At 36.8% G+C, this 72,089-nt stretch overlaps 2 protein-coding genes across 5 annotated transcripts; one reads left to right on the forward strand and one right to left on the reverse strand.

Moving 5' to 3' along the window:
* Nucleotides 1–1,800: 1,800 nt before the first annotated feature.
* LOC131440457 (myoneurin-like) lies at nucleotides 1,801–4,732 on the reverse strand. 3 transcript variants are annotated; one of them, XR_009231394.1, is made up of 7 exons: nucleotides 3,729–4,732; nucleotides 3,624–3,674; nucleotides 3,285–3,419; nucleotides 3,025–3,228; nucleotides 2,181–2,946; nucleotides 2,007–2,123; nucleotides 1,801–1,939 (listed from the first exon to the last, which is right to left on the reverse strand). XR_009231394.1 is itself a non-coding variant. In XM_058611746.1 (5 exons), the coding sequence occupies exons 1-5, from the start codon at nucleotides 4,685–4,687 to the stop codon at nucleotides 2,274–2,276; spliced, it is 2,022 nt and encodes a 673-aa protein (XP_058467729.1). In that variant the 5' UTR covers nucleotides 4,688–4,732; the 3' UTR covers nucleotides 1,807–2,273. The 3 variants fall into 3 exon arrangements, 1 of the variants encoding a protein (XP_058467729.1); XR_009231393.1 differs by having other exon boundaries at nucleotides 2,007–2,946; XM_058611746.1 differs by having other exon boundaries at nucleotides 1,807–2,946.
* A 9,908-nt stretch (nucleotides 4,733–14,640) lies between these two features.
* On the forward strand, nucleotides 14,641–56,647 carry LOC131440458 (5'-3' exoribonuclease 2 homolog). Of its 2 annotated transcripts, XR_009231395.1 has the most exons (5): nucleotides 14,641–14,882; nucleotides 15,127–17,068; nucleotides 34,656–34,879; nucleotides 34,950–35,111; nucleotides 55,814–55,954. XR_009231395.1 is itself a non-coding variant. In XM_058611747.1 (4 exons), the coding sequence occupies exons 1-4, from the start codon at nucleotides 14,808–14,810 to the stop codon at nucleotides 56,311–56,313; spliced, it is 2,973 nt and encodes a 990-aa protein (XP_058467730.1). In that variant the 5' UTR covers nucleotides 14,641–14,807; the 3' UTR covers nucleotides 56,314–56,647. The 2 variants fall into 2 exon arrangements, 1 of the variants encoding a protein (XP_058467730.1); XM_058611747.1 differs by having other exon boundaries at nucleotides 34,656–35,111; nucleotides 55,814–56,647.
* Nucleotides 56,648–72,089: the final 15,442 nt, after the last annotated feature.

Consider the following 72,089-nt stretch of genomic DNA (forward strand, 5'->3'; position numbering starts at 1 on the left):
ATTCTTTAACTTTCTGCTTCGCTTCATTTTTCGTTTTCAGAAGAAACACCGAGCAAAAACGTGTGTAATCGTCGATGAGAGTGATTAGATATCTATTACCACTCGGAGTAGCGTTCTCCATTGGACCGCATAAATCCGAATGTATGAGATCCATGGGTTTCTTTGATTTGCGTTCAGTTACAGGAAGGAATGGCTTACGTGCTAATTTACCTTTAAAACAGCATTCGCATATTATACGTTCTCCGCAATCCTTCACTTCCAGACCCTTAACTAGCTTTTTCGACTGCATTTCATTAACCACATTCATGTTCCGATGTCCGAATCGTCGATGCCATGTATGCTGACATCTTTCTGTGTGGTTGGCACTTAATACCATCATAATCTGCTCAGCCGTTTTCAGTCTATACTGGCATCCGATTAATTCGCCTACAGCAACAACACTGTTCGCACTTTTGATCTCGCAGCTCTTCTCACAGAACACTACCGTAAATCCCTTTGCTGCAAGCTTTCGCACAGAAATTAACCCTCCTTCCAATTCGGGAACAAACAGAACATTTTCCAGTGTGATTGCCATACGCTGGCCATTGGCATTTACACCCATAACAATTCCGCTTCCGCATCCAGATGACTTTGTTTTTGACCCGGTCGCTAAAGTTATTTCAACTTCAACATCACGCTTGAAATTACCGAAGAAATTCCGATCGCTTGTCATGTGACAAGTGCACCCGCTGTCAATCATCCAACCTCCTGCAATTGAGTTTCCAGCCACGAAACACACTGCACCACAAACCGTGTCGTCGGTTGCCACCGGAATAGCTTTGGATTGCTGTACTTGCTTAGCCTGTGGTCTCGAAGTCTGCTGTTCATCCGAGACCGTCAAATTCTCTGTTTCTAGCATGAAGAAACTTTCGGCAGTTTCTTTTGAAATGTCCAGGGCGCTTGCAAAAGAAACACTTCTTTGGTTCATTCTTTTCATTCACTTCAGCTTTATGCACTTTTTCTTCCTTATCCACGCCAACACCACGCTTCAAGCATTCATCGCGCAGCCTTGCCACGACTAAATCCATCGTAAGATCGTCTGGAGCGCGATTCTCCAACGAGGTAACAAAACTGCTGAAGGATGATGGTAAACTGCGCAGTAGCATAATAACTCTCAGTTGCTCACTTAATTCGACACCCGCGTTATCAAGCCGGTCGAACAAATTTTCGACTTCTTCAAGATGTTTTTCGACTTCACCACATTCGCTCAAATTGATAGCACACAGTTGCTGCAAAAGCAATGCCTGTGTACCGACAGTGGCCTTTTCGTGATAGCTTTTCAGATTTCGCCACATATCACGCGCAGTTTCAGCCTTTTTTACGAAACGAAGTTGACTGTCGTCGATGAACAAAGCAATTGTAGCACGAGCTTTGGTGTCACTTTTCTTCCACAACGCGAAGCCTGCGTCATTTTCTTCCGGCTTTATTTGTTCAATAACTTCCCACAGCTCTTCGCGTTCCAATAAAGATTTCATGCGAAACCGCCATGACACATAATTTCCACTGCTGAGCTTGGGGAACTGTACCTTCAATGAATCCGCCATTTTGTTTATTCCGAGCCGAAGATTTTTCGTCAAAAGAACACCGGTGATGCCTTTCGGAATACAGACCTTTTCCGGCCGAAACAAAACTCTAATTCCTCGTAACTGGGCCCATAACCTGACGGACCTAAAACACAGCAGAGACGCCGAAACGCAAAGCAGAGAGAAAAGGAAAACCGGGAAGTACCACTCGGGAGAAAAGCAAGAACGCGTCCGATAGGTTTCGAATTCACTTTATTGTGTAACATGAGATTGGAAAAGGAACAAAAGCAGTGTTGGCAATGTCTTTGATTATTCTCTACGCTTCATACTCCGCAGGGTTGATTCATCGTACTCGACCTATCACTACACAACTTTGTCTAGTTCCAGGTATGAAAAATAAAAGTTATGATCAAGTTTAAAAAAGTTGTTGGAGGAATGTAATACCAGTTGGAACCTAGAGTCGTCCTTCCGTGAAGTTGGTGAAGCATCAACATTTCTATTCCTCCTTATTATTAAACTTCCCCTTTGATCGATGGCGAAGGGGGCGGTCGAAAGTGGTGGCTATAACGCTTCATGTTCAATAATGGCTGGAATATTATCAATTCCAAAATACAATACCTAAGAAAATTTGATTTATCGATCTACAGATCCCATGATTTAATGCGTTAATATTGAGATATCGACAACTTCTTATATTATTAGTGTATTCACTTATTTCTGAAGATCACTGTTTCTGTTCTTAATGGTGATGATGTGCGTCCCATCAGAACCGATCGCAATGATCGATTCATGAGCAGCTGGAATGTCGTCCGCTTCAATGCCTGCCTTTATTCTTTGTAATTTTTTCTCCTGTTCTTGATGTTCTTTCATAGCGGCTAGCTCCTCTGGATGTCTGTTTTTTCGATGTGTATAAAAATTTGTAGAGCTTGCGAAAGAGCGATCACAGAAATTGCATTTGTAATTGGTTTTCTCTAAATCGTGCTTAAGATTTGTGTGAACAGTTAACGCTCGTTTATGTTTGAATGTGCTGCCACAAATGTCACAGTGAAACGGCCTTTCTTCCTGGTGGTGCGTAATTTTATGTCGCTTCAGTAGCGATTGTTTCTTGGTTTTATAACTACACTGGTCACATGCAACATCATTCTTGGAATGCAATTGCATGTGCACTCTCAGACAACGGCTATTCATAAGCCATTTGTAACACTCAGAGCATTGCAGTTGACCTTTTTCGCGTGGTTGATGTATAGTTACCATATGCTCTTTCAGTCCTGAACTCGTAGCAAATTTGTTCGCACAAATTTCACAAACATGAGGCGTTTTCGGTGTCTGATTTTTTGAATGAACATTTTTCTTATGGGCTGACAAGCCGCCAGGGGTATCGTACCTAAAAAATTAGATATTCGAAACAAACAAACAGGTCGAAACAGGTGCAAAATGCAATAATTGAAATAGGAAAACTCACCTTTTACCGCATACAGCACAAATATAAACTACTCTTTCCTCTGGTGCTTTATGTAGATTGAGATGTATCTGAAGAGCTCTTTTCCAACAAAATCTTTTAGGACACTGCTCGCAAGCATATGGTTTTAGATCTTCAGGTAAGTGTGTCTGTTTATGCGATGCAAGGAATCTTGGTCTTGTTACCATATATCCGCAAATATCACATCTACAAGTTTTTGTATAGTTTATCAATTGATCTCAAATTAATATAACATTGCATACTTGAATGCTTCTGGCTGAATATGCCGTGCCATATGCATGATTACTGCTGGATAACGCAATTTTTTTTGACAGCACACAACATAACCCTCATGTTTGTGTATCGTTTTATGGTGCGTTAATAGCCCTGCAAGCGTTCTAAAAATGTAGTGAGTATTTAATGTATCAGATGCATTGAAAAATTAGGCAAGTTGAAATGATTTCATATATTACACCCAATAACCTTAAACTTGACGATCTTTATACAAAATGACCTTAATTGTTACAACAAATCACTTAGTGGTAAATGATTTTTATGACAAACGGCCCACAGCCTATTGACCGCACACCGCAGCTACTCACTTGAATCGCTTTGGTATGTTTTTACATATATCACACTGCAAATTGTAGAAGCTGTAATACAAGAGTATTTATTTTTCAATCAAATCGGTAAAAGTGTAATCTTACCTGTTGATCATCCTTATAAGTTCTTTTCCTTTTACCGTCAACAAACCATTTTTTATGACTTCAGAAGGAAACTTTTCCATTGTTGCAGCCGTAGGCCATTCCTCGTTGTCTGAATCGCGATCAGGCAAGTCAATTTCACTGTCATCTTCTTTCATCACTGTGCCATCATGAAAAGACACGTTGTCCTTTTCTTCTTCCGTACTGTTAATAGTTGCAATTCTAGGACTTGTCCGAGTTGGCACTACTCGGCATGCAGAGGTATTATTTAGCTGAGTTCCACTCACTTCATTTATCCTACTTCGACCAGTGACAGAGCATTTTCGTAGGTATGGTTTCTTGTGTTTCAACTGAATTTCATGGTCACTTTCCTCGTCTTCAGTGCGTGTTTCGTTCCCTTTTTTTCTTGTAGAACAAATTTTTCGAGAGCTTCTTCGAATTTCAAACACTTCTACTATAGAAGACTGTTCAGATTTTGCATGTGAATTGTTTAGATCTGTTCGTGTGTCAGAGATTAGTGGAATATTTGGCTTTGCTTCTACGACCAGAAATGAATCATTGTGAGATGGAATTAAATGAATCGACGCATATTCTTCCTTAGATTTAGATTCCTGAATTTGCACTTGATTTGATTTTGTCTGCAATTCGTTTTCAGCACTGATCTGCTCAATTTCACTTTCACGTTCGGTGGGTTTTCGACCTAGTTCAATGACGTACTCGGAGTAACGGTCTTTTAGAATTCGTTGCTGAATTTCGTTGATTTTTTCATGAAACCGGTGAAACGAATCTAATTGCTGCGAACACATCCAGCAAATTGCTTTAGGTAAGTTATCATCAAGAACCACCAATAGATAAAGATACCGGTTTATCTTCTCGACATACTCAGAGGGCTCGCCTTGTTCTGTAAAAACATTTACCAAATCGGTGGAGTTGTAGCCACATAGCCTACAGCATGGTTCCATTTTTCGAGAAACATTTATCTAACACGGTAATTATTCACAATTCGACGTGAACATTTCAAAAGGGCCTAAAAACAATTGACAGATTCTCTTTGTTTACTTTTTCTTTCGATTATATCTGCGTTATTACGCAATTGTTCGTTACATGTATGATACTATTACAAAGCTGGAGATATTTTCTTTCATACTATATACAAATTTGGTAAGTGAACGTGAAAATTTAGGTGTTATTAACAGAAGAGAAAGTAAACAAAGAGAATCTCTCATTGGTTTATGTGCCCTTATGAAATGTTCACGTCGAATTATGAAATTTTACGCTAGATCAATACTACAAAAATAAACATCAGCAGGGATGCCAGGTCATTTTTCCAAAAAATTGTGATCAAGCCAACAACCTGTCGGTGCAACGGTACCGGTACCATAGTACCTGCTCGGAATCATGTTGGAGAGAAAACAAAAAAAAAGGTCTATTTCCAACCGCTCTGTACTTTTCGGTGCTAAACTTAACTGTGATTTGAAAAATCTGTGAAAATCTGGAATTGATTTCAGAACCTGTGAAAACGTGATCATTTTCAGAAATTTGTGTAAATCTGTGCCATTTTTAGAATCTATGGAGAAAAAGGAAAATCTGTGGAACAGCAGATTAATCTGTGAACCTGATATCCCTGAACATCAGCTTTCGTGAACCCTAGTTGCCAAGAATTAATTGAAGAATCCAACCAACTTTTTTGCGATCGCTGCGCTGCCCGAGTGGCGAGCTTTGAACTAAGCGATGGTGATAATTTTCAGATTTTGCTTGAAGATTCGAACAAAATGCAGGGTTTTTATTTTTTTTTCTTATGAATCAAATACTAACATACAAAAACGTGTAAAAATTTGGTAAAAAAAATCGATCATAATTATTCAGTAACTTTCCGTGGTATGTTTGATTGATATCTATGGACAAATCGTGAGATGAAATATCAAATTCGAAGAAGTGAGGTTGAGTACTGTTTTCATATCTGGAACATTCTTTGTTTTTATGGTTGGATTTTGAGATTAATTGATAAATTATGATCAAAAGTTTTATGACTAGTCTATTTACTCATGTTTTATCATCTAAATCAAATCTGTATGTGAACTGAAAATTTCAAATTTCATCCGAGATTCTCAAGAGTATAGGACAATTTGAAATCATATGTTTGATGACAACACGTGAATAATCGTTTTTCTTACCCATATATGTAAGGTTTGAAATCTGCATTCTTTCAAACTCAAGTAAATTGAAAAATTCATCAATTTTTTTTTCTAAACACATGGGATAAGTCAAAACAATCACCAGAACGCTATCTCGTGGTGACCACGCTGATTTAATTGTTCAATAATTCAATGACGTTCATGCCAGAGTTACCATATTCACAGATTGTTCTGTGAAACTACAGATTTTTTTGCCTATTTTGCCACACAGATTCTGTGTAACAGAACACAGATTTTATCAAAACTCACAGATTACTACTGATTTTTATGAATATTTCATAAAAATGGCAGATTTTCAAATGTTTTTCATAGATTGTGATCGAAAATATGCAACACATATGGTACACAGATTTTTTCAAGTAGAAACACAGATATTAAAATGGCAACTCTGGTTCTTGCCTGTCGCTGCATTGAAAATAATCCTCACGTTCAATCCAAATGCATGCTGCATTTGAACGTTCAAACGCGTATAGCACTTCATATAAAAGGGTTTTTCTCATAACTAAAATGAAATTGATTTACTTTGATTTGACGAATTTAGACTTATTTTATATACCCATAAAAAAAATATCTATATAAAAATTGAAGAAATAATAAAATTCAAATCATGTTTGTTCATAGTTGGTGCGACGACACGACCAGACACTCCGAAGAAAAATCGGAATAAAAAGTGTTCGTGAGCGATTTACCACCAGTTACCATAAATATAGCGACCCATTGAAAATGACGAAAACTAACTATTCGAGCAACACTGTTTAAGTTGCTATGAACTAGTTACCAAGGAGCACCAGAATAAATAAACAAACAGTTTGAAACAGCCCGCATATGCATGGCTGCCAGATGGCTGACTAAACGCTGCCAGCTGGAAAATTATGGCTGGCAGACATTCTGGTGACCGACTGCCTCACCGCTGCCAGGAATACAACTCAAACGATACACCCGTATCCACCAGGATTTTTCCACATTGAAATCTTTGACATTTCCAGCGAAGGTGAGAAGATGAAAACGCTCGGCTAACTTAGATACAGGCGACTTTGTTTTGTCAAATTGGATTTGACAACCGTCACTGAATCAATTTTGGTAGCCGTCTGGTGGCCATGGCTGCCCAGGTAGCCAAAACGCTATGCGGGAGTTGTGGAATAATTCCACATTTCATGGTTATTAAAAATCTTACAAAAAACTGCAAAAATTAACAATAATTCATTCGAGGGCTGAATTGTATATAAAGTTTGTCAAACGCCGATGCTTGGTGAGTGTAAATGATATTCTCATTCGTATAAATGAATTTCTAATCGCTTTGTGTTTTTAGTTCGATCTCGAAAAAAGTTCTCTGGAACCAAATACTTAGGAAGTGAAGCTAAAAGCGTCTTGAAAGCGATAATTTTGTACAGCATTGAAACGGGCAGCAATGCTCCAGCATGTTGGATGATGTATTTTTCATTATTCGGAAGTGCATTCGACGTGGAACGTGGAACGCAATCGCTAGACGGAGTGTGTGCTGTTGTTATTAACGCTGCTAGTTGCTTGGAACTAGATTTCATAAATGCTTTGAAATCACCTCTGAAATCTGGTTACCCTACCGGTTACATAGATCTAGCCCAATCGGCACTTCAAAGTTCAATCCAGAAGGGCGATTACAAACTAGTGACGTTGAACAGGCACGTGCAAATTTTTTTTAAAACTCGTTTGCATCCGTGGGTTGACCAATTTATCAATCACAATCACAACCTCGCTGAGGAAGAGTTGGCATCGTATGAAGCTGGGGAAACATTTATACAATTCCTTATAGTGCAAGTCGACGCCTTATTAACGGCGTTCAAAACTGCCCTTACACCAAGAAATTATGATGGATTATAATTATTCGGTTAGTATCATTACTAGTGAAGTTACAAGTCGCCTGGAGACATTCAATCGGCTTGGTGGACTAGTTTTAGTTATTTTGCTTAGGTAAATCAATATATTCCCCCTGAAGATAACACACGAGAAGTTTTTTATTGCCTTAAACAACCAAAATCAAATTTTTAGTAGTGAATAATTTGCGTTGCCGGTACGGTACGCCACTACGAATTACATATTCGTTATGAGACAAGTACTCCAAAAGTGTCGAGAATACAACGCGCCATTGATTTCAAAGCGGCATACGACACAATCACTATGGCAGATTATGCAGCTGTGGCAGATCTCTGAAAGAATAAATTTAATACCTGCCAGCGGGCCAACTACACTCAGTGGTTTCGTTTTAAGTGAGAATCTCTTGTTTTTGTTTACATTTCTTTTGTGGTTACCAAGGCTACTGGTAACTGTTTTTTAAAATCAATAGTTTACCAACTTGTGTTGCCAGTTCCAACATTTTTTCAAGCGATTCCATTTTGACATTACCAGTTACTGAGGGGTAGCTCGATTTACGATACAGTTTTAAAAGCGAGTGGCAGGTCGTGTCGTCGGTTGGTGTATTGTGGCAATGTGGTATGTTTAATGAGCATTGCCAAGACTTTATGGTAATAAAACGCACGCATTTATATTTCATAAAACCTTTAGGGCATATTCAGTAGTGTTCTAGTTCTAGATGCATAACTTATGCCAGTTTCAATATTTAAATCTGAATTTTGTAACAAGAAAAACTGGCAGCCCAGCAGTGTTTTACTTGTGTTTCAAATACACAACTATTAGAACGGCATCGTAGACCAGTTTTAAATTTGACAGAAGAACTGGTCGAATAAATGAAATTAGAACGGCTTGCTGGGAATACGTTTGTTCCAGTTTCTGCTCTATTATAGATCTTCCATATAGAACTTCTAGCTGCTGATTTTTCTCTTAGATGGACATCCACCTGTAACAGTACATTATTGCAAGGATATATTATATTTTAGAAAAAGATACGATGTTATGTTTCAAGAAAATGATTTGTGAATAAGCCATACATTAAATCGAGGTTAGCTATAAGCATTATTCGCATTAGGAACATATTGTAGATTTCATATATGTAAAATAATAAAAAGACTGTTTAAAAATACTGCATATCATTCTATTATTAAGTAAAAAACCATTTGAAAAAGATTACATAAGGTTATTTCAATTTAACATCTACGATGTTGCTCGAAATTAAACAGAAAGTTTCCCAAAATAAATAAACACAACATTGATTTAATTATGGAATGTTATTGTTTACAGAGAGAAGGGTTTATTCATTTCTATGTTTAAACACGATCAATGAACGTGTTTTTCCTGTTGAATTAGTTGTGCGCGGTAATGGCGCCATAATGCGGTTCTTGTGGCAAAAAACCATGCTATATCATTATGAAATTTCATATAATGTTTGCCGATGGAAGTAAATGTCATTGCAGTGTTAAAACCTAAGTCAAGACCTGACAAATGGCTTCTTATTCATTTTTTCGAATTATCCTTCTCGTCATTTTCGCCCTGTGGAATAAATACCAACCCACTTGTACTCGGCGGGTAGATTTCCCCCCAGACGGTTGACTGCTAGCCATTTTTGCCGGAATTCTGCCAGAATTCCGGCAAAAGTCTGGCAACAATGCAACAACCGTTTCCGGTAGAGAATTTCGCCTAGCGGTTATTAACGGTTCTGTTTCTGTCAGATTTTTGGCATACAAGATTGGCAGAACTGTTTTTAATCGGTTCTACATTTTAGCGTCCTGGTTTCATTTTTTCATTAAAAAGTACACATGAAAGGCAATAAATTATTGCCCTTCATACATACTAATTATGGAAAATGTTATTGCCAATAACAGTGCTTTCTGACTACTAAACATACACATATTTCAATCTCATTTAACTCGTCTCAAGATTCGTTTTTTGTATAAACATGCGGGATTGACAAACATCAAAAGAAAACGAATAGAAAAAAGAAGCAAGAGAGAAATAAACATAACACATACGGCGAGATAATGACGCAATTTCGCCTGAACAATTTTGACAGCAGCCAGTCTTCTGACGGTTGCCAGAATTCCTCACAAGCGGGAACATATCGGCTACAGTGTAGCCATATTTACAGATTTTTTAATAATTTTATTCCAAGAAAAAAAGTTTATTCAATTTAAATTTTTATACTCGGTTTTTGATTTGCAATAAACATGAAAAATGTTTTAGTGAATGCATTTTTTTCATTATATATTAATGCTTAAAAACAGTTAATTGAGCGTTGATGACAAAACACGAAATATCTCATGTTGAACTCAAAATCGATTCCATTGTTGACGTATTACCGGATCTTTTGGAAACCGGAAAAAGTCAAGTTTGGAAAAAAATGCTTAGTGCGACCACAGTTTGGAACACAACAGTTCATTCTTCTAGTAAAATTAAACACACTTTCGAGTTTATACTAATTTAACAAATCTTTTAATCTTACACTTTAATTCACACTTACACTTTAATTCACTAGAAAGAAAAACGGCTTGATGCTGATTTTAATTACACAGTGCTGCCACTATAAACATTTATTACAAATGAAATTGAAAAAAAGTGAAACATCCGCTGAAAATTTTCATTTTCATTGGTGAGCTAAAATTACACATTTTAATAAACTTGTTTTCTAATTTTCTTTATACTTGGCATCATTACTCGCGTACCCTGCAAAAGTTTTTTCTTTTCACAATGTGCGGGTAGCAACATCAAAATCAGCCAATCAGAAACTGGTCCATTTTGGAACAAAAGCAGCCCCCCGAGTTGTCAGGTCTTGTCTTAGGTTAAAACGAATTTATTTTATATAAAACGATAAAAATAAACAACAAAATTTTTGATAATAATATAACTATCTTTTATTGCAGCATTTGATTACTTTAAATATAATAAGTTTATTGGTTTTAACAATGTGGCATATTCGCGTCACTTGCTTAATTCTATGGTAATCATTTGATCTATATATTACTGGTATATGGAACTGGCCTCAATTAAACGCTATTTATAAATGTTATACAACAAGCCTACTACATGGAATGAGAAGTCCAAAGCCTAACAAACAAAAAGTCGATTTTTTTTACAGTGAAAACTTTTTATTCGTCAGTGTATGTCAGTCAGTCAGTGATGAAAAAAGGATTTGTCAAGACCTTCAAAGTAGGTTTCCGTTTCTGCAATGACCTCAGCACTCAATGAAAATTTCTTCCCCTGGAGAAACCTATTCAGGTTTGGAAATAGATAATAGTCGCCGGGGCCAGGTCTGGAGAATACGTAAATCTGTATCGCAAATCATTCAATTTTGCCGTTTATGTTTTATCATGAAACTCGTTTATGTTTTATCACGAAACTCGTCTTTTTCCATAGCTTGATGAAAACTAGAACTCGTCTGACATCATTTAGGGGTTAGCCAAATTTTGTGCTAGGGCACATAACCGTTTTCATTATTTTTACGTTTCGTCTTTGACTCATCAGTGCAGAGCAGTTCAAATTGAACTGCTTAGTGCTAAACTCGGCAGTTCAATTTGAACCGCTAAGCAGACGTAAAGTTTCTGCTACTTACAGAACACTTTTTGTTTTGCAACGAAGTGCAATGTCTTTTCTGACGTGCCGAACGAAAACGTGTTTTCGACTATTTCTGGCCGATGCAGGTATGGCCATTTAGGGGTTAGCCAAATTTTGTGCTAGGGCACATAACCGTTTTCATTATTTTTACGTTTCGTCTTTGACTCATCAGTGCAGAGCAGTTCAAATTGAACTGCTTAGTGCTAAACTCGGCAGTTCAATTTGAACCGCTAAGCAGACGTAAAGTTTCTGCTACTTACAGAACACTTTTTGTTTTGCAACGAAGTGCAATGTCTTTTCTGACGTGCCGAACGAAAACGTGTTTTCGACTATTTCTGGCCGATGCAGGTATGTTCATTTAGGGGTTAGCCAAATTTTGTGCTAGGGCACATAACCGTTTTCATTATTTTTACGTTTCGTCTTTGACTCATTAGTGCGAACCCGACGACACGACCAGGCACTTCGAAGAAAAAGCGGCCTGAAAAGTGTTTGTTTATCATTTACCATCAGTTACCACAAATCAAGTGACCCCTTGCTAATAATAAAAATCAAATTCTCGAGCAACACTTTAGTTGCTACAAGCCACTCGTCCATAAAAACTGTATCGTAAATTTAACAACCCCTCCGTAACTGGTAATGTCAAAATGAAATCATTTGAAAAATGTTTTAAATTGGCAACACAGACCGAAAACTGTTGTTTTTCGAATAACAGTTACCGTAACCTTGGTTACTTCTAACTCGAAGCCTGAATTACATTGTAAATAAGAAAATGTTTGAGACGATCCCTCTTTGCTGCTTCCCAGAAGGCCAAATATTCTAAGAAATGAAAGCCAGCAATCCAGAATTTAAAAGATAAATTCTGTGGCGAAAAATTTCGTTTGTAACGTCGGTAACGAGTATTAGTGATTCCGTTAAAACTATATTACCAAAACCCTACAGACTCGTAAATTTTGTGTGAAAGTATATTTATTTCCAAAATCATATAAAAATTCTGTGACTGAATTTGTATGTTCTCTGAAAAAAACAGATAAACAAGCGAATTTTATATTCAACTTGTTTCTTGGCAAAGAAATTGTGATTTCGCATTGATTCGGCAGTGTATCTTTCAAAACGATCGTCTGACGTCAAAACGACATCATTGAACATTTTATTTGTTTGACACTTCACATAGCTAGTTTCGATGTAATTTATTTAGAGTAGGTGAAATCAAATTACGTTATACTCTGAATAAACAGCGTTTGCACATTTTCTAACAAAAGCATGATATTCCGATAGGTGTAAAACTTAATGACAACAATCTTAAATTATGATGATTTTGAATTCAAAATGTTTTTATATAGAGCAGATCAATCGACAAGTTGTTTAATGGTTCTAAACAAGTAACTTTCTCTTCGCCAGTGGTATTCGTTAAGTATAGACTAAGACTGAAGCAGTTGATTTACTTCCAGTCTAGAGTTCTTCCAGTTAGTGATTGTGATTTGTTTGTGTAGAAAACCGAATCGCATGTGCTAAATTTGATTACATAGTCTTGAACTGCACAACACTCTTCGTATAAGTGTATTTGAATATGCTTTTGTAAATTTAATTTGAGCATATATTTCGAGTCGCATTGTGTAGAACATTGAAAATATCCCTCATTTGGACACCTATAAATCATAAAAATTACAGAAAAGTTCGACATAGTAAAGTTACTCTAACATTACTCTTTGTTTCCCTGTCGATTTAAATCTCCAACCTATTATGCTAGATCGACCTGAATGGTCAGGATTTACTGAGCTTCATTTCAGCTCGATGCCACAGAAGACGTATACGCATATTCGATGTTATTGACTGTAGTTTCACGAAGTACTTGAAGAATATTTTTTGTTTTGATGATGGTAAGACTTTAGGAAACCGCAATAAGCAATTAGTTTCTCTCCGTTTTTTTTTTCAAAACGGTACGTGTCGTTGCGGAATTAACACGGACGATTTCACTACAATTTTCAAACTATTTGTTTATTTATACTGGGTATCCTAGCAACTGCTTGTAGCAACTAAAGTGTTGCTCGAGAATTTGATTTTTATTATTAGCAAGGGGTCACTTGATTTGTGGTAACTGATGGTAAATGATCAACAAACACTTTTCAGGCCGCTTTTTCTTCGAAGTGTCTGGTCGTGTCGTCGGGTTAGCACTGATGAGTCAAAGACGAAACGTAAAAATAATGAAAACGGTTATGTGCCCTAGCACAAAATTTGGCTAACCCCTAAATGACCATACCTGCATAGGCAAGAAATAGTCGAAAACACGTTTTCGTTCGGCACGTCAGAAAAGACATTGCACTTCGTTGCAAAACAAAAAGTGTTCTGAAAGTAGCCGAAACTTTACGTCTGCTTAGCGGTTCAAATTGAACTGCCGAGTTTAGCACTAAGCAGTTCAATTTGAACTGCTCTGCACTGATGAGTCAAAGACGAAACGTAAAAATAATCGTCTGACATGATCAGCTGTTATTCAAAGTGGATAGATTGTCATGAAATTTGGTAATGGGCCATCTAGAGGCTTATTCTCAACCAAACTATGCACGGTTCGAAACTATTCACTTCTTTTCTGGGAGAGGAACGGGACTTTTTATTCCATGTAGTATCATGTAAACCCTGATTGAATACAATATGCACTTCATTCGAATATATTAAATATATTATTATATTATTTTTATTACAAATTGTGAAATTTGTGCCTTGATTTGTTCAGATGATTACTTGCTTGAATTCCGGCGCCATACCTAATATCGTGAGAAAATTACAAACTCAGCTAAAACCGCTCTATCTCGCCACCAGTGTTAATTCTACATCGTGCTTCAACAGTTTTTATTTCAACGTCGTGGCTGGCAGAGATGCCAGATCTGCAGATTTGTCTGTAAATCTGCAGATTTCGTGTATATGGCTGCAGAATTTTTTTTTGTGTTGACTTTCGCAGACTTTTGAAAATCCAGAGTTTTGCAGACTTTGGGAAAAATTTACAGACTTTTGATATTTCCGTAACTTTTTTTTTGCTCGCCAAGTCAGTTTTGCGTATCATACTTTATAGAGAAACTGCTGCCAGACATACTTGCTGACTGGAGATTATTTTTCGGATTTACAGACTTTTTCCACCAAGTCTGCAAATATTCGAAATTTTTACCTGGCATCTCTGGTGGCTGCGGACTGGCTTAATGTGCAGAATCCATTTCCCAAGTGGCTGAGTTTTATCAGAAATGTCAAAAACTTCAACGCGTCAGCGCCGCTGAGCGATTTCACTATCGCTACATACGATATATTATTTTGTTTTATTGAAGTAGAAAAAGTGATTTTCTCAATTGTTCTGAGTGTTTTCGTTCATAACGAAACGTAGATTGACTGAAACACTGCCGATAGATATATCGAGGGAATCAAAATGGGTGTTCCAGCATTTTTTCGTTGGTTATCGCGGAAATATCCATCCGTAATCGTCGAATGTGTTGAGCAGAAGGTAAAATGGCTCCAAAATTTTCCCCCGACAGTTTTTAATATTTAAAGATAGTTTTTTTTGTCATATTGCTGTATTGTATTCGATTTTGATCTGTGGTATCAATTTTTCAACGTAAGCACATTACGACTTATAAACAAAAATATAACCTCACTCCTGAATAAGAATGTTTTTGTGATATCCTAATAACAAACGATATTACAAACATTTTCCATTTTTATTGATGTATATTTTCTGTTTGTAACAGGGCGAAGATGGCGAGGGTAATGTTTTCTACGACGACATGACTAAACCAAACCCTAACAAGGTAGAATTCGATAACCTTTACCTCGATATGAACGGCATTATTCATCCGTGCACACATCCAGAGGATAAACCAGCTCCAAAGAACGAGGATGAGATGATGGTAGCTATTTTCGAGTGCATTGACCGTCTGATGAACATAGTCCGTCCGCGAAAGCTCTTGTATATGGCAATTGACGGTGTAGCACCCAGGGCCAAAATGAATCAACAACGATCACGACGATTCCGAGCGTCTAAAGAAGCGGCAGAAAAAGCAGCAGAAATCATAAAAATTCGAGAGGAATTAGCCGCCAGAGGTTGTATACTTCCTCCAGAGAAGGAGAAAGGAGCACATTTCGATTCGAATTGCATTACTCCGGGAACGCCGTTTATGGATCGTCTGAGCAAGTGCTTGCAGTATTTCGTTCACGATCGTATGAATAACAATCCGGGATGGAAAGGATTAAAGGTTATTCTATCAGACGCAAACGTACCAGGAGAGGGAGAGCACAAAATTATGGACTATATAAGAAAACAAAGAGCTCAACCAGATCACGATCCCAACACGCACCATGTTCTTTGCGGGGCTGACGCCGATTTGATTATGTTGGGCCTAGCTACGCACGAAACACATTTCACCATCATCCGAGAGGAGTTCTTGCCCAACAAAGAACGTCCCTGCGATATTTGTCAGCAAATGGGACACGAGATGAAGGATTGTATTGGTTTGCAATCGGAACGAGATATTGATAGAACCCCACCTCCTCCTGGTAAAGAAACCCAGTTTATTTTCGTGAGGTTGAACGTGTTGAAGGAATACCTGCAGAAGGAACTTGATATGCCGAATCTTCCATTTACGTATGATTTCGAACGTGTGATTGACGATTGGGTGTTTATGTGTTTTTTTGTTGGAAACGATTTCCTTCCTCACCTGCCAAGCTTAGAGATTCGTGAAAATGCTATCGATCGCCTAGTTACTCTATATAAAAAGTGTGTGTACAAAACCAATGGCTACCTTACAGATTCAGGTAGTGTTACATTGGATCGAGTTGAATTGATAATGACTGATCTAGGCTATGCGGAAGATGAAATTTTCCGTAACAGAAAGGTGACCGAAGATCGTTTTAAGGAACGCAATAAACGCATGAAAATGCAGAAAGAGCGCGAACAGAGACCTCGCTTTGACCAGATGAACAATTCGCAGTTTGCCCCGACACCACTTGGGAGAGGTATCACACCACAGGCAATAGTGAACCCACGCCAAGAAGCGGCTAACTTTCGAATGCAAGGAAACTGGCAGCAACAGCAGCGGAATGATGTCAATTCTGATCAAAATCGTCGTGGTCAAAAACGCAAAGCTGAAGAGCCAATCAGCCATTCGAATGCAGAAGAAGAAGAGGAAACCCCGGACGAAGTTCGATTATGGGAAGATGGTTTCAAAGATCGATATTACGAATCAAAATTTGATGTAATGCCGAATAATGTGAAGTTCCGGGAAACCGTTGCTTGGGAATACGTACGTGGATTATGCTGGGTACTTAAATATTACTATCAAGGTTGCGCTAGCTGGGAATGGTACTTTCCTTACCATTACGCTCCATTCGCGTCAGATTTCAAGGTATTAACGAAAGTTAATACTCACTTCGATTTGGGTACTCCATTCAAGCCACTGCAGCAGTTGATGGGTGTATTTCCAGCTGCAAGTCGAAGCCACGTTCCGGCTCCGTTCGCCGAGCTGATGGTTGACCCAAAGTCACCGATCATTGACTTCTATCCGATCGATTTCCACATCGATTTGAACGGTAAAAAGTTCGCCTGGCAGGGAGTCGCCCTATTGCCGTTTGTGGACGAAAAGCGATTGTTTAAAGCCACCGATCCAAGAGTGCCGTTGTTGACGCAAGATGAACGTAAGTAACAAACTATACCTTTTGATTATACTTGCCATGTTGATTCTTAACATATAGTGCGACTCGTAAATTTCGATGAATTGGAATTTTTCGATCCTTGGATCGAAATCTCTAGAAATCGGACAAGGTATATTCGGTAACAGAGCTGTTCTTAGTGCCTATATATTTTTCATCTCGAGTGTAGATGCTACAGCGAACTTACGCACCCCTTAGAGAAATAACATAGTTCAAGTCATCTGATATAAGGTTTTACAGAATCTAATAGGATTTCTAATACAAACCGAATTAATAAATAGGTAATGTGGATTGTTTGTGGGTTATGTGTTCAATTTTTGTGGGTTATGTGTTCAATTTTCCATGCTCACCAATGAGTAACTGAACACGGTAAATGCCATATTATTTCACTTGAACACTAGATAGCTGTGCGTAACACAATTGCCAAAATTATTTTTTCAAAACGGCAGTTGTCATTCAAGTTATATAGCATTGTATTGTTATTGAATTCAAAATAGATTTACTTTGAGCAATTCCTTATTTATTTATTTGAGAAATCATCAACATATACGATATGGCCCTAATGATATTTTAAAAAAATATTGCGATTATTGTTGCTGCGTGATAGATTAAAATCAAATTCCATCCGCGTGGAATGATTAATTTTCCGTAACAGAAAGGTGACCGAAGATCGTTTTAAGGAACGCAATAAACGCATGAAAATGCAGAAAGAGCGCGAACAGAGACCTCGCTTTGACCAGATGAACAATTCGCAGTTTGCATCGAAATCTCGAGACCAGGGGTTCTCAAACTAATTTGGGTCATGGACCCCTTCACTAAAATTACCTTAGGCCTCGGACAAATTTCTTTCAAAATTCAATTTCTGGCTTTTTTTAATATTGATGTAAAATACTTAACAATTTCTGCGGATGGTCAAGTAAACACAACTTTTTATGCGTAAATTTTTCAAATAACAGCTTATATCAAACAATATAGGGTCGATTTCTGAAACCTCGTCGACCCCAAGCGTCAGCGTCAGCGAGTTTCAATGGAATTGCCACCAAAAATAACGCGATATAAACTCTTAAATGTCTAACAATGCTACAAATATATACATGACAAAAAGGTAGCGCTGTCTTAAAACACGTTGAATATTGATTTATTTTTCAAACTTACTCTGTAAGACCCACGTATATTCTCCATGGTTTGATTTGTTTCAAATCACCGTTTTGTTGCTTCCATTTGTCATAGAGTGTATGAAACTGCAGACCATCAAACGGTAAATAACCGCGATAGCATTTCCAGTCCAAACCGAGACATTTAGCAGCCTCATAGAAAAGATTGTAAATTGATTGAAAAAAGAATGCAACATGAAATGCTCGACTATCTAACTGATGAGGATATTCAATGTTTTGACAATCGAAAGACTCAAAAATGACATCATGAGCAATTTGAAGCAGTAAGTCAGCTTCAAAAAGCTGCAAAATTTTGTTTTCCCGTAGATAGTACAGTGTGACAACGGTAACCCGTAATTCTTCCGGAATGGCCTTCAAGATCTGGCAATTCAGGGACATTGATCCAATCCAGCTGTACAGTTCCAACTTTCTGATCTCGAAAGAAACTTGAACTTGCTTTTCTTCCGACAAAAGTTCTGGTATGGAGGGTGGAGTAATATCCTCGGGAAAAATAGCTTTCATCGACATGATTGAAGTCTCGCTTTCATGGTCAATTTTGAAGTACAACTTGCACTGTGTACAGTCATTGATTTGCCTTTGACCGCGCCTATGACACAGAATAATACCCGCCACACGAAGAGCTAGAGGAACTGCTAGTTCCGGATATTTTGCGCCTAATTCATTTTGACGCATATCAAGATGTGGGGTAGCTATGTTGATCGGTAGCCCAACCCAAATCTCGTACACTAATGAATTGTCCTGTTTTAGTAGCAGATCAATGATCGGTTCGTTGGCAGGGTTCAAATTTTGAATTGCGTTCTGAAAAAAAAAATTGTTACTCGTTTTAAGCTATGACAAGATGTGATGCAGGACTTACCAACTCGTAAGCATTTATATATCCCCGAAAATTTTGCATGGCTGCACGCATGTTTGGTATTCTTTTGAAAATTCTACGTAGTAAATTCTGCAAAGCATCTTGTCTGTGAATAGTATCCGAATACTGACGAACAAATTCCGCCAGATCGATGAAAATATTATACGTTGTCCCGAATTCACGCCTCTGAAAATTCAATATCTGTTCATAAGGAAGTGTTTCGTCTCCTGCTAGAACGGCAAACAGTCGCATTTGACGGTAGTTGAGTTCCAATGTTTGCAGAAGATTTGTACGATTATATTCCATGGTATCTAGATTTACGAGATCGATGTCCCTGGTTGACCATAAACGCCACTGACCCTCATATATGAGGAAATTGGTACTACATGCCATAACGGCAAGTGCCCCGACCTCGTTAGCATAGGATGCTATATCCTGATAAAAACTACTATTGTTATCGAAAGTTGATAGTATGAAACGTCCATGTTGTTTGGCCATGTGCATGATCAGGTGCCGGTAGTTACGTGGAATATTTTCCGGCAACGATTTCTCGATATGTTCAATATCCTTTCCTTCATCGATTAGGTCAACCACTTTTATCAGACCCTCGTACCAACTATGGCTAGAATATGTTGCTTGACTGTGCACATTGAATACTAGATCCACTCCGAGGCTGGTTATCTTGGTAAAAAAACTATCCAACATCTTGGAAACGGAATTGAAACGCCCACCACATAACTGACCTGAAGTGTCCGAATCACAAACTTTGACGATCAAAGAACTTGTGTCTACCACAACGATAGGGGCAGGCGGTTCCGATTCATTTGCTTCACGGTAGTATTTCCTACAAAAAAAAAGATACATGTGCGCTAATCGTAAACGCAAATTTGAATTCTTACTGAATTTCTTCTTCAATGTTTATACGATAATATCCTTTTGGAACTTTATTCCTGAGAAAGGACTCCAACCGATGTACGACCATTCTGTAAAAGTATAAAATTCTGAACAGAATATTATTTAGTTTCAAATATGACCGAATATTTGGAGCTAGCTTATATAGTTAATGAGTTATTTAGCTTGAACGCTGTTTGTCTTCAAATGTGAGTCGCTCAACTGTCGGACGCCAGTTGAACAGAGACAGAGCTGTAAACCAGGGATGCCGGGTCATTTTTTCAAAAATCTGTGATCAAACCCAAAATCTGTCTGTGAAAATCTGTGACCGTTTTCCGTAATTTGGTGAGCAAAACAAAAAAAAGGTCTCACTACCAACTCGCTCTGTACCTTTTGGCTCAACAGCTCTGTACTTCTTGGTGCTAAACTGTGTTCGATTTCCAAAATCTGTGATTTATTCAAGAATCTGTGTAAATCTGTGATTATTTTCAGAAATCTGTGAAAATCTGTGTCATTTTTAAAATCTGTGCAGAAAATTCAAAATCTGTGAAACACAGATTAATCTGTTAACCTGACATCCCTGCTGTCAACTATTTTTTTCAAAAATCATACACCTTCATAGTATGTTCACATAGCGCTGATATCAAATGATATACGGATATACTTGATATCCGATGATATCATGTGCGATATCACTTGATATCCCATACAATTCGATGTCAACGCTTATCACCATTTTGGCATGATATCCGGGATATCATGTACGATATCATGTCGAGTTGTCAAAAATCGCAACTAGCAACACGGATAATGGCATTGAACGCACTCATTTATGAACGTCACTTTGAGAGTGACAATCAGAGATGCCATTTATACAGATTTATCTGTATTATACAGATTTTTACATGCGCATACAGATTTAATATAGAGTACAAATTTCTTACAGATTTCTTAAATTTAATACAGATTTATACAGATTTCACCAAAAGATTAGGGAAAAAATTAAACTATATATTAGTATTTGAGCTATCTATTAGTATTTGATTGCAATGACGAGATAAACGTTTAGGAATCAACGTACACACTTTTTAAAATTTTTTTTTGTGCAGATATTTAATGAAGAACACTGAAATCCATTTATATTAAAATTTGTAACTAAATTGAACTTAAAAGTTAGACAAGTCTTGGCATCATGAAACATTATTGCCAGACTGACAGTTGTATTACCTGACTCGACGTTGCATATTAGGTTTTGGAAATCCATCTCAACTTATGAAGTGAGCATTTTCAAATTAGACAAGTATATGGCACTAAATTCAATTGTTGTTGATAGGAAAAAACTATGAAATTTCGTCGATGAATATAATATAAGATATGAAATTTAATCTACCACTCTATAACCATAATCTATTGGAATAACACCTTTTAACATAATTGTATTGTAGAAATTTCATTTTATTAGCGAATACAGATAAATACAGATATTTTATACGAATCAATACAGATTTTCTATGAAAATATCTGGCATCTCTAAACAATAAACAATCATTATAATTTTGATTTTATCAACGAGACCGATAAATGCGAGACTTCAATTGAGATTTCTATGCCCGGTGAAAAATGAACGGCGACCCTACTGAAAAATGGGTGGCCTACACGTTTCCTGATGAAAACAAAACAATATGTAAAAGCGATTCACACGCAGCATCAAGCGACTATCGCCTGCATGGAACGATTACGGAACAACAACATTAATTGTAAGCAATTCATATGAAAGGACACTACGTCAAGTTCACGGAACTTTTTAACGTCGGATACGTGAGCAATATTTGGCTAAATAAAATTAATAAACCAATCTGGACGTCGACCGAAGTTGATTGATCGTCTGAACTGTGTTTAATGCATTCGTTTCCTGATGAAAACAAACCAATCTCATTTGCATTTGTGGTTGTAACTGAGCTGTCAGAGAGCCTAATAATTGAATGGGAACATTCTATATGACAACTTGACTGTCAAACGATATCATTTCGATCATATGTGAACACTTCGACATGATATGCATATCATCTCGGTATATCAAGTGATATCAGCGCTAGGGATGTCGTAATATCGATAGGATAATCGAGTAATCGATTAATAACCCAGATAATCGAGTAAAATTCAATCGCTTAACCTAAAACTAATATTCGATTAATGAGCTAATCGAATAATTAAAAAAATCCCATAGTAATAATCGAATGAATAATCGAGTAATCGAATAATAACCCAGATAATCGAATAAATTTAAATCGATTAGTTTCAAAATTATACTCGATTACTAAATAATCGAGTAATTCGAAATTTCCGACATCCCTAATCAGCGCAAATGTGAACATAGTATCAGTTTTCCGGACCAGAGAAAATGTGAACATGGTATCAGTTTTCCGGACCAGAGATGCCAAATATTTTTATAGAAAAACTGTATTGCTTTGCATAAACAATCTGTATTTATCTGTATTCACTAATGAAATGAAATTTCTACAATAAAATAACGCTAAAAGATTTTACTCCAATAGATTATGATTAAAGAATAACAGATTTAATAAGCATTCATTCTTCAAATCTTCGTAAGTCATTGTCGCGCTTACAATTGGCATATTGTCGCAAAACTGATACTTTCAGCAAGAGCTGTCAAATCGGTAGGAAAATTTTTAATTTCTCCAGCTTTTCAACGATTTCTTATAAACATGAGCAAATTCATTTGAAAAATCATAGTAGAAGGTGAAGAAAAAGTTTTTACTCTGAGGTGGTAATGTTGATCTTAATTCATTGTGCGAAAACTAATGTTTATTCAGAATGGAGCATTAAATTTGGTTTAATACCATTTTTTAAAATGCCTGGGAATAACAGATAAAGTATCCAAAATAAATGGTACTCGGTCGCTATACATTCTAGTACTCAAGAAATCAACATTATACTGGTTTCTGTTAAAAAAAAATGATGATCCGAAAAAACCTAACCTTCCCCTATTTCACACATTTCTGAAAATTTTCCATGTTTAATCGTAGTTTACACTAAAAAAACCTGTTTTAATCCACCTAGTGGTGTAATGATGCCTTTCTCATGTACATATAATATTGTGGTATTCTATTTGTACTTCCGGAACCGGATACCGGGAACCAGGATAGCCGAAATCGGTTTGTTTAGTTGCCTACTGATAATGATTATCGATTTGTGTAGTTTTGAGACCAGTTTAGGAAATTTTTTACGTATTTTGTTTCGCCGGTTTAAGTGAGGGTGTACAATATTGAACACACTTTACCCTATAACTCCGGAACCGGAAGTCGGATCCGGATGAAATTCAGAAATACCGTATGGGACCACGAGACCTTTCATTTGAATCTAAGTTTGTCAAAATCGGTTTAGCCATCTCCGAGAAAACCTAGTGAGATTATTTGCCACATACGCACACATACACACACACACACACACACACAGACACACATGGCTCAGCTCGACGAACTGAGTCGAATGGTATATGACACTTGGCCCTCCGGGCCAATTTTCACTAGTCGGTTTTTCAAGTGATTGCATAACCTTTCTATATGAGAAAGATAAAAAGTAGTAATTATCACTTTGAAATCGATTTTCTTCTACTCCGAGTGTACTTTTATTGCTGATATATATTTGTACTATTGAATAAACGATAAAAATGTTGCAAATCACTACTGCCGATATTAAAATTTCCGGAAGAATCCTTCTTTTCTTGGATCCATTTTTCATTAGCAGGTGTCGCTACCGGTAAATCAGCTTTGCGACAATTAGGTTTTGCACGAACATAACATAACCTCACAAAAAAGAACAAAATGAATCAATTTTGACAGCTACCAGTGGTTGGTATATGTGTTCATTGCGTTCATTCTAAAGCGACCTTTACACGAGACAATATTATTGTCAATACAAGGAGTATTGACAATACTTTTGATCGTGTAATGGAAACTTCATTGGATTGACGAAAATATTGTCAAAAAATCAAAACTGCTCATCAATCCGACAATACTTTCTCTACAGAGAAGAAACTGTCAAATATGTGAAATGAACTCTTCTCTCAATGTTTCAATGTTCAGTTGCAATATTTGAAGCTTCAAACGCTTGATTTGTTCGAAAAATGCGGACTCATGTTACCAAGTCAATTGGATTGACGGTATTGACAATACTTTGGATTGACAATAATATTGTCACGTGTAAGGGCCGCTTAATTTGAATACGCGCTAATAGATACGTAAACAAACCACTGATAGCTATCAAAAGATGAACTTGATTTATCGGCAGTTCATTGGTAGTTCATTCGAGAGGTCATCGTGCAAAGCCTAATGTGCCAAAAACAAATGAACAAAATGAATCTATTTTGACAGCTATCAGTGGTTTGTTTATGTGTTCATTGCGTTCGTTCTAATTTGCATACGTGTAGATAGATATGTAAACAAACCACTTATAGCTGTCAAAAGGTGAACTTGATTCGTTGCCAGTTCATTGGTAGTTCATTCGAGTGGTCATCGTGCACGGCCTAGTTTTGTTTTGCGACTGCAAGTTTAAAATCGAAAAAATGACGAAAAAGTGCCTGTTAAAAACGTATTCCACAGTGAAAATAACTAAAAAGATTGCCCTGTATGTGTTTCCAGCATCAAGGAGCGATATATGTATGAATCTGTTGAGTGTGAGGCGACTTGCAATTTTTACATTCGAACGATGAACTTCTGATGAACTTTTAAACTGTAAACAAGTACACGTCGACTGTCAAAAAAAGTTCATTCTGTTCATTTTTGTGAGGTTATGTCATGTTAGTGCAAAACTTAATAAGCCATCCATCAACATTCATTTTGAAGAGTAATTTCGAATGACTCGGCACTCGCTGAGAATAAGTCATATTAGGTTTTTTACCATCACTGCTAACCTGAATCAAATGAACACATTTTGACAGTTCAGCAGTACTGATGGTAAACATAGATTTTTTTGTTTGTATGTTGACAAATTGAATGAGACCTTTTACGGTTCATATCGCCTCAATAGAGTTTTAAAACATTTGTTCACGATTGGATACGGTTTGTTTTTGAGATTTATTAAATGAAAGTCACTAGTTGCAAAGTGTAAAGATGATTGTTTGAGACGTGTTATTCGATTTTTGTTCAAGCTTGTTTGTAAACAGTACCGCTGAACTGTCAAGGATGAATTCTTTTTCATTTGTGACGTCACGATAAAACATCTAATAGTAAACGGCAGGGAAAAGTTTTCTCGTTCGTCTGGTGCTAAATTTGATACTCTATTTCTCATAGCTCGCCTACAATTTCTTTCGAAAGTGGAAGTTGACAAATAGCTTATTGACCGTTATAAAAAACGCGTGATGTCATGTTCGTGTAAAACAGGGGTTTCCAAACTATGTTGGGTCCTGGACCCCTTTACTAAAATTAACTTCCTTTGAAAATTCAATTTCTTGCTTTTTTAATATTGATGCAAAATACTTACCAATTTCTGCGGATGGTCAAATAAACACAACTTTTTCAGCATGAATATTTCATATAACAACATATTTCAAACAATAGGAAGTCGATTTCTATACCTCGTCGACCCCCATAGTCAGTTTTCGTTTACGTCGACCTCCGCATATCCTTTATATTAATCCCAAGGGGTCTATATCGACCACTTTGGGAACCCCTGCTTTAGACCAACAATAGTATTGTTCGCACTGCATTTGGTACGTTGTAAAAGTAGTCGAAGAAAGCACGGTGCCTTATCCGAGAAGATGATTTTTTGGCAAAAAATTGGTGTCTTCTTCAAGCTGATCGCAAACCCAGTTGGCACTATTTTCACGCGTTCCTCAAGCGTATACACAACCATTTTTGTTCAGTGGAAGAGCTAAGTTACTGTCAAATCAAAGGTGACATTACGGTTACCAATGTCGAAATAACCGCTAGTTCAAAAAGAAAGTTAGATGGCGGACCCTGTATCTGCTATTATCAGAGCGCGTGATAATTCCCATCGTACTAGCAGTGCTTCGAGACCGATTGATTTTCATAACTCGGTAGTTGATGAGGCCACGGCTATTGGCAATTGTTTCGCGTCGATTCTATGAGCACCGCTCAGATAGCAGGTTCCAAACTGCCGAGCAACATTCGAGAGTTGAACACACAAGCGAACAGTAAAGGGATTTCAGACAGTGTACGTATGTAAAGTGCTTAGTCATCCTTATTGAGAATCCTAATCTATGGGAAGCTTTAGCTACATGGTAACTTATGTGTAGCTTGAATGTTAGTTGTTCATCGAGATGGACGCCAAGATCATTAACGCTAGTCGATCTTCCAATCAAGAATCCATCCAGAAAGTATTCGAATCGGAATGGCACTTCTAATCTCTATATCATCAGCAAACGATACCTCGCCTTCCAGAGTAAAATTGAAATCATTGAAGTACAGTAAAAATATTTACGGTCCGAGATTACTTCCCTGTGGTATTCCGAATGATGCGAGGAACTCTTCGGAAGTGTGATCGCTAATTTTAACTGCAAGCGATTCGAATCGAGCACAATATGTAATGGAGAACGATGTCGAACAGGATTCATCAGAGGGAACAGCGAAGCGCTAATGTTTGGTGTAACATCTTCTCTACTTGAAAAGCAAAGATCCAACATCCGGTTATTTTCATTAACGACTGGATTCGATTATCGAAGAGGGTTGAGGTTGTAGCCATCGAGCATGGTTGTAATGCCATTGCGGAAAGTGGAGATCGCCGGATCAGGAAAAAGCAACTACAGGAACACGTCTGCCCTTTTCTGTTGGGAAAGTTGCAGTCTTCCACGACTAAGCTTTCATCTACGGGTAGTGCATGAGTAAAAGAAATTTCTTGCTACGACTGTATGTGTGCATCGATTAGTGGTAGATCGCTGCTTCGGTCCGGAGGAAGATATATCACATAATCACAAGAAGGAGAACTGGATAAGGTTAACTTTACATCATTCAGCGAAGCTCAACAGTTACCTTTGTAGAAAAACGGCATCTTCTGGGTTTCTGACATAATCATAGATCTTAATGTCATCAGCAAACGATAGACGATGACCCTCCCGAGAAAATTTGGAATTGAAGTCGTTGAAGTGCTATATCAATATTCAAAGCCCGACATAACTACCCTGCAGAACACCGGACGATGCGATAAACTCATTGGAGGCGTGATCATCGTTCACTGATAAACGACGGTTCCTGAAGTATGATTACAGTCATCGAATGATTTTCCAACCGAATCCAAGTCTTTCTAATTTAGCAATGCCTCGTTTAATTATATCAAATGTTGAGGTAAGACCAGTGTAAATAACGTCTGTTTGGAGACCATTTGATATTCCATCAGTCACGTAGAATGTACATGACAAAAGCTTTGTGCTTGTGGAGCGTTTAGGCATAAAATCATGTTGTGTATTGACTATATACTGCTCGTTTAAGACGTTTAAGAAATTTTGTATCCTCTTCGGCTTGTGTATCTTGAATAAATGGCAACATTGTAAGATAAAGTGATTTTCATACATTGTAAAAAAATGCACGGTTTTGAAATTGCTTAACGAAAATAACAGATCAGCTGAAAAGTTCGTATCGTTTCTATGAGAGGGCGCTACTAGAATTAAATCATACCATTTTCAGTTAGTACCAACCTTCAAAATATACGTGTATAAATTTGACAGCTGTCTGATTATTAGTTTGTGAGATATTGCATTTTGAGTGAAGCTACTTTTGTTATTGTGAAAAAAATGGAAAAAAGGAATTTCGTGTGTTGATGAAACACTACTTTTTGATGAAAAAAAGTGCCGCCGATACCAAAAAATGGCTTGATGAGTGTTATCCAGACTCTGCACCGGGCGAAGCAACAATTCGTAAGTGGTTTGCAAAATTTCGTACTGGTCATATGAGCACCGAAGACGATGAACGCAGTGGACGTCCAAAAGAGGCTGTTACCTATGAAAACGTGAAAAAAATCCACAAAATGATATTCAATGACCGTAAAGTGAAGTTGATCGAGATAGCTGACACCCTAAAGATATCAAAGGAACGTGTTGGACATATTATTCACGAATATTTGGATATGAGAAAGCTTTGTGCAAAATGGGTGCCGCGTGAGCTCACAATCGATCAAAAACAACAACGAATTGATGATTCTGAGCAGTGTTTGGAGCTGTTATATCGAAATAAAACCGATTTTTTTCGTCGATATATAACAATGGACGAAACACGGCTCCATCACTTCACTCCGGAGTCCAATCGACAGTCAGCTGAGTGGACTGCACGCGATGATCCGAACCCAAAGCGTGGAAAGACTCAACAATCGGCCGGTAAGGTTATGGCGTCTGTATTTTGGGATTCGCATGATTAAATTTTCATCGACTACCTTGAAAAGGGAAAAACCATCAACAGTGACTATTATTTAACGTTATTAGAGCGTTTGAAGGACAAAATTTAAAAAAAACGGCCTCATTTGAAGAAGAAAAAAGTTTTGTTTCATCAAGACAATGCACCGTGTCACAAGTCGATGAAAACCATGCTGAAATTGAACGAATTGGGCTTCGAATTGTTCCCTCATCCACCGTATTCTCCAGATTTGGCCCCCAGTGACTTTTTCCTGTTCTCAGACCTTAAGAGAATGCTCGCTGGTAAAAAATTTAGAAGCAATGAAGCGGTAACCGCTGAAACTGAGGCCTATTTTGAGGCAAAGGACAAATCGAACTACAAAAATGGTATCGAAAAGTTACAAACCATTTTTAATGTATTTTCGGTAACACAAAGTTCCTCTAAATCCTATCGATCGTCATACCATTAACCGAAACAATTAATTTGAGTGTCGTGGACAAAATGTCTACGAAGAGGGGCGGGAGAGTTGAAAAGTACCTAATTTTAGTCTGCGTAGTTAATGAACGGTCGTTAATGATTATTACCACATTGGGTGAGCAACGATATAATACTCTTCAATTTTAGCTCCCCATACACAGATTCAATCATGCAGTTATGGAGAACCAAAAACCTGGATACGTTACTGCGTCAATGCAAACAGTTGCATATCAGATGATTTGAATTATAGTAATCACAACGCAAATCACACGAATATTAGTCATCACGCTAAACCTAACTATCACATCACATCACATCACCTATCACATAGTTGAGTTTGCAATGCTCAGTCAGAGCTCTGTCCAGAATATTACGATGATGATTGAAATAATACAGAAAACATTTTGACATTTATAGATTCAAATCTGGTAAGAAACTTTTGTATGAGTGCAAGTTTATAAGTTTTGTTAGAAGCTTTTTATTTTGATGCAGCCCAAGAACGAATATTGTGCTTTATACAACTAGTTGACAGTGATACAGCTGGTTCCGGATCAACAGAATCATTCGTTGCCCCAGCTCTAGCCAATTCGTAAGCCTATTTATTCACCCCTATTCTGTACGTCGATCGATTCGAAATATTCCGATCGAATGCGCAATTTCCATTCTGCATTCCGTTCGAGTTGCGCGTGAACTCGAATATCATTCGTTCGAGTTGTTAAATTTTCGAACATTACTTGATCGACTTGCGTACGTATTACTTCTGTTCGGTTTAGAATCGTTCTAATTTGTTTATACAAGTGTGACGGTTTCGTTTACTAAGAAATGAATAATATAAATAATATAGAACGCGTAAGTAGTGTTGACAGCTTTGATGGTTAGTGTTCGAAATTTCAAGTGTTCCGAACGAGAGTCATCGAATCATACAAGTCGAACGGAATAAAGAATGCAAAATTCGAACTCGAACGAAAGTGTAGATTCGTTCGTATCACAAATCCGTCGGATTGCAGAATCGGGGTGATTCCCAGTGATGTGCCTTTAAAACTGCATGACTGTCGAAACAAAAATAAATTCGTTTACCACAGATTCTCTGCTGAACAGTCGATTTTTTAACTTATACGTCTATTTTGTACGGCTCATGATCCTGATAGCTATACAGAGCCGATTTATCATATTACATTGTGTGTAATTGAAATTCAAGAAATAAACTTTTTACCGGATTTTGTGACCCGTTTTTTTTTTCGGGAAAGTGTTATTGCTCGCAAATCGCATCCTAATCCATCCATCCTTTTCTTTAAAAAACTTTGAACTGATACACTCAACTCAGAAACTCAACAGACTTAGAACTGATACACTGATGTAGATTCCAAATAGCACACAGAAATACTAGTATATGTGTCTGTTACTATCTCGTGATTTTAGCGCCGAAAGATTTTTTAGTGAAATTCATTTGTATCTTAAAGCGACCGTGACGAAATTTGCGGGTTGTGCACTGCTTATGTGGTGCAAAATCAGATGTAACAGTTCGTTGTAAATGAAAACTAACGATCGAGGAATAGATATTCGCTTGTGTTTTTCAATACAAGTGCAAAGTGCTCGAGTTCAGAGCGCCGCGTATTGGCTATGGGAATGCGATATGAAATAATCGTTTGGTTATCATTGACCAGCAAGCGCAAACAGCTAAGGATAAATTTGTGCATATTGTCCTGTGGCCAAAATGTCTCATTACTTTATATTCGGTACCTGCTTTCATCGAATAAATTGAGAATCTAAAAAATAATTGTATGTGAATTGGTATGCAGTTAATTCCTTGAATTTGTTCGGTTGTGCAGTGCACGAGGAGCACATGAGGACGAGACGCTAATGGATGGAGAGAATTTCTCCGTACTGATACATATTTTCTCGAATGTAGTGATCACTAGCGTGCGGGGGAAGGTCATGTACACACACTTTTATGGCACCGTCCATCACGTATCCGGAGATTTTGTATCTAGCGTTGTCATACTTGACACCATGCAACTCGTTGTTAACCGAAGCAAATACAATTACGTCTGAACATGATATTCACTGAGTTACAGGCCTTACTGAATTGTATTTTACATACATCTTTTACGTTTAGTTGTTTTCATTCTTTTATTAGGATTTCATTCTCGCTTGCAGTAAACTTTCATTCATTCTAACTTTGCAGCGCTAGAAATCAATACAAATTGGATTTGGTCGTGAAGGCCAAGTTTCAGGCTTTTGAAAATCGTATTTGCTCATTTCGAGTACACTACACTGCATTGTCTTAGTTTTTGTCGTCTCGACCGTAAGCGATATTCGAATGTGTCGCATGAGATGTGAATACGAAAATAAGACTGCTCTAATCTCATTTCACGACAGTAGGCACCAGTACCTGCACGACCATCCAACAGAGAACCGGCGTAACCAGTAAACTGCTCCCCACTTTTACACTGATTGTTTTGAAAGGAAATGTGAGAATTAATTCTTTAGGAGCGAGAAAGTGATCATTTGTGCCACAAGTGAGTGTGGCTAGTAGCATAGTTACTGCTTTAAAGCTCTGTAACCTTAAGACGACTTGCACAAGACAATGCTTCTGGTTTTAGGAACACATGTAGTAGTTTAAGGATCAAGAGTAAACCAAGTTAACTTGTGTTGGTAATTTGTGTATTACGTACATTTTATTTGGTACGTATGCCATAGATCTGTGGATACATATATGCAGTGCACCGAGTTTTTCAAAGTGGATTGCACGATTGAGTTTCAAACAATCTTTTGTCGTGAATACGACTTACTTTACTATGGGGTACCTTTTCAAAATTTACCCTCTGAGAGAGTGATAAGTTTTTGATCGTGAATATCTCTTGTTGTATCTAAAGAATCAACATAATTTTTGCTACATGCAATCGGAAATATGATCATAATTTTATGATAAAATATTCAGTTGTGTGACATAATCTCAAATAATTCCAAATTAAACTTTTCTGAAATGTTTGGTATAAACGAGTATCAAAGAGGATAATTCATAAGGCGCGTTTGCCTTTCTCGTATTTTTAAAGCTCATAGCTCAGTGATCTGTGAAAGGATTTATATAATCTAACTACCAATAGAATCCAAATTTTTCAACTTAAATGTGTAAAGAAAAAGCATTGAAGTATTTCAATAGTACACTATTGAAAAACCTGTCTCATTTGACCCATGTCAACACAAAATATCTGCTGCTGCACAACAAATCGTTCGAGAAAATGTTCCGAACAGTGTTTAATATCGTAGTGAGTTCCACAATTTGGTCCTTCTGAAAGGTAGGAATGAATCCCGTACAGCATCCGGATAGTTTCTTTCAATGAAATGCAAATCCGAAATGAAATATCGAAATTAAAATTCTATATGCTGCTATTTTTATAGCCGTTAGGACCGCCCATTAGTGAAAAAGCTACAAACGAAATCAGGTAAAAAAAGCCGCTCAACAAAAATGGGTTCAGTTTGGATTCTATCGCCACTGCGAGCAGATGTATTTTATGTCGTTTGCAAAGCTAGTTTCGCTTTCGACAAGAGCGATTACGTCACAGCTGCCAGTCATTCGCATTGGTGAAAAAAACAACGGTGGAGAGCATTACACAAAATCAGCCGTTCTAATGGCTCTAAAAGTTTTCTAAAGAACTATTGGGATTTGTTGTTCGCAAATTGAATGGAAATATCCTCAGTTTAGTGCAAATCTGGAACAGTTTGGTTAGATTTATGCACTTTTCGCTGTGTGAAATTCACAGTAATCGAGATCAAGTGAAGCCTTCTTTGTTTTTGCGAAAAATGTGGAAAAGGGGAATGCTTGCATAATTCATACAATTAATCAACTAATTGATATTCGGAAGTGTTAAGGAACATGTCAGTTGTTTTCGTATTCACGACATCCAGTTATGTCTCTGACATTACCCACCCGCCTTTTTTAATAATAATTTATTCTCAAATGAATGTTTAGCCTGACATCGTGGATAAAATATCACTTTTGATCAATTTTTCACCAACGTTTAACGGAAAATTGCTTACATTTTATGAATGTAGATTTTAATTCCCTAATAAAAAAGTTAGCAACACTGCTGCAATGCATTCGTATTAGATTGCGCTACACAAAATAAACAAAACTAAATGTTTTCGGTTAGAAAAGCAGTTTGCCGGAAAAATAAATAGTTTTACGACAACACTCCACATCCATTGTTGGCATTACTCATACGCTAGCAAAGAGTCTTGCTTCTTAAGGCACAATGGCGCCTCTAATGCAACATAGGCAGATTTCGTGAATGTATCCAATTAATGAGTTTGAGTCCCCATGAGTTTCCAAAAGCTTGTCTGCTTTAGCCGAAATGTTAATCCTGAAGTCAATGTGAGCAGACCAATTCAGTTTTGAGCCAAGAATAACCCCGACGCATTTAACTTGATCAACCACAAAAACAGATAATCCAACCCGACAACACCAGTGCTCAACAGATCGTAGAACTTGCTGCATTAAATCAAAGAGGATGTTAATTGTAATACCGGTCATCAATATATGATAATCGTTGGCGAAACCGTAAGTCGGGAATCCAAGGCCATTAAGTTTCTCCTGAACAAACCATCACCGAATAGGTTCCATAAAAGTGGTGATAGTACATCCTTGAGGACACTTATACCGTTTTCGTTTATTGATCAGAGCAGCCCGAAAGCTGACCCAGAGTCGCCCAAACAACGTTTGATATGTTTGTTTTAGCAACCTGAGGTCGCTCTAGATCGGACTCCAATCGCGTAGTTTCGCTCTGAAAATTTTCTCGGGTCGCACCACGCATCCAGCCGAGTTTGTTTATTTTTTATTTTTTTCATGAGTTGTTGTTTAGGGCGCGTACCACGTGTTCGTTTTACTCGGAGTCAGAGTAGCCCGCGTCTAGGTTCAAAAACGAAAACGGTATTAGCTTTCTAATCTCTGCTTGCCGTAGCGGTGAGCAATGAAGTCGATTGCTAGGCATTGCGTACATCCAATTTATGATACTTAAAAGTATGTCATGATCACGAGCTGCTTCCAGAATTGAATTGAAAGCCACGTTATCTCGAAAATTTCTCAAGTAAGATTGCTTTTGTGAGAAAGCTTTTTCAACGTTGTAGATAACATCATGCAACAAGGTTGTAGTGGACTCTTCGTGCTGGTAGGACGTTTCATTTTATGTAGCGGATGTACGTCCAAACTAGCATAATGACAGATGGAAAATCAAAAACAAAGACTCAGTGTGATATGCGAAAAAAGGAGTTTTTTGTATCGAATTGCAACTGATGATAAAATATATATAATTTGGGAATCCGAAACGCAAAAAAAAATCAGGAATATCATCAACATCGGTTGTAAGATCGCAATGCTATGTGTCTGGTGGGATCATTTAGTCATTGTCATTATGACGTCAAATTAAACTTCGACATCGATAAGTTAACTACGTGTAATTTTAATGATGATATAGGATAACTGTAGATATAACCATCATAGCTCGTCCATCATTCTTTAACTCAAAGGATAAGTCTTTGCGCTTCTGTAACAGAAGTATAGTATATTTTCCACAATAATTTTGCTGTGATATAACTTCTTTGGATCAAAGCGAAGACATTGACCGAAATTTCACGAAAATTCGTTGACGGTAATCCATGAAAACAGCGAAATATGGTTGCCAGACTAATATCTGATGATATTGGTACAATTACACTAATCCGTGAAATCCATCTGTTGAATTAATCATATCATTAGTTCTCCCGTTATTACTATCAAATAATCATTTCCTTTTATCTATTCATTTATTTCCTAGGGATGCGAAACGAAAACGGACTTGCTCGACTGTATTTGTCGCCTGGACCAGAATCGTATCGAATGATTAAGAATTTGTATGATGGCAATGTTGACTTTGAGCGTGAGGTCCCCATCCTGGTAGATTGTATGCAATGCAACATTATTCCTACGAAGGAGAACGTACCACAGGATGGTGTGATGCCTTCACCTATTCCTGACCTCGAACCGGTGTGCGAGAACAAGGTAGTGACGGTCAAGTTTCTAGATCCGAAATACGCTGATGGTTTTGTATTTCCATCTCGAAAATTGAAAGGTGCTCGTGACCAGCCAAAAGTGCTGGGAGCGAATGAAGGCCCTGTCGTAGGGTTCGGCCCACGGACAAACCGAGGTGGATTGGGAAGTGCTGGTCACCGGATGATGAACCACTACACCGGAGCGGGTGGTGGAAGAGGTGGAAACAACAATTTCTCCAGGGGTGAGTATTTTTGCTTTTGTTACCTTTTGACTGAATGATTTTATCTGTGGAGCTTGTTGTGGGGGATGCTTCCAAGCGTTAACAGTAGCTTTGGTGCTGAGAGATCGTGCTGCTAATACCGGGGCTTAACTTTGTGGCGGTCGTGACAATTTGCGTGTTGACGGCACAAAATTTGGCTCCTGTGTTGTGATTGCCCCCGCCAGTCGCTCTCTGTGAGGGTTGAATCAAGTACTAGAGCACGTTTTACTGTGTGACGGGTAATTATAATCACCGGATTGTTCATGTAGGACGAGCTTCGGAAGAGGGAAAACGTGCGTTTAGTTTGTAATCTGGCTATGAGTGCGACTTGTAACTTGTGGTTTAAAGAATTTTGCGACATTTACCGCTGACAAAGGGAATTTTTGGAATGCAACTACGCGAATCACCGGTAGTTATCATCCCCAGTAAGAACACTGAACACTTGTAATTACGAGAAAATCACCGTTTCTAGTTTCAGAAATTGTTATTTAGCTTTATAAATGTAAAATGTGTCATTCATTTATTAGTGTCGTATGAAATATTTAAAGCATTAGGAGCTTTTTGTAATTGTGTTGTTACTATAAAGGTAACGAGACAGAAATTATCACGAGTTTTTATTATGGTTTATGTTTAATATTAATTTGTTTAACTCGCTCTTAAAAGGATTTGATTTGGAATGTAAGGGAAACTGGGGAAAAAGTCTTGTTTTTGTTTTTCATGTGTTAAATTGTCACACACATACATATAATTATATTCATTTTGTTGGGTAATCTCTTTTCTATGATTATTAATATTTTGTGATTAAATCTCGAAACAATCTGGTTACAGATTTTTTCCGAAGTATAATTTTTACCATTTTGCCCCACCTCTGGGGTAAAATGGTAAGTGGAAGGGCAAAATGGAAAATCAAGTCTGCAGTTCTCCAAAGGATTTTTTGAGGTTCACAAACAATCATGGCATGTGAAAATAAATGTTAGTGTACCAATTTACCCCACTAATCTTTTACTTATTTGCTCCACGGCACTTTTTTGGCAACTATGGCAAATACAATATGCACCCAAATACATAGATAGTTCTATTATGTTCGTATTAAACACCCTCAAATTAGCATAGAAACTATCATTTAGTGAAGTTCGCAAAATGTGGTCTATAGGTGATTTTTGTCGTGAATACGACTTACTTTACTATGGGGTGCCTTTTCAAAATTTACGCTCTGAGAGAGTGATATGTTTTTGATCGTGAATATCTCTTGTTGTATCTAACGAATCAACATAATTTTTGCTACATGCAATCGGAAATATGATCACAATTTTATGACAAAATATTCAGTTGTGTGACATAATCTCAAATAATTCCAAATTAAACTTTTCTGAAATGTTTGGTATAAACGAGTATCAAAGAGGATAATTCATAAGGCGCGTTTGCCTTTCTCGTATTTTCAAAGCTCATAGCTCAGTGATCTGTGAAAGGATTTATATAATCTAACTACCAATAGAATCCAAATTTTTCAACTTAAACGTGTAAAGAAAAAGCATTGAAGTATTTCAATAGTACACTATTGAAAAACCTGTCTCATTTGACCCATGTCAACACAAAATATCTGCTGCTGCACAACAAATCGTTCGAGAAAATGTTCCGAACAGTGTTTAATATCGTAGTGAGTTCCACAATTTGGTCCTTCTGAAAGGTAGGAATGAATCCCGTACAGCATCCGGATAGTTTCTTTCAATGAAATGCAAATCCGAAATGAAATATCGAAATTAAAATTCTATATGCTGCTATTTTTATAGCCGTTAGGACCGCCCATTAGTGAAAAAGCTACAAACGAAATCAGGTAAAAACAAGCCTCTCAACAAAAATTGGTTCAGTTTTGATTCTATCGCCACTGCGAGCAGATGTATTTTATGTCGTTTGCAAAGCTAGTTTCGCTTTCGACAAGAGCGATTACGTCACAGCTGCCAGTCATTAGCATTGGTGAAAAAAACAACGGTGGAGAGCATTACACAAAATCAGCCGTTCTAATGGCTCTAAAAGTTTTCTAAAGAACTATTGGGATTTGTTGTTCGCAAATTGAATGGAAATATCCTCAGTTTAGTGCAAATCTGGAACAGTTTGGTTAGATTTGTGCACTTTTCGCTGTGTGAAATTCACAGTAATCGAGATCAAGTGAAAAGCCTTCTTTGTTTTTGCGAAAAATGTGGAAAAGGGGAATGCTTGCATAATTCATACAATTAATCAACTAATTGATATTCGGAAGTGTTAAGGAACATGTCAGTTGTTTTCGTATTCACGACATCCAGTTATGTCTCTGACATTACCCACCCGCCTTTTTTTGTGTGAAATGTGTCTTGCAAAGTAGGTAAGTCAAATTATGCTTACAAAAAGTCATGCAGAGGCAAGAGCTAAACACTACGAAGTGTAAAAGGTGCGCAATAATGATGACAAGGAGAAATTCACTGCAAAAATCTGTCCTGGAATGGTGTAAGGCACATGAGGTCAAATACGTTCCAGAAACACCCAGTTCACCAAACTGTTCAGAACTTCGCCAGAGGGAATATAATAATGAGGTTCTTACGGAATACGAAGCATGTATCCTCTTGGACGACAAAATGAACGTGAAGAAGGATTATTAGCGATTTCCCTACAAAATTGTATAAAGCCATTAGTCGAAGTGATGTTCCTAACAAGTAAAAAATTTTTGTTGGCTATAAATTCTGAAATCTGGGATTTGCAGCTACGAACAAATAACCCAGGTTTTTCGAAACAAACAAGCCTATAGATATTCAAATGCACAAGCAGGAGCATCTGAGAAAGCCTATTCTCCAGTACATTCAAGTTCATAATGAACATGTTTTAGCATGATTTGGCAAGTTTTAACTACAGTGAAGATCGAGACAACGCGGTGGATATCAATCTACCCCACTGCCCTCAATTATGCACTATTGAGAAATGTTGGACAATTGTCAATCAGAAGTTAAATAATAGTGATGAGTCGGTATGCGACAGAGATAAAGAGATTGTGGAATAAATAGTTTTGATACTTGCAGAACTACGCGATCAGATATCGAAAGCAAAGTTGGTAACGTACTAGGTTTGAAAAATACATGCTTATATAACCGTACAACAGCAAACCCTGACAAAATTCAGATATCTTAAATTTAACTCGTACTAAACGGATGCACCTCTCCCAATGATAAGGAAATGATACCGGATTGGCTTTTTATGAATAAAAATTAATTAACTAACGAAACTAAAATCAATTATTACGATTAATAATATTAAAAAGGTCAAACAGGCGTTGACGACATATAAAAATTGAAAAACTGGAAAACTGGTTGAATCGCATACCTACTGAGCGAAAAGATTCGTGCTGTTCATACACCGTATTCGTTGATTCCAAGAACAGAGAGTTACGCTGACAAAGTGATTTTTCCGGTGCATAGAGACTTAACCGCACTAGCAAAGCTGGGCTGTCAATATCTCCCAAAAGCTGTCTAGCAGCAATGATTCGTCGTGTTTCCAATGGCCCGAGATTCAATAGACGACGTCGATTGGCATATGGCGATAAATTCATGGGGCTCAGCAGGCGCAGAGCATATCGCACAAATTTTCTGGCGTTTTTCATCGAAAAACACTGAACAGTGGGGAAAAATTGACAAAAAACGCAACGATTTTTTGGAGGCATGATACAGCTGACCACAAAGCACTTTTTTGGTGTAAAATGGTCAGTAAAATCGATTCCATGTATTTAGAAGGACCGCACGAAACGCTTCCATGTTCATTCTACCCCAAATTCCCCTTTTATACCGCTTTGTATCAAAGACACCATATTAACAACATAGCCAGTTCTCACATTTCCCGAACAAATCATTGGCAACATCCTTTTTTGCGGTAAGGCGCCCTCAGGCGAGTCCGCATCGAATCTTGTACATAGGAGTAGAGGAGAGAAATATCAAATTCGTGCGCGCCAAAATAGCAGCACTGCGCACCCATACAATTGACATGATATGTTGAATGTGATGCCGTGCGATGGCGTTGCTGAACTGAAGATTGATTTCGCTCCAAGCTGACAGGGTCTGTTTGTATGCAAGCTTAACTATATAACATAAAACCGAAGAACTTGCAGAAGAGCGAATAGAGTTTTTCTGATGTAAAAAAAGATGGGTGAGTAATGTCATAGACATAACCGGATGGCGTGAATACGAATAAAAAGAATGGTTCAGTGTATTTGATATTGAAGAATCTGAATTTTGGACTTGGATTTCTGGAACCAGATTTTGAAGCAGACTGCTAAAATTGAATTTTGATTCTGAATTCTTAATTTTGATGCTAGATTCTGAGACTCAATTCTGAAGCTGAACTCTAGAACTTAATTCTGGATTGTTGAACTAAATTCGAGATCAGGGTTCTGGCTCGGCACTGAATTCTTAACCTAACAATCCTAGTAATGTACTCTGGACCTAGATTCTACAACTGAATGTTAGCTACGGAATTCCGGTTCAGATTTCAGTTTTAAAATTTGGATCCCGAACTCAGCTCCGAAATTCAAATTAATTTAGTTCAAAAATCTTCAGATTCTATTTCCTGATTTCAGTTTTTCTTCTAGATTGTAGAACTGAATTCTTGAACCAAATTCTAATCCTGCGTTGAACTGAATTCTGAACATGGATTCTGTAGTGTATTTTTGAATTGAATTCTGGACATACATTTGAATTATGAATCTGAATTAAAATCCTAAATATCGGCCTGATGTTCCAGAACTTCAGGTTCAAAACCCAGTTTTAGAATTCTGACACTGAATTCTGAACTCCGGACAGAAATTTTGAAACTGAATTCTAGTCTGATACGCATCTTCAGTTCCAGAATTCAATCTAAAAATTCAGATCGAAGTCCAGAATTCATTTCTGAAATTTAGTTCGAGAGCCCAGTTCTAGAATCGAGACCATGATCTCAGTTCCAGAATCCAGGCGCAGAATCAAATCCTAAAATTTGATTTCAGTCACAGATTCAGAATTCTGGAACTCGATTCTGGCCTTGGTTTCTGGACGAGATCTGAATTGTGAAAATGAAAAAGAAAATCTAGTCTTGGATTCTTAATCTGAAATCCAGAACTGAGCTCTAGAATTCTGGTCTGAGTCAACTACGCAGGCTAGAATGAATGAAGTATCAATTTGTTAGCTTATTCACTTGTGAAATATTTAGGCAAAATGCAATTCGAATTAGAATTATTCGTGGTTACTTCATGCTACTGAAAATCCTACCACACTTTGCTGATCATATCTCTAATGACTTGGAGAGCAAATTATGTTAAATGGAATAAAAAATAAGCTCTCAAAAGGCGCTCCATAGTAAAGTGAGACGTATTTAGGCCAAAAAAGTCGATAAAAGTAAGCGAAAATTTTCTAATTAGAATCGATCACACTGTAAACCTTCACTAAACTAATAATTTTCACTTCCGATTTGCATATTTCAACAGACAAGTACCTAATTCTAAAAGTTCTTTAAAAGACAAATTAGAGCCCTTTGAAGGGCTGGTTTTGTATAATGTGTCCCATCTTTGTTCACTTTTCGTTGTATTTTTCTCCAATACAAAACGGCTAGCAGCTGGATGACGCACTCGCTCTTGTTTGAACTCACACTGCGAATGAATGCTTGATTCTGTATCTGAAACTAAATTCTGAAATTTTATTCAGAAACAGAATTCTCGATACTGCAGCTGAAACTGAGCTGTGGAGCCCACGGTAAGGCGGGTCCGGGTAACACAAGCACGCGTCATAAGTTTTCTTCTTTGACACTTGTTGATACCAAACATTTCAGAAAACTTTAGTTTTGAATAATTTGTGGTTATGTCATACAACTGAAAATGTTATCATAAATTGATGATCATATTCCAGATGGCATGTAGCAAAAATGATGTTGATACGTTAGATACAACATGAGATATTCACGATCAAAAACTTACCACTCTATCAGCGGGTAAATTTTGAAAAGGCGTCCCATAGTAAAGTAAGTCGTATTCACGACAAAAGTCTAAAAAACGATTGCATATAGTTTTAATGACAGCAGCAAACTCGTTGTACCGTTTTACACCTTTTCTGTTCTAGTTATAATATTCATTTGAAATATGATCTACAATCCAAAAGCAGATCCAATACGATCTATCAATATTGGTTCATATTACGTATAAAACATCTATGATCCAATCAAACACAATGGGAATGACAGTATTAGCCTGTTTAACCAGTTTTATCCCAATTTATATCAAAAGTCGCATTTCTGGTTGAAGTTTTTTTCGCATACCGAAGCAGGCTGATTGCGGTTGATGAAAATCGATTGATATTACGAAGAAAGGCGTAAAAATAAGATTACAAATGAATTTAATGACCGCAAGAATCTTGTTATACCGTTTCACCCCAATTTATTTCATAAGTCGTATCAATCTGTCGTAGACGAATCACTGTCAGCAGAAGACACTGACGATACTGATGAGTGGTGATAAGAAAATAGAGAAATAATTATTTGTACCAAAAAAAAAACGAAAGAATGAAAACATATTTTTTTCACTTTAATGTTTTTTTTAATAATTTTTCAAATCAACGTACATTGATCATGTTACTGCGAAAATGTTCAAAGAGCTCATTAAGCCAATGCGTATTTTCAACAAAATGTTAGTATAATATAACTAATCTGTTTTATCAATAATCGATTCGACCAGACTCCTTTCAGGATTCAGGAAAATTTTACCTCAAAACTGTTATAAAACCTTTTATGACAGTTATAAACCATAAAATGTGTTTGGATCGTTGAAGTATTTTACGTAATATGGACCAATATTGATAGTTTGTATTGGATCTGCTTTCGAATGGAAGATCAAAAGGCTGAACTAAAAAAATATTAAGGCTCAATAAATAGGGTAAAACGGTATAACACAATTCGTGCGGTCATTGAATCCATTTGTAATCATATTTCTAGGTCTTTCTTCGTAATATCAATAGATTTTCATCAAACGCAATCAGCCTGCTATCGGTATGCCAATGAAAGTTTAACCAGAAATACGACTTATGAAATAAATTGGGGAAAAACGGTATAACAATATTCTTGCGGTCATTGAATCCATTTGTAATCTTATTTTTATGCCTTTCTTGGTCATATCAATCGATTTTCATCAACTGTAATCGACCTGCTTTCGAAATATGGAAGAAAGTTCACCCATAGATACAACTTATGACATACATTGGGGTAAAGAGGATTAAACGGACTAGTACTGTCATTCCCATTATGTGTACATGGATCACTGAAGTTTTCTACGTAATATGAACCAATATTGGTAGGTCATATTGGATCTGCTTCGGGATTGTAAATCTGAATTCATACTAAAATTATATTTGTGGGAAAATTGGGGTAAAACGATGTAGTGCGAGCAGAAATGGCAATGAAACACCGTCAGAATATCGCATTTCTGCTCAAAAGTGCAAAACCAGAGCAATCCACGCCACCAGTGCACAGTGGGGAAAAAACGATCAAAAACGCGACTTTGCTCAATAATTTTATAAAAACCTAAGCAAATATTTTCAAAGGTAGTATTTCTTATGCAAATTTTTCGTACAATAGATTTATGGTAGTTAGAAGATCTGCAAAATTTACTGTCATGACTGTTTTGCTCCTATTCATCTTTTTTTCTGACTTTACTACGAAAACTAACGGCGAAACTGTGGAAAAAATTGAATTCGACCAATCAAAAGGTATTCCTGACATGTTCATAAGTAAGATAAATTAATTGTTTTTAATAAGATTGATCGCAAATAACTGTATTCTGTTGATGGAACCGAGTTGACGATTGGCTTTGGCTAAAATCTCATAATAATGATGTCGAAAAGTCTTTTTTGATCCAAAATGACATCAAGATCAATTACATTCTACACTCTTATTAGAGATCTTCCCGCAATGCAATAATCGTATATCAGTTTTACGGTGGAAGGAAATGAATCAGCGTTTCTCGATACTCAAACACAAATAGTTTTTTGAGTACCATTGAACGTACATTTGTATCATTTGTTGTAGCTCAAAGCAATCCAGGAAACATTTCACAACTTTAAAGATTTTTGTGTCATTGACAATATAACCAATTAACCGTTTTTCGCGGTTAATAATAAAGTGGAAATAATAAACAATCAAGATGCGCGTGAAATCTGATGACCTTTGTTTGGTGATTTAAGATGATTTGATATAATTGATAGAATATGTCACTATAATGAATCAACTATTTCGTCTAAGTCCTATTCACTCGTTTATTTTGTAGCAAGCAATTTAAATTAGTAAAATAACAGGGAATTTTTTTATTCGTCACGCGACAGTATTTGGAAATTTCTTTCAGTTTCCACGAATAAGATCTGTGAACCAAGACTTCCCGGGACTTCTGTATCGGATATTGTTGAAACTATCATTTCTGAAATTTATACTAGCAAACATCCTTCTCCAGTGACACTTGTGGAATGCGCAGTAGTATATACGGCCTCTAGTCAAAACAAGTGTTGGACTAAAATCCCTTCCCATTCCGTAGTCGATCTACGTTCGGGCCTTGCCGGCACCGATACTGATCAAAGACTTCTGTTGTAACCAGAAGATGTATAATGAAGGATGATTTGCCAGTCCCAGGTCTGATCATTCAGAAATTATCTGTACAATTCCAGCTAATCCCGATCAGTAACGGATTAGCAACCAGGGTTGATCGCTCAAACTCATATGTTCTTCATCACAATGTAATATTGTTATTGTATCTAAATTTATAATTGACCAGACGATTGCGAAACTTGAAAACATTATGTATGCAAATCGAAATTTATGTACAAAACAATTAAATAAGACTATTCATTATTAGTCTTTAAAATAATTGTTGGTGATCCAGGCAACATTGAAAAAGGCTGTTAAAATCGAGGCAAGTTCGAGTTTCTTTGAAATAGCCAAAACAAGTTGAGTTTCTGTCTTAAACAATAGGAGAATGGAGGGCAAAGCGGGATATGCTTGATTTTCTGCATTATGGGACCATCTACCGAAAACATTTGGAATTTTTATTTGAAACACTCTCGAATTTTCCCATGCGTTTCTATAATGTATTATTTTTTCGTGTCCGAGCATTATCGTGTTTCCCACCAGTCGAATAAAAACATGTTTTCTCGGGGAAAAGCGGGGTATTTCATTGCGCTCAGCGACGTGTAACCTTATTTTGCCCGAGTGGGTGCAAACTCTGGTCTATCTTACTGATGCAATTTCGATGCGCAACAAAGAATTTAATTTCCATTATACTCGTCATAATTTTTTTTTCTCGTAAGAATGGTACGTACTGACAAACGTAACTTTTTTTCGTGAAAATAAAATACATAATTTTTAATCATTAATTGTTGTAGCGCTCAAAAGCCTTCTGCAGGTACATAATTTCTTGCATTTTTTGGGAATTGTTGAACTATACTGGGGTCTCTTTTTACGCGGTTTTTTATGCGGATTTCCGAAATTACGCGGCTTTTTTTACGCGGTTTTCCGAAGTTACGCGTTTTTTTTTCGGCATAAAAAAAATCGATTTTTTAAGTCTTAAAATTTGTCTATGTCCCAAGTCGATTTTCACAAAAAAAGTTTTTTTTTAGATTACACCAGATCTTGACGTTTCATACATTTCTAAGATATTTGGCATCGAAAAATTTGTTTTCTTAGGTTGGATGTTTCTTTACGTGGATTTCCGAAGTTACGCGGTTTTTTTACGCGGATTTCAGAAGTTTTTTTTACGCGGTTCGTATCCCCCGCGTAAAACGAGACCTCAGTGTAAATCGATTTCTTACCTTTCAGGGAAGTTAAAAATTATATAATAGTGTATGCGGGTAGACTTACAGTAGATCCGAATTTGATTATCAGATAGCTATCATATAATTGCTGTTGAGAAGGCCAAAATGGTTTTTGAGGACCCTGCGCCATCCAGCAAGAACATCCGGCCATATAATAAAGAATTTCGCTATGCCAGCTTAAACCCGCCTGATGGTTTGTTTGTTAGAAGGGTGCGTCTTACTCATTTCAGACCTTCAGGGAGAAACACAAAGCTTCCCCCGCGTGACTCAGGTTGACAATCTACTCCATCATCCAGTCATTCACTTGTAAGATACCCTGATGCACTCCCTGCCCCTCCTCGTTGTCGATATAATTAAGCATAATATAATATAATATAATATAATATAATATAATATAATATAATATAATATAATATAATATAATATAATATAATATAATATAATATAATATAATATAATATAATATAATATAATATAATATAATATAATATAATATAATAGAATATAATACAATATCATACAATACAACGGAATTTAATTTAATATAATACAATACAATATAACATAACATAATATAATTCAATATAACGTGATATAATATAATATAACTACAGAGAACAGACATCCAAGCTAGTACAACCTTTTTAAAAAGCTGTGTAAAGCATACAATCCGTTAAAAATCACCTTTGAACACGACTTTGCACGCATGAATGACTGTTGGATACCTGTTCTCTGTGATATAACATAATATAGAATAATACAATATATATTATAACATAATGTAATATAATACAATATAACACAATACATATACTTATAATATTGTATAATATAATATAATACAATATAATATGATATAATGCAATGCAGTATAATACCTTACAACATAATATAACATAACAAAATATAATATAAGGCGATAATATATGAAGTAATATGCTATGATACAATATATAACAGTTGATGTCGCAGTTATGCTCTTCTTTCGTCGCAGTACTGCAGGAAATATAATATTTCTTTTTTAATAATAATAATAATAATAATAATAATATTAATATTAATAATAATATGATAATAATAATAATAACAACAATATATAATACAATGTAATATAATTCAATGATATTATTGCACTTTAGGATGGGCTTCAACCTACAAGCCATTTCGCACCCTCTAATTCTCATACCGCAGAAGGCGATAGCACCCATTCGATGCCATTCTATTGACCAACTGTCATCATAGACGCTCGTGGAGGCATGATATAGGAACTTGTGAGGATTTAGTTATCTCACCATTTGAACACGATTTAATATTATCATCAAAAAACACGATTTTAATATTATCATCAAAAAGTAAAATAAAGAAAAAGTAAATACTTTGTACTGTAGCCTTTTGGTTTAATAACTGCCGCACACCTTTTTGGCATTGGTGAGACGAGGTTTTTTGGGAACTTCTACGCTCACCAAACGCGTATGCTCGGAACGCATAAGAACACAGGTTCGAGTCATGGCTCTGATCGTATCTTTTTCCAAAAATCATCTTTTCTGTGAGTTTCTCTCATTCATTTGGCTACTTCAATATATGTTTCCATTCAGTTATTGCCAAAACTGATCTTAGTTATGGCAACTTCACGTCAAATCAACTAAAAATTAATAAATCATTTTGTAGTCATTTAAGGTGAGCTCGATATCTCAAAAACTAATGAATCGATTAATTCAATATTTTGAGGTGTTCCGAATTGCTATAGCTAGTTCGTGAACGGAGGGTTTAGTGAAAAAAAAAACAACCATAACCAAACATTAAACCAAAATGTGCCCCACTTTTCCCCCTTTTCCCTAAGTGGATACGTATAGCATAGGATTATTCAAATCTTCAATCTTTCATCAAGCAAATCCACGTACTCTTGTATTGAAAGTCGTGTGACTAAGCTTGTTCATAAAGCAATTTTATACACTGGAGGCGTAACAATATTGGAAATACAAAAAAAAACTTGTCCACCAAAAAATTCCTAATTGGATATGTGGAAGCTGTACAATCGAAGAAACAGGAAAGTGTTTATAAGAATAGTAGATTCGAGAAGACAAGAAAGAAACCTGGTACACATTAAACTTCTGAAATGCTTGTTATAAGTCAATATCACAGCTAAAAATTTCACCCCAAAGCTCTTATACCAGAAATATAAAGAGCACATGACTATCTGAAAATGTAATTCTTAGCTTGCAGTTTTTTTTGACGTGGGATTTCTGTTTAAAGCTTCAATGAGAAGCTGAATTTTCTGTCAATTTATTTTGTGATTTCGTATCGGGATTCGATGTAAATGAAAAGGACGAACATATTTTTGAACTGCTCACAGAATGTCAGCATTTTCTGAGGAAAAAAAAGTATTAATATGATTGGAAAGTTCTTCGATATCCGACGCTATGCTTGAAAGACACAACGGGAATAATACAATTGTTTTTCAATACCGACATCAATTGCTAGGGCGAACAACACACATCTAAGTCTATCTTCAGAGAAGATAAACGTTTACAAATGGATTTTCCATTGCCTGGAAATACTGACATATCAAGCATCGATGTCTTTTACCAGAACAGTGTCAAAGGAAAGGCGCAAGGAGCACACGCATGTTTGCATTCATCTCAGATAGGTTGGATTCCATTATTTAGATCCCACGTAAAATGAGATTGCTTCGCAGATAATGATAGGTTCAATTAGGCCTACATAAGTACCTTTATCTGAGTGCTCGCATCTTTCGTTATGCATGTTCATCCTTTCTACCGATTCCTTGTAGATAGACGAACAAAGCAAGACGTTTTTTTAGTCTTCCCTGTTTCGAGCTCAATATTTATGCTGTTGGGTGTTCCTGGTGGATTAGTGGAGTCGCTTGCCGAGAATGCATCCGGAGGCGTTTTTATTTTGGTTTCGGCAAACAAAGGTTAATGGAAATTCAATCGATGCTGAGTTGGTGTTAAATTACATGTCACCGATGCGATGCATTCAATTCAAAATATTTGAACTGTAGCCGATGCGAATCGGACTTCTATAATCTCCAACATTCCTTTGTCGAAGTTCAATAAAGTTATCGATATATCATTATTAAAAGATACAGCCTTTGTTAGAATGCATACGAACCGGTAGCTTTAAGCTAATAGGATAGTATAATTGTACCTTTCTTTGTGTCAAACAACGTGATACCGTCGAAATTGCATTAATGTGCGTAATTATAGTAAATAACAAGTTGAAAAAATCAGTGTCTAAGAGTGTTTTGAATAAAAAATGTAATAATTGTTATTCGAAGAAAATATGAATAGTTGATTTGATTTGTGAAAATTTTTTTGAATAGTTTGACATTTCGGGTGTAATACCCGAAAATGGAGTCATCGATAAAATAATATTAGGGGAAAATCTGCAATTCTAAAAATGAGCTTCAAAAACATAACATGACTATTGAGTCAAAATTTTGGTCTTGTTACGTGGTTTGTGAATGGTCTCTAATCAGTGCAGCAGAAACCAGTTAAATTCACCTAAGGAGCTGTATAGTAACCATTCGATTCAACATTTTTGAAAATTAGTGTAGACATCTGTGAGAAATCGTAGCGCGAATTACATTTTTGGGTCCTTCCGAATCGAAAACTGAATACCGCAAAAACTGAAATAAGTTTATTTGGTTATAGAGTACTCAAATCTGTGAACCCGATAAATTTAATTATTTTTTTTTGTAATAGGCATTTTTACACTAATCACCCTGTATATCCTGAACCTGGAATCCGATCTGACTAAAAAGCAAGTTTTATAGGATCTTAAGACCTTGCATTTGAATCTTAGATGGTTCGTAGATTTCAATTGAATCTTAGATGGTTCTTAGATTTCAATTGAATCTTAGATCGGTTCAGCCATCTACGAGAAAAATGAGTTTCATTATTTTCATTTCGTTTCACATCCTGTAGTTCCGGAACCAGAAGTCGGATCCAAATGAAATTCAGGAACCTTGTTTTAAAGTATACGACTGTTCATATAAGTCTGAGTTTTTAGAATACGGTTGAGTAATCTTCGAAAAAATTGAGTGAAATTATTTGTCACGCACGCATTTGCTGATCTCGACGAACTGAGTCGTATGGTATATGGAAGTTATGTTTTTCCAGCATTTATTGCTGTAAGTAGTTTAAATCAATATAATTATGGAATTACTTTCAACTCGAAAATGCTGATATCATCTGGTTCACATATGCCATATTCGAACGATTATGTTGCCAAAAACGAACCGTGCTAAAATCGGTCTGAGCAAAATGTCATGAAAAAGGATGCTGTTCACAGTCTCTTTGGTACTTAGAAACAATTGCATGTAACAGTGTAAAAATCGTGTTTCACGTTGCTCCCAAGCATCGTTTTATCATACAGCGCACAAAACTCCTACCCTCTGAATAGGGGGCAAAGTCGCTTACACAAAGATATCGATATCACCGTTAAAAATGAACGGATCTCAACAACTTGTGGGAATGCGATTTTGCGATGAAATCTAAATCTCAAAACATATTTTGTTTATAAAGACAATTGTAGCAGATATTGTCAAAAATTGTCGGAGCTAAAATTTTGTTTATATTCCACAAATACACTGCGGTTCTCAACTTTTGTGAGCTTTATTCTGCGTTTCTGATGACCGCATTATTTCGGGATCCTTAAAATATAAATTTTTTGAGTAACTAGTTCACTGTTTTGCCTTTCTCATATAGAAAGGTTATGCAATCACTTAGGTACAAAAGAAAAGTCTCATAATCCCATACAAATTCCCGAATTTCATCCGGATCCGACATCCCCTTCCGGAATTATACTGGGTAAAGAGTGCTGAAAATTTAAAACAGTTATACAGAGTAGTGATGCAAAACACGAAAAGATATATAAAAACTGAGCTCAAATCAGTCCCAATCGATGTGCCTTTTTAGTTGGCGGCCAGGCAAATAGACTACCAGCCCCCGGCTTCCGGTTCCGGAAGCAACGGGAATATTGTTCACGAACTCTAAAATTGACCTCTCTTTTCGCAGCGATGTCTTGACCTATTTTCGCTTAATTAGTTTCAAATGAATGGTCTTATGATTCCATGCGGAATTTCTGAATTTCATCCCGATCCGACTCCCGGTTCCGAAATTACATGGTTTCAAACCTTCGTATGCCATCTACCAGTGAAATAAAATGTATAGTGAATAAAACAAAACACGGCGGCAAATGTAATTAATTAATGCTTGATCACGCAACCGCGTTACCCACACACACTCACAGAAAATAACAGAGCACGTAAAAGGCATTCGCTCTATTGCATGGCCTTGCATCAACTGAGCTAGAAAATTATTTACGTGTGATATCTGCATTCATCAGCTAGACGACCTGTCTGGTTCACGAACAGAGCTTCCCTAACCCGATCGAAGCAGAAGTACTACTGAATGAAATACGAGGTTGAAGTAACGATCAGAACAGTCGATCGTGTTAGAGGAATCAAGAGGATGACATCATTATGACATGCTGTGATTGGCTCGTGAAGACATAGGTCGAATCAAATCGATCTTTCATTGGTGTACTATTGAAATATTAAAACGACGTTACAGTTGAATGTCTCTTAATCGATTAATAGTTAAATTATATTAATCCGTTCACAAATGATTAAGTTATATGCGTTCAAAATTATGACAAAAAACGGCAACACGACAGTTTTGCATTTTTTAATTGATTCTGCATTGTTATTGTACGTTATTAAAAATTGTAATCATCCTAGTCTTGATCTGTCATTCACATCTACCTGGGAAGCCAGTTGTCATATGCTTGTACCACGACCTGAAATTGCTCTACTTAGAAAACGGAAATATTTTCAAACTATGTTTTTGATGTATGAAAGTACTTGAATGCTTTGAAAACGATGCGACCTATGGGGATCTTTAAACGGATTTTTTTGTAATGTACATTTTTTCTCATTAAAAATGATTAAAAACTTAAGGGTTTTTATGCAGGTAAAGTGATTCGAAACACAAATCTCCATACTAAAAGAGGAACGTGTCATCAGATCCATTGCCGCACTTTCTATTCGAAAACCCTGACAGCGTACTTGTCTTCTGTTATCATAGTTCAGGTCTGATGACAATAAATACAGCGTTTTCAGATTGATTCAATGTCAGTTTCATAAATGTTCGTTTGACTGAACTGAATTTTTTTCTGAACAAAACGTTCTTTTGTACTACTTTATGAGTAACTACGGTGAGACTTCCAGATAGTGAAACTAAGCTACATTTTCCAGTACATTTATGATATCGCATGATTAATTAAACAACAGCAGATGTCGTCCCAAATCATTAACATAATTTCGAGTTAATCTGCAAGAACAAATTTGAACTTGCTTGGAATAACACTGTTTCATATGGGGGCGGGTCATCTCGCCGAAAGCCATTTCGCCGAAAGTCGTTTCGCCGAATGCCATTTCGCCGAATAGGTCATTTCGCCGAAACGGTAATTTCACCGAAAGAGTCATTTCGTCGAAAGGGTAATTTCGAATACATCATATTATTTTTGTGTGTTATTATGTTTCCTGTATAACTAATGTGGCGCAGTCACATTACCGAAGCCAACATGACTCGGCGGTATAAAGCCGCCGAGGCGACGCCGGCTGAGTTGGCCACCGACCTGCTGTCGGAAGCGGCGGTATATTGCATACAAACCTGTAACCGCCTCGTTTGCCCGGTCTACTCAAAGCTAGGTTTCTTTGCTTTAGTTAGGTCCGAACGAGCAGGAGCGAGGTCGGACAGTACACGAATCATATCGATGTGGCGAAGCCGCATTAGATATTTTTTCACCAAGTAAACGGAAAATACCACATACATTTACTTGGTAGATACTCCTATGCAATTGCTTTGATGCTTAGTGACTAATAGTCAACAAGTTTCCTTGGGAAGTCCGTTCTGAGGTTCATGAATCAATCTTTATTCCAGAGTACAAGAATCAATCTTTGTTCAAGAAGTACAATTGTAGGTAAAAAAACGGGCGTTAACGTATTATCATTAATTTGTGTTTATTTGAAATCATTTCCAATTATAATATTAAGACCACTGCAGGAATCGACGAAATGACCCTTTCGGCGAAGTGGCTTTCGGCGAAATGGCTTTCGGCGAAATGACATTCGGCGAAATGTCATTCGGCGGAATGACCCTTTCGGCGAAGTGACTTTCGGCGAAACGGCTTTCGGCGAAATTTCCCTGATCCGTTTTATATATCACATTTATATTTTCAACCTCAAAATCTTTCCTAACGTAACTTCGATAAATACATTACTTCGCAGCTTCATAGCTTTATTGTTATCCCAGAAGACGTTAGAATGCAGAAGATGTCAGTTTGTCAAAAATACATGACTTGGCAAGCAATTTGATCATGTGGAAAGCGGGGCACTCAATTTGTGCCAACCGGGACGATCAACGGGTAGGTATACAAAAAATGCCTCCAAAATCGTCTACTTTTCTGGCCGGTTAAGCTTCGTGACTTATTTACATGTTTATGATTGGTACAATGCTAATGAGGACTACAATCCCCCGAACACACCGGAACTACGGCCTTTTGAGAAGTACTGAACAGGCGCGTGGGAAACTGGAATTAAAATCTGATGATACGAAGAAAAACCTGTTTTTATTTATTAGTGATGTGAAGATGCCTTTCTTATGTGACTTGTATTCTTAGCAATATTACTGTGGTATTCTTGAAAAAACTGCTCATTGAATAGAAACAGAGAAGTCTGTTCGGGAGTAAACTAGCATAGTCTAAAAATCGAAAAAGTTTAGAGCCAAAACTAAATAATTTGTTTTACTCCAGTTTTTTTGCTGCATCTGTCTAAATGACGGTTTGAAATTTTAAACACACTCCTCCCTGTAGTTTTGGATTACTTTTTGTTTGTGAAAATCGGTCGCAAGTTTTTGCCACACTTTTCGGCATTTCCGGATCTGGATTCCAGGGACCGATATATCCGAAGTCGGTTCGTGTGGTCAGCAACTAACATGTCCTACAAATTGGAAGTTTTAGGCTCTGGCTAGAAGAATGTTTCCTTTTTTGCGTCGCTGCACTATACGACGGTTTAAAATTTCAAACACTTATCATCCTTTAATTCAGGAATCGAAAGTGAGATCTAGATAAAATTTCACATTTGTATAAAGGACAGTAAGCCCTCTCATTTGATTCTAAGTTTGAGAAAATCGGATAAGCCGTCGCGAAGAACAATGTGTTAGTTCCATTTTTAGGTGAGTGTGTTTTTGGCCACTATTTCCAATACTTCTGGAACCGTATTCCGTGGAACCTGTATATCCGATGTGAGTTTGTGTGGTCTTCAACTTACAAGGCCTGTAAATTAGAGGAATCAATTTAATATTAAAAAAAATTAGATCATCTTTACAACTCACTCATCACCCTGCAATTCCGGAACCGGAAGTCAGATCCATATAAAATTTAAAAATATCTGTTTGACAGTGATGCCTTTCAATAGTTCAAGCAATCGACGCGTATTTTTATGGTTTTCAGTTTTGTATATACGATTAACATTTTCTGATCTTACCAATATTCCAGTTTGCATCCAATGTCCTATTTCTTACCAATCGTATCCAAACCTTCAGTCTTCGGAACCAGTCAATTACATTCTTGGGACATATGATATTGAACACTTTTTATAAAGCAAGAGTTGTTATAGACAGTTTTTATCAAAACTAGTGGACTAAAATTCTTGATTAATGAAAGACAGTTTAAAATTACATCAACGGGCTTAAATACATTTGAACAATAGGACGTCAAGCCGAAATACTTTACCTATTTAAATGATTTTTAATATTTCTTGCGTTTCAAATGAGTGATTACATAAAAAGCAATTCGCACCCTTTCACTCGGCTACTAACGCAGAACGCGATAGCACCCAGTCGGCGCCGTTCCATTGACCAAATGTCATCATAGACTCGCGGGGAGGCAAGAGATAGGAACTTGTGAGGTCCTCGACTTTCAAACGATACTGTCGAAATAGTTTTGGTCATCCCCGAGAAGTTTAAGTGTTTCTCAACCATTTTATATCGCGGATCGCCTTGGAACCATAATAGTTCTGCACAAACCCCCACGTTTAAAATAAATTTAGTGCGCCGGAAATATATTAACATTCTATTTCAAAAAAAATATAAACATAGAATCAACAGAAACCGAAACACAAATGTGAGAGAACGACAGCATCATCATAATTTTATCCTAAAATCATTTTTATATTATATTTCCGGCAGCAAGTACTGCTGAAATCAACCATATGCAAATCGAACTTGATCAATGGCTCAACAATAGTTTTCAAACAAATCTAATGCTGTTGAAATAAGTTCAGCCATGAACCGACTGTTATTAAAGTTTATAACAAACCAATTTTTTATGATACAAAAATGTTTCCGTGTTTTTTAGAAATACATCCAAGCAATATTAAATGAAATTTTTATGCAAATCGGACAACTATTGATTGATCCTTCCAGCAAGCTAGTAAAAAGTGGTTCCGAGAATAACGCGTTTCATATTTCCGACGGTGTTAATCAACCATGAACAAGTTATCATAAATCGGCAATTTGAAAGATAATTGCAATCAAGTATTCGCTGTTGAAATTCGTATTTTTAAGGGTCTGAACTATTGTTTCATTTAAGAACTTAAGAATTTCATTGCAATATAATATATCTGTCACCGCGTGAACATACTGCCCTACTCCCGTCGCGTAGGAATTGTTTGCCTAATGTGATAATTGCTATTCTTATTTCTACTATTGATAGCCACATGATTCTTCTTCTCACCAGTCAAATACACAAATAACATCTAACCAGTGGGTGTAAAGTTTTCTATTTCACGAACAATCCAAACGGTTAAGCGGTATTGAGGTTGTGATACTATTTGGTGAACGAATTTAGTTCCTTTCAAGAATATCGTCTACGTTGCATTATTCCAGAGTAGGAGAGTATAATTATAGTCCTTAATTCAAGCAACCACTCTATTCACTTCCGTCATTTGAGGAGGTTTCAATTGATGACCAATCGGTATGCTTAATTCATCCAAATGTCGAACGCCAACTGTCAATACCTACTGGGTCTAGTTTTTTTTTCTCATTCATGGAAGCAGTCATAGGATGAATAGGTTCGTTTCGGGGTGCTGCTTTCCGGCCAAAATGCACATAATGGTTGGAGGTTTTTTACCGATTGAATCCACTAGGTAGGTGTGTAATGTGACGTGAATTATAAGCGAATGCATGTTACACAGGGCCCATGTAGAGAGACTCGACAGAGTGACACTTGAGTGAGAATAATAGCGCGCAATGAGAGAGAAATGAAAGAAAATGTTGAAAACCAGACAATAAATTGCAAATTGATTTCAAGAGGCTTAATGCAGGCGCATTAAAACTCGCTTCGGGTTTTCCATTCATCCCGTTTTATCCGTGTTGCGGTGATTTAGAATTGATGTTTGGTGGTGAGCATTGATTCATACCGAGAAAAAGAAGGTTTTCAGTGTAGCACTCAGAAGGATTTGTACATATTTGCTATCCGAACGACAAATATGAAAGCTGGGTATGGAAGAAAAATACAAATAATGACCTTAAAGAGAATTTTTCACCGAATTCTTACTAAATGTTGCATATGTTGTTCAACATTAATTGATTTTACTATAACCGATAAACCAATGAATTTGTTGATATTTTATGAAATATTCTATAATTTTACAATGAAATACTACTTCAAGATAAAATAGATAAATGCTAAAAAACCACTTTTACGAATCTTAGAACTGATACACGCATTAATGTAACGATTTTTTTCTCGGAACTTTTTCAGGTGGGAATTCCTACAACAACAACACTAGCAACCGTAATTTTGGTGGCTCAAATTCGTCCGCTGGAAGCAACAGTCATAACAGCAATTCTGCGAACGCTTCCAGCTCGAACAGTCGCGATGGAATGAGCGTGTTCGAACAGCTAAGTAGTCGTATCAACCAATATCAGCAAGAGGTCATGAGTGAGATCTCGCGAAATGCTAACAGCTCGGGAGTGTTGCTGCCTAATCCGTTCGCAAATCAAATTCCCTACAACTATAATTCAAGGCAAAACAGCGGCGGGTTTCAGAATCGTGGTGGATTTCATCAAAACCAGCATCGCGGAAGGAATACTTATAACAATAATAATCAGTATCAACACAGAAATCATCAGGGAGGTGTAGGCGGAGGAGCTGGGGGACAAAGATTCAATAACTTTAACAATGGAAATGGTAATAGTAACCGTTTCGGGTCGAATAATCCTACTGCAAACAGATTCAATAACAATAGGAGAAATTACTAACAATAATTGATTATCGCAAGGTAAGTTTAATGTTTAGCACCCATGTTGCTATGTGTTACAAAGACATTTTGTTCACATCTCCTTAACATAAACTCTGCTCACCTGTTACCGATTGTAACAATTGGATATTTCAAGGTTCATTTGTAGGGAAAATATGAGGTTATAATTTCAAAAAGTGAAATTACAACCACTATATTGTGGTTAACAAATAAAATTCCTGAATGAGATGTTTAATGAAGTAAGTTTTAGCTAACCGAAACTGGTAGATAAATATCTAACTTACTTATTTTAAAAATTTATTGGCAATTCATCCATCAAGTGAGAAGAGTGTACTAAAAATACAATAAGATTACATTATCTTATACAATTATTGAACTATTATTTACTAGAACAATCCGATATTTCTTCGAATTCTCTGGAAAAAAATACTTTTTAAATTCAAATAGGATTATCGTACCAATAGTCATATTATTAGTAGAGTCGTTACTTTATTTTGCGGATTACTCAACTTCCAGTCAAAACTTCGTGATAAAATCGGATACTATATTTTCGATTAAAGAAACAATCACCCTCATTCTTGTTTACGGTCGTAGACGATACCTTCGAAAGTATATTAAATTCGAATTCCCGTTTACGTTCGAATCAATGACACTTTTAAACATCGTACATGCATAAGAACAACGCCCATCCAACTTTAAACTATCAGTTCTGGTACAGCTTTTAGTTGTAATTAAAAATCTTTGCTATCATTTGTTATTTGACTTGTTGTTTTCGCTGACTTTGTATCATCATGCTTGCTTACGTCCGTACCGACTATTCGACGAACACATGCTTTCGAACGAATGCGAACAAGCCATTCTTGTTTTCACTCGAACGTGTACGTACGCGATTCCTGCGCAAAAGAAGGATCGGCAGCGCAGGTAGTTTTTTTAGGAAGATTCCAAGCATCAAGGAAGTGACAAATGCAATATAATAAATAAATATCGTACTCAGGACCAATTTTTTTTCATGTCGGTAAATAAAATTTTTAAATTAATCTTCGTGCAAAGTATCTGCGAAAATTTTTTTTCATTTTTCTTGCAATTTTGTCATGTTTTCGATAGTCTACATATTTATTACATTGGTATAATCATGCATTCAATATAAAATGAAGCATGTTTGCCCATGGCGTATTTTCCATAAGGTACCTAATAGATGTAAAATTTTATGCGTAAAAACTAGGAACCGCGCATATATTCGAAGGCTCGCCAGAAAAAAACAGCATTTTACTATACTGCTATGCTTTCTAAATGTTTTCTGCAAAACACAAATTTATGATTTGATTACAAATCACCTTTAGATTCGAAAATAAATTTGTTGGAAATCGGTTAAACTTTATTCAATGTGTTCGAACGATTGATTCGCAACATAAAACTGACCAATCGAAACCACGGCATTTCGTCTATTCGTCCGTAAACGAGAATGGGACTTTTCGTTCGTACGAATGACCGTACCGAAACCAAATAAAAAGTCTATAAAGCTTTCATACAATCATCTAACACAAGTGATTCTAACCATATCAAAATTAATCACTACTACTAAATTACAGTATGTTACATAAGAGCGTGGTCACGATTACTCGCGATCGGTAAAGTGGAATGGTGTGATTATTTTTTTTAACTGCCGCGGTGAAATACATGCAAAAGTTGAAACAGTTTGTGAGTAAGTGGTGAATCGTTTTAAAGAGGTGAAAAATGTCGACGACTTTCCAAAAAGCGGTTCTGTCGATGTATTGTCGGGAAAAGACGAAAGAGTGATTTGTGACATGTTTTTGAAGAATTCGACATCAACTTTGCTCGAAGGTGCTTCAAAATTGACCAAAAAATGTATGAATATATCGTACGGAACTGATCGCAGACATTTGATCGCAAATAATTTGAAATTTCGAAGTACTTTGCAAAAACGATGTTCATAGAAAAACATGTGCAAAAACGTCTTGAATGGGCCATACTGCCTTGACCTAGGATTGGCCCTCTCAGTCGCCCGATGCCAATCCAAATGAGGACGTTTGGGCTCAAATGAAGATGAAGCTTGGGAAGAACATACCACACAATTTGAAAAAGCTTGTTTGTTGAATTAACAAAATTTGGAGGTCGTTATTAGAAGAATACGCGCAAAATCTTGCTCAAAGTGTGCCTAGAAGATGCCAAGCCTTTTTCAACGCTGAAGGGGATTAGATTTGCTATTTGTGCATTTGCATGTAAGTTTTTGATCTAATAAAACAATATTCAAAAGTATTTTCATGTTGAGTCTCTTCATTTTCTCACAACGGTGAACACGCTCTTATGTAACAGCTGGACTACCATTAGATGTTTGGAGATTTCGAAGTTACGTTTATTGCATATAGGTCAGTCCTGAAGCTCCGAGACAACTGTTTGAATTCTCAGGTTTACGTCATTTTTTCACAGAGAACTAGAGAAGGACAAAACTGTTCATTGAACCGTTCGCAACTTCTACCAGATTCCTCAAACCTGCAACCGTTCCGAAATACACAGTTATTTTGTATACATCCTAGAAGAATTCGATTACTTCCAATCCTTTTCAAAAAAATAGAGGACTCATTCTTTTATAAAGAACTCCAGCTCACTAATTCTTCGAATGGTGAGAGTTCTTATAAACCGTTCGCGAACGGATTGCCCATCTCTAAAGAGAACAGTACTGAATTTTGCAAACCTACATTGATTAAAATCGACACGTTGAACTAAACTGTTTTACACTTAATTTTTCCACGTTGTATTCCACATTTTGATCGTTAGTGTGAAAGTGTCTTCAAATCTCATTTAAATGAAATAATTCAAAAATGTTTAACTAATATAGGGTTATTGTTCCAATAGTCATCTCAGTAATAGTTTAGTAGCTATTTTACCGATTACTCGACAGTTATTCATCGAATTGTGATAAAATCGTATACATACTGTGTTTTTCGACACATCTATGAGAGAAGAGATTCGTGGAATTCCGGACCACGTAAACCCTTGAGTGGCCCTAATATCTTTTATAATAAATTTAGAACAGCCAACTGTGAAAAGGTGTTTTACACCGACGGATCAAACATCAACAGGTCCACAGGCTTCGGCATCTTCAAACAGAACATCACCGCTTCGTACAAACTCAGTGATCTGGCTTCAGTTTACGTCGCAGAATTATCTGCTATTCAGTACACCCTCGAGATCATTGATACCTTGCTCAAAGACCATTACTTCATTGCCACTGACAGTCTAAGATCAATAAAAGCTCTCCGGGCAATGAAGCCAGGAAAGTATCCCCATATTTTCTGGGGAAATACGGGAACACTTGAGAACTTTATCTGAACGGTCTTAAGGGGCAGGTAGGGTCTAACACTTTTGAAAAATCATTTATTATTTTCTTTATATTTTCTTATAGTAAAACATTTGAAAAACTTTCTGTGAAATTTTCAAGCCTATTGGAACGAAACTCTGGAAGTTATGGACCTTTATATATGGCTATCTCATTCTACGAAGAAGCAAGAGCTCAGCAAGGTGCACAGGCCCAAGATTTCCCTTCGCATCGTTGTTTGTTACTTTGGGGAGGTTTAACAGCTACAAAATGGCGGATTTTTTCGTGAAAAATCGTAGTTTTCACAACCACCAAAAATTTAAAAAAATTAAACAGAAACGTTGGGGTCTAGAAAAACTTCTACTCTAACTATGCTGCGTTCATTTGTTCCCTTCTGATTAGTCTGCGCTGAGATACAATGGACACCGCTAATCACGATTTTTAAGAAGCGTTCTCGAAAACATTTGAATTTATTTTGTTGAACGATAATTCTGGAAAAAATCGCAAAAATGATGATTTTTTTCATTGTTTGCACGTCTGGGTCCCTTCCCATTGTTCCATTCCGGGAAATGGAAAGGCAGACTCATTGGCTAAGTTGGGCGCATTAGAAGGTAATATTTATGAAAGACCAATCTGCTTCAATGAATTTTTCAGTATCTCTCGTCAGAAGCTTCAAAGAGCAATGGCGAACTGGGACGATGGCTACATTCCATTATCCCTAGGGTATCGACGAAACCTTGGTTCAGGGGGATGAACGTGAGTCGCGATTTCATTCGTGTTATTTCGCGGCTCATGTCAAATCACTACACTTTCAACGCATATCTCCGGCGTATTGGGCTCACGGAGAGCGGTCTCTGCACCTGTGGCGACGGTTATCAGGGCATCGAGCATATCGTGTGGTCGTGCGTAGAGTATCGCGTCGAAGCTACTGGAATCCCTTAGGGCCCGAGGTAAACCGCCTGAGGTTCCGGTTCGGGATGTGTTGGCGAGTCGGGATAGTTCAGATATGCTTCTCATATACCATTTCCTCAAACACATTAATATCCAAGTGTAACATGTTATACCTCGCTCAGAAAATATAATCTCCACCTACAGGTTCGACACTAACATCCGCCCGATTATTTCGATCTCCGTCCCTGTCCACCATCTTCGTTGGAACTAACAAGATCTTTTTTTTGTCACTAACTTTTCCTAACCCCCGTCTCTTCACCATCTCGATGGCAACTAATTAGATCTCTGTCGTTTTCAGACATTTTGTTCCCATACCCCCTTTTTACCCCGTTTTCCAAAATATTTACTTTTCTTTACGGAAGACCGCTCCAATCGAAAACCAGCATGCGGGCCACACGCCGGGCCTTCGTAGCCTGGGGGTGTTTACCGCGGACCCAAACGGACCGAAGGATGCGGCCAGCATAGATATTTACCAACGCCATCTGGAAGACTCATGAAATATTAATTTCATCGACTACTGCCGATCGCCAGCTGAAAGCTTAATTTTTGAGAATCCGAGATGATATAGTCTAATGATACTATTCTAGTTTCAAGTTAGTCGTTAATTCAGATTAGAAAATACCCTTGGCATCTTAGAGCTTAATCAGCGTGCCTAAAAATATATTATATTATTGAATAAAAAAATACCTTATACAATATTTTCTTTAGTGATACCGCAGAAAATTAGTTCGACAATCGTGCAATACTGTGGTTATACTAACGCGAAAACTCGAATCCTATTTACATCTTACTCTTAGAGTCAATTAATCGAACAGAGAAAGCAGATCTCACTCTAATTGTTTAATATATGAGTTGAACAGTGAAGAGATAAATGGGGTACCGTTACCATACTACCCAATATTGAATAGACTGAAAAATTGATGAAAATAAGTACATTAAAACAACGGGGTGAATCACTTTGAAAATACATGTTCAGTTTGTAGTCGATTTGTGCAAAACGAATGGGAATTAAATTGATTAAATCACACTTAGTTAAACGCGGAGAAATTGTTAAACACATCCGTCTAACGTCGTTTCGCCTTTCTCTATAGAATGGTTAAAGAAAACTCGACTTTTGATCGGAGCTCCGGAGACCCCTAGTGTTATTTACTTTTCGACTTAGCTCGATGAAATCGGAAAATGTCCGTGTGTGAGTTTTCAGATTTCTCTCCGCAAAATTTTGTTCTCGCTTATTTCGAGGCAAAAGAAAAATCGTTCTACAAGAATGATATTGAAATTTTAGAGAAGAGCGGGATTAATTGTGTTGCTTTTAAAGGAGACTATGTTAATGAATAGAGTTGAGTTTCGACAAAAAAAATGTTTTTTTTCAGTCGGTGTTGAACAGTTGTTCGCACCGCACGCGTATAGCTTTTGGCTCCTGGAAATTTATTCTGGCTACCTAGAGTTTCATTGATTCATTGATTGTAGCGACATAGAAGAAAATTCTTCAAAAATTCCCAAAATGGACGCTTGTCGTTCTGGGAAACAAAAACAATCTATGCCACCAGTGACGGTGATGATTTCCGACTTCAAAGCATTCCGGATTGAGCTTTCTACTTTTCTCCCGGAAGTAAAAGTCTCATTTCAAATCGGACGAAGAGGAGAATGTCGAGTCTTGGTTGATGGATTGGAAGATTACGAACGTCTTATCCGATATTTGTCCGAGAAACTTCATAAATTTTATTCACATAATATAGCAGCAGACAGACCCTGCAAGGCAGTCTTGAAAGGCTTATCAAATTATCAAAGCACTGATGAAATTAAAAATGAACTAAAAGAATTGCTTGGTTTTTTCCCTTCCCAAGTAATTCTTATGAAAAAAGAGCGAATGGTACTTCTAAACCACGCTCTGGAATTTCCCATGAACTTTACCTAATACACTTCAACCGTTACAAATGCCACACCTAATTCTTCTAAGGCGCTTATTTTTCGAATTCAAAACAAAAAACAGGCACGCCTTCCAATTCGTCTTCTAACGAAAACAATTTATTGACAGGTAGATCGACCTCCTCATCATCTTCTTCTAATGACAGTTACGCTTTGGTAACAGGTAGAAAACTACCACTTAATTCTTCTAATGTAAATAATCAAAACACAGGAGCGCCTTCCAGTTCAATAAATAAATAAATAAATAAATAAATAAATAAATAAATAAATAAATAAATAAATAAATAAATAAATAAATAAATAAATAAATAAATAAATAAATAAATAAATAAATAAATAAATAAATAAATAAATAAGTAAATAAAATCATCTTTTTCTAATGGCAGTTACACTAGTCTACCTACCAATATTCCTTCAATGCCATTCGCTTCTTTATACGAAGTCGATTTAGGCGATATAACTGAAAAAAAAATGCTACCTAAAAGATCAACTTTTTCAAATCAGTTCGCTTTCTCATCTCATCCAAGTCAGTCTATAAAACAAATCCGCTTACGTTCGGGACAGAAGAAACCAAGTACAGTATTTTGTAGTGAACAATAGAACGACCTCGAAATGAGTGAACCAAACGAACAAAAGCTACCGCCGACACGAAAAAATACAATTGTTGTTGACTTCAGGCAATGAAAAATTCAACCTTCGATACGAGAACTTGAAGGTTGGCTTTAGGAGCAAATGCATCTTGATATTAAACGTGTGCATTTACTTCAATGCAATGAGACCAATAATGTTGTTTATATCCAGTTCTATAAAGAGTTGGATGCAATTCAATTCGCTAAAGACAATAATAATGTGCACTATGTGGAGCATGAAAATATCAAGTACAACATTCCAGTATGGAAGATAGTGCTATAGAAGTGCGTGTGCATGATCTTCCCTCAAGCGTCATCGATCCTTATATTCGCAAAACAATGTCCAAATACGGAGAAATTCTCTCTATCGAAAAAGAAGACTGGAAGAATTTTTTTTCCCGGTATTCGAAATGGAGTACGTTTGTTACGCATGCGCTTGAGGAGGCCTATACCTTCTTATGTGACATTCGGTCAAGATACAAGAATCCTGTGCAAATCACTTGTTACCTATGACAATCAGATGGCCACATGTCAATATTGCCAAAAAGCTGTTCACTACGGTAATCCATGTGATAAACTGGACAAGGAGACAACTACACCAAAGGACAACGGTGCTTCCTTCACACCAACCCCAAGCAACCCCAGTACACCTGTGACAGTTACCAACAACAGCGAAGCATCCCCTTCAACGAAACCATCCAACGTATCCCCTAACATAGAACAAAGTACACCAGCTGCAGTTAACAACTTACCATCCAACCAACCAACCAACAATGTACAACAAGACGCATCTACAGCAACTAGCCACGAAATCAACAACAATACCACCGATGCGACGATGAATGATGAGACGAACCGCGAACAAACTGCCCCTCAATCCTCGCAGGAGGAAAATGGAAGCCCTAGAAAAAAGGTGACAACGAGATCCAATACAAAAAAAAATTATGTAAAAACTTAGCTAAATCGGCCACGTGAAGTTTGTACGCAAATAGGCCGGAATAAAATATCGTTTAAATAAAAAAAAACTTTTTCAATTGATCATCCAAATGAATTCGACTTCATCACTTTTTAAAGCATTTCAAATCGAATGGCAATTTGCAAATAATATTATAATGAATTTAAAACTTAACAGTGATGTTAAATAATTATTTGAATATTTTAAATTGGAATGCTCGATCTTTAAAATCGAGTGAAGACGAATTTGTCAAATTGAAAAGCAATCCACATTATGTGGTTCATCGATTTGACAGGTTTACTAGAATGGGTGGTGGAGTTGCCATTTTTGTCCAACGGCAAATTAAACATCGAATTTTACCTTCTTTCAATACTAAAGTTATTGAAAGCTTGGGAATCGAAGTTGAAACCATTCATGGAATTCATTTCATCGCTGGAGCATATTTGCCATTGCAATGCACCGGCGAACAATTAAATTTCTTTAAAAACGATTTGCAAACACTCACAAGATATCGACCGAAATTTTTCGTAATAGGGGACTTAAATGCTAAGCATGTTCAGTGGAATTGTAGGCAAAATAACAGTAATGGTAAAATACTTCATAATCAACTCTCAGCTGGTCACTTCACAGTTCTTCATCCCAGTAATCCGACTTGTTTCTCTTCCGTGAAAAACCGGTCTACAATTGATTTGGTTCTAACGGATCAAAGTCACATTTGTAGTGAACCGATTACACATGCTGACTTTGACTCAGATCATCTTCCAGTAACATTCAGACTTTCCAACGAAGCTTTAATTAATCCATTTAGTTCTATATTCAACTATCATAGAGCTAATTGGTTGGATTACAGATCTCACATTGAAAATCATGTGGATCATGAAACTATTCTGCGGACATCGACACAGCAATTGATAATTTGAATCATTACATTATCGAAGCTAGAAATCTTTCAGTTCCCAAAGCTCAAACTAAATTAAATTCTCCTATCATCGACGACAATCTTCAACTGCTCATTCGGTTGAAGTATGTTCGTCGACGACAATATCAACGCTCACGTGATCCTGCTATGAAAAATATAAGTAAGGTTTTACAAAAAGAAATTAAACATAGATTTACTCTTTTGCGAAATGAAAAAAGGTCAACGTGACGCGTCTTGAATACGAATACTTGTTGAATATAGTTCGAGATATGTCTAATAATAGGCAAATAATCTCGGATTTCAAGTCATTGTAGGAAAGGAGAATCACGAGACTGCTGGATATGAAAAATGCATAGTTCTAATAATTTTAACTCGTTTTTTAGCAAAAGCCGTCTTTTTATTTGGTTGTCCCCATAGTAATATTCTTATGATGCTATAATTTACCCAACTTCATTTCTGGCTGAGATATTGGTGCAAAGTAACATCAATTCTCATTGAGGCTTTTTCCTTGAAAATTTTTCTCATCTATCACTTAGCGCAAACAATTGAACAATTTGTCAGCCCAAGTGGTCCCGTATTGTGCAACAATACAATTATTGCATTGTTTCCTCTGACCACCATAGTCGGAAACAAACATCCTGGGGTAACAAAGAACCAGCAAGTCGGTTATGATATTTCAATCAATTAGTGATTTGTGATAACTGGCAGCGTCTTTCGCTCTTTTCTCAGGACACGTTAGAATCGCCTCCAGCAACATCGAACTCCTTGAAGAAATAAGCGTACGGCCCAACGGGTGGGTTTGTTCAAATACATTGTTCAATGTAGGCTGTCGTGTTTTCGATGGGTTAGCTCAGGATAGCGAAATCTCAGCTGGAAGAGGGCAGCAAATGTCGTGTGACTGCCCAGTTGGAAGTCTGTGCGGTATTCCGGTAGTGAGCTAGCGCCCAAAAGACTGATGCATTGTCGTCTCGTTTACATTAACGTTCCCTTGTGCAGTTTCGCTAACTATCGCTATAGGTGGCAAATTTCGGTACTGTCTAAGGCGTACGACTCAATCAATGTATTACGCGATAAAGAGGGGACTGAAGCATTTCAGCATTGTTACGCAGCAAGAAAAAAGGATGCACTCCAGGAGGAGGTTTTCTTTCACGCGTACGCTTTTCTTAGGCAAGTCGTTTGCTAATCGAATCTTGAATATTACATTTTTGCGAAATGAGCACATTATCGATTGTATGTTTTCATTTAACTTCCTGTAGTAATAAAATAATTAGAATTTTATTACTGAATCTTGTCGAAAAAAGATCAAGTCGAGATTAGCATCGCCTGGTAGTCGTCTCGGTTAAATGTGCTATAATTGCCGAGTCATCAATAATTGAGCGTTGAAAGGATTTTGCTTTATCGTTGTATGTTCATAACATAAGCTAGGGTTATTTTATTTCAATATATAAAAAAAAATGCAAAAATACACGGCTGAAAACATTTGTTTCTAGTTTGTTTGAATATTTTCCAGTTCCGTGAGTAATGTCGACGTGGAGCAATGTAAAACCGACAAGTGACATTGGATGACAAGTCTCTTCCCGACTTTTCATAAACACTTATTTTTTTCGCTGAATATCGGCAAATGATATACGCCCTTATTCTGAATAACGACGTATTGGTTTTTCGATCGAATATGGTTCGGTCGAATCCTAGCTACCTTTGATTTTGCTAGCGTTATTAGGAATACGAATATTCATTTAGAATAAGGGTGATAATTGCGGAGTCTCGGTCAACTCAAATTAGACAAACGTCAGTTATTACCGAAATCGTTAGCAAAAAGTTTACTGTCTGTTCGGCATAACCTTTACCGAATGTTCGGCAAAAGGAACGAAGGGAATTATTGAACTGCTGAGCTTTTAGCAATTGAAAGTAAACAAAGAATTTATTTTTTACTTGTAAGAATTCACTTGGGGATCAAGATTCAAATTTATTTCCGAATAAACATAAAAAAATTACAATACATTACTTATGTTCGAACTGTCGAATATGTTGTTCGACATTTCGTTGAAGTTCTTCCACATATCCTATAATGACTTCCCGACAGTTGAAGCAGGATCTGGAAGGAGCATCCTAAAAAAAATCAACAATAATTTGTATTTATTATACTTGCTGGATAGATCGTAGATTCTCACGTCTTCTTTTAAACTAGTTTCATTTTTTCTAATGAACACCGTAAATTTTCTTCGAAATATTTCATCAGAAAATCAGTGCCGAGCGAAAATAAAAAAAACTAAATGACAGCTGTCTTGTCGAATTCCGGCAAAAGCTAACACATATTTAGAAATTCCGGCAAACGCATTTTGCTGATTTCGGGATAAGTGTTAATCATAATAAGATAAGTGTTCAGTACAAGATTTCGTCAAAATATCAAAATGGAATTAGCTTCAATTTTTTCAAGACGGTTACTCCGATGAACATGAATTGATATGAGAGGTAGGATGGTCCTATAGGTTACTGTTGTTTGATTTCGGAATTCGACTTCCGTTTCCCAAAATACAGGATGATGACGAGTATCGAGTATGTCCCGGATTGGCGGTTCAATGCATAGGACGCTGGTTTTACAAGTCAGTTGTCGTATGTTCGAGCCCCGACCTGGAAGGATTCTTAGTGTCAGTAGGATCCAAAGTACTAGCCATGCAATGATTCTATACACCAAGAATCGGCTGCGAAGTCTGTTGAAACAGAAAGGCCAAATTCCACAAAAGGAATGTAATGCCAGGACTTTGCTTTTTACGAGTATCGAAAATGTCAGTTTTTGGAGTTATTGTCAAAAAGGTTGACGTTTCTTTTCGTTTGGAGTATTGTCGCGACATTTATTTTCAATATTTTTTTTTACTTTTTTATTTCTGTTTAGTGATTCCCAGATTCGAGCTTCGGTAAGAAAAAAAAAACGCTTCGCGTAAGGATCATAACTATCAATTTTTTTTATAAATCGACCTGCTATTTTTCTTCGATAGTACTACCAACAAATTGTTTCTGCTTGTTCAAATGAAATTTGCATGAAAATCTTAAACAATTAGTAAACTTTGGTCACTTTTTCCTATCAACTTTGTTTATAATCCCTCAATTCTGAAGAATTGCCTGCTTCTGTTTACATCGCCGAACATTATTTCATTTTTACTGATAATCTAAGCACAATTAATGCAATCAGATCATTGGGAATTAATAAGCATGAGCCGTTTGTTTTTTTGGCAATGATTAGAAAATATCTAAGTTCTCTCACACAAAGAATTTACCAGCACACAGATAAAAATATTTTGTGATTTTACATTTATTTTCATGCACATATTTGGAGCAGGCAATTGAATGGAAATTTACATAACAAAACGAAGCGGTTTGTAAATATACAGTCTTGTTCAATGAAAAACTAAATGAATTTTAATGTAATTTTACATCAATCATGGTTTTAAATCAAATTTTCGTTTCAACTGATGTCTATTTCATAGTACTATCGGTTTACATGTCGTGTAAGTTTCATCTTTTCTTTCTGTGCAGAGCTGGGAAAATCAAGATAAACAAATCATCAAACCGTAATCATTATCGAAGATCGCTTGTGATCTAATTACCATGGGATTTTGAGCTACTATTATTCCTAATTCCTATAAGTTCAAATCACTGGACGATTCTATCAGCCATGAGCAAGATCAGACATGACTACCGATTGATCAAAGTCTAAAATCGTAGATATTATTTTGAAACCTGTGATGGGTGTGAAAATTAGTGACAACAGGAATCCTACAAGAATTTATAATTGAGGATAACGCGTGTCAAAGAGACTTTTAAAGTTGCCAATTTTGTTTCTTTGGCAATGTAATGATGGGTAAGGAGGAATATTGAAGTAGTATGTAGATCGATCATTTTTGTCAATTTATATGCGTGAGAAAAAAATTACGATTTGTAACATTTAGGAATGCTCCTTCAACACTCCTTATCACCAGAGTTGGGATTAATACCGGTTCCGGTACGGCACGGCTTACGGAGTTTCAACAACTGGTTGTTTTTATTCGCAATAAAGTGAAAAGTAGAAATTTTTTATGTACGCAATCAGCAGTGATCTTAGATCACCAATGATTTTGGATTTTCTGTGATTAACAGTTCACCATTTTTCGATTCCAGGAAATGAAAAAGCTGATAAACTGACCCAACTTTGTGTACTATATGGGAAAATTGACGTTACATTTCATTGAAATGAATTTTACAGCATCTCGGGTCGATGAAGTTGGTAAACTTTAGGGAATAGTAATGATCAAAAGCTTTTGCCGATGTTTAAAGGATTTGGATGGAGATTGGGATTCCATTCGCGTGGTGTTTAGGTTAAATTCGAACCATAAAACATCTTTATCGTATCGGACTTGCAGTAAATAAATTTCGGGAATGAGATGGATCCCGGGTTGGCGGTTCAATGGATAGGACGCTGGTCTTACAAACCAGCTGTCGTATGTTCGAGCTCCCACCTGGAAGGATTCTTAGTGTCACTAGGATCCATAGTACTAGCCATGCTATGATTCTGTACACTATGAATCGGCTGCGAAGTCTGTTAAAACAGAAAGGCCAAATCCCTTTAAAGGAATGTAATGCCAAGACTTTGCTTTATGGAGATGGATACCAATATATTAATCAATTTGATCGAAAATGCATCGATTATCAAGATGACAACTCTCATCTAGTTCCAATTCGAAACATTACGGCTTGTCGTGAACTCCCATAAATTTTTTTTTCATAAATACGTTTATTTCTTAAGGCAGTTTACATAAGTTTTTCTTCGCCGTAGCATCACTTTTACATAATATTCTTATCCTAATTTAATTCTAACATAGTCACAACGTTTTGAATTTATTAAAACATATTCTCTTATAGCTTAAATATCATCTTAGGTAACTCGTCATTAATTATGAAATCTACTCGGAAATATTATTTGAACCAAACGATTACCTTCTATAAATTATAAAATAAGCTGTTTTTTTTTGACATTTTGTTGATAATTTCATAAACTGTTTCGAGTTTGTTTGTATCATTACATAACTTTTATTCTAATTTAGCTATTGGTTGAACTCATGGACGCAGCTGGGATCAGAGCTAAGTCTTAAAAGGGGCCTTTATTAAATTGAAACTCCAATTTTCTTTATGAAATGATAAATAAGTTTCATGTATGAAAGGTCACGACAAGCAAGAATGTCTCGAACTGGGATATTGGATAGTCTACCTTGGGTACGCAAAGAATTTATTAGTTGAGATCTGACATCACGATACTCCACGCATGTCCAAACGACATGATCAATATCCCGATAACCTTCTCCGCAAGCACAATGATTAGTCTCGGAGAGCCCAATTCGAAGGAGATGTGCATCTAACGTGTAGTGATTGGACATGAGTCTGGACATCACACGAATGAAATCCCTACTCACATCCAGTCCCCTGAACCATGCCTTTGTCGATATATTCGGAATAATTGAGTGCATCCACCGACCCAGATCATCTCTATCCCAAGAAGCTTGCCAGCTGGCAAGTGTTCTTTGGCGAGACGAGCTATAGAATTCGTTGAAAGCAATCGGTCGCTCATAAATTTCACCCTCAATAGCACCACGTTTGGCTAAAATATCGGCTCTTTCATTGCCAGGAATGGAGCAGTGAGCCGGGACCCAGACTATAGTGATTAGATAATTATTGTTCAATATGTCGTTCAGGCACTGTTTTATTTTGCCCAGGAAAAACGGTTCAGTCTTGCCAGTCATGTTTGAGCGAATGGCTTCAATTGCACTCAGACTATCTGTGAAGAGGAAATAATGGTTTGGAGATAATGTGACGATTACACTCAAACTATAATGAACTGCTGCTAGCTCTGCTATATAAACAGATGCAGGTTCTTGAAGCCTAAATGAGGCCGAAACATTATTGTTGAACATACCAAACCCTGTCGCTTCTTCAATTCGCGATCCGTCCGTGTAAAACATTTTCTCAGAGTCAATATGCCTGAACTTACTTGAAAATATTTTTGGGATTTCCGTCGAGCGTAGGTGATCCGGGATTCCACGCACTTCGCGCTGCATGGATGTGTCGAAAAATAAAGTTGAGTCAGGGACATTTAGGAGGCTGACTGAGGAATATATCTTGAAGGGTTGATTTCCTGTGACATATGGTTAAAATATACTGTCATGAATTTTGTTTGAGATCGAAGCTCGACTAGTCGTTCGAAATTTCTAATTACCATGGGATTCAGCATCTCATATCTTATTAGCAGGCGTGATGAAAGCTCCCAAAATCGATCTTTTAATGGAAGAACTCCCGCCAGAACTTCAAGACTCATTGTATGTGTTGAATGCATGCAGCCTAAGGCAATTCGCAAACAACGGTACTGAATTCGCTCAAGTTTGATAATATGAGAGTTTGCAGCGGAACGAAAACAAACGCATCCATATTCCATCACTGAAAGTATCGTTGTTTGATACAATTTTATTAGATCTTGCGGATGAGCACCCCACCAAGATCCTGTTATTGTTCGAAGAAAATTTACTCTTTGTTGGCATTTCGTTATCAGATACCTAATGTGTCCTCCCCACGTGCATTTGGAATCGAACCACACCCCGAGGTATTTAAAAGTTAAAACCTGTTGGATCATTCTTCCCATCACATGGAGCTGAAGCTGCGCGGGATCATGCTTTCTTGAAAAGACGACTAACTCTGTTTTCTCCGCAGAGAATTCGATACCAAGATGAACAGCCCAAACGGACAAGCTATCTAAGGTATCTTGCAATGGTTTATGCAGATCAATAGCTTTGGGTCCAGTAACTGAAACCACGCCATCATCTGCCAATTGTCTTAGTGTACATGGGGTTACAAGACAGCTGTCAATGTCATTCACGTAAAAATTATAAAGGAGCGGACTGAGGCATGAGCCTTGCGGTAGACCCATGTAGCTAATTCTGAATGTTGTCAAATCGCCATATGAAAAATGCATGCGTTTCTCTGACAAAAGGTTGTGCAAATAATTATTTATAACCGCTGGGAGTCCATGTTGGTGGAG

This window comes from Malaya genurostris, chromosome 1 (genome assembly GCF_030247185.1).
Source record: "Malaya genurostris strain Urasoe2022 chromosome 1, Malgen_1.1, whole genome shotgun sequence".
Taxonomy (NCBI): Eukaryota; Metazoa; Arthropoda; class Insecta; order Diptera; family Culicidae; genus Malaya; species Malaya genurostris.

Coding starts and splice junctions, on each gene's coding strand:
- LOC131440457 (XM_058611746.1), bottom strand. CDS start 4,687: ATGGAACCATGCTGTAGGCTATGTGGCTACAACTCCACCGATTTGGTA. Junction 3,420..3,623: donor AACATACCAAAGCGATTCAA/GTGAGTAGCTGC, acceptor CTACATTTTTAG/AACGCTTGCAGGGCTATTAA. Junction 2,947..3,024: donor TGTGCTGTATGCGGTAAAAG/GTGAGTTTTCCT, acceptor CTAATTTTTTAG/GTACGATACCCCTGGCGGCT.
- LOC131440458 (XM_058611747.1), top strand. CDS start 14,808: ATGGGTGTTCCAGCATTTTTTCGTTGGTTATCGCGGAAATATCCATCC. Junction 14,883..15,126: donor TCGAATGTGTTGAGCAGAAG/GTAAAATGGCTC, acceptor TGTTTGTAACAG/GGCGAAGATGGCGAGGGTAA. Junction 17,069..34,655: donor GTTGTTGACGCAAGATGAAC/GTAAGTAACAAA, acceptor TTTATTTCCTAG/GGATGCGAAACGAAAACGGA.